At 44.0% G+C, this 72089-nt stretch overlaps 1 long non-coding RNA gene across 1 annotated transcript; it reads right to left on the bottom strand.

Annotated features, from left to right (window-relative positions):
• Positions 1-11821: 11821 nt before the first annotated feature.
• LOC119941753 lies at positions 11822-54685 on the bottom strand. The gene is made up of 3 exons (XR_005455320.1): positions 54588-54685; positions 44177-44271; positions 11822-11988 (listed from the first exon to the last, which is right to left on the bottom strand). It is a non-coding gene; the product is annotated as an uncharacterized LOC119941753 (long non-coding RNA).
• Between the last annotated feature and the right edge of the window lie 17404 nt (positions 54686-72089).

The raw sequence follows: 72089 nt of genomic DNA, 5'->3' as shown, positions 1-72089 counted from the left end.
TCATTCATTCAATCGTATTTATTGAGCACTTACTGTGTGCAGAGCACTGTACTAAGCGCTTGGGAAGTACAAGTTGGAAACATATAGAGACGGTCCCTACCCAACAGTGGGCTCACAGTCTAGAAGGGGGAGACCGAGACAAAACAAAACATATTAACAAAATAAAATAAGTAGAATAAATATGTACAAGTAAAATAAATAAATAAATAGTGTAATAAATACATACAAACATATATACATATATACACGTGCTGTGGGGAAGGGAAGGAGGTAAGGCAGGAGGAATGGAGAGGTGGAGGAGGGGGAGAGGAAGGAGGGGGCTCAGTCTGGGAAGGCCTCCTGGAGGAGGTGGGCTCTCAGTAGGGCCTTGAAGGGAGGAAGAGAACTAGCTTGGCAGATGTGGGGAGGGAGGGCATTCCAGGCCAGGGGGATGACGTGGGCCGGGGGTCGACGGCGGGACAGGCGAGAACGAGGCACAGTGAGGAGATTAGCGGCAGAGGAGCGGAGGGTGCTTCTTGTGGGTGGGGGGGGACACAGGCACAGTTACATGTGTGGACAAGAATGCAGCTATGTGGCTGTGGCCCACAACAGCCAGCCAGTCAGTCAGCCAGTCAATTGTATTTATTGAGCACTTACTGTGTGCAGAGCACTGAACTAAGCACTTGGGAGAGTGCAGTATAACAGACACATTCCCTGCCCACATCAAGCAGGTGCCCTGCTCGACTTGGTGAAAACTTAACTGAGCAGTACCCAGTGTTTGGGTTTTTTTTTTTTTTTTAATGGTATTTGTTAAGCACTTACTATGTGCCAGGCACTGTAGGCAAATTGGGTTGGACACAGTCCATGTCCCTTGTGCGAGTCACAGTCTTAATCCCCATTTTACAGATGAGGGAATTGAGGCCCAGGGAAGTTAAATGACTTGCCCAAGATCACACAGCAGACAAGTAGTGGAGCTGGGATTGGAACCCAGTCAGGTCACAGTAAACGGCCTGTTATTTCCTCTATTAGAATTGAGAGCCTGTGATCTTAAATCTTTTAAAAGCTGTTGTTTTTTTTTCCTGAGATGGCCAAATCTGCAGTTTCAAACAAAAGAGACTGCTTCCCTTTTCTTTTCAATCTAAGTGCTTCGGAGAGTACAATATAACAGAGTAGACACGTTCTTTGTCCTCATCGAGTTTAGAGTCTTTTCCCCTCCCCTTCTCCCCCAAGCCTTCAGCTCTGCTCCACTTTTCCTCCTGTTTCCATCGCAGGCTTGCCAATCCGGGCCTGCCCGACTCCTCTCCCTACACTGTAACTCCCGTAGTGCAGGGATCATAACAGCTGCTAGTAGTATGTGCTCACAAGCACCCAGCACAGTGCCGTGCCCCTGGAAGAGCCCAGGACAATGCTGTGCTGCAGCTGCTATCGCTGCTGCTTCTGGGGACAGGAGCAGTGGGGAGGCTGGTTGGACAGGGAAGGAGGGAATTCAGGGAGGCTCCCAGAGGCCCGTGAAGCCCTGGGCTTGTCCTGCAGGCTGCTGCCCACCAGCCCGCTGGGCACCGATCCGAACCAGCCCGCTTGCAGCCGTAGCTGGTCCAGAAATGTGGGGTGCTGTGCGGGCTCAGGTCTTCCCCGGGCCTTCCCTGGGGGCTCCCCCGCTCCCCCTGGTTGGAGTCCTTAGTCCAGGATCGGGGCATCTCACCAAAGGCTCCTCCTCAGACCCCAGTGGTTGGAACTCACTGGAGATGGGGGGCAGTGGAGCGTGAGGTCCGGAGGTAGCGACTCTGAGGGGCCACAGTGGGAACGGGCCAGGTCCAGGGTGCAAGGAGAGCGGGAATGGCCAGCGCCAGTGTGCCATGATGGCAGGAACAGTCGGGGGCCAATGCATTGTGTGATCAGTAATGGACAGCAGCCAGTGCCCAGAGAGAGTGGGAATAGGTGGGATCCAGTACTTAGTGAGGGTGGAAGTAGGGTGCCAGTGAACAGACAGAGAGGAACAGGTAGGGTCCAGGGCACAGTGAGGCAGAAGTGGTCAGCGGCTAGCTGATCGGGCTCTGCTAACACTGTGGTACTGGTTAAGGAATGTAGGAACCCACTCCATGAGGCAGGAAACTGAATCAGAAAATGCAAGCGGATGGGGCCGGTACACCCACAGTCAGTTGATTCATTCAACCCTGGTCCAGGGGCGGTTCTGAGAAGGGGCGTCTGGCCCTCCAAAGAGGCATCCTTGGAGAGGGGACACTCGAGCTGGGGGCCGGTGCCGGAAGGGGAGGGAGGTACCCAGGGAGGAAGGCCTTAACGTCACCTCGGTGTCACGCTGAGCATCTGTGCAAGCCAGACCCCAGAGCGGGTCAGGGTTCTGGGGAAGCTTCACAATGGTCTAAACCAGTTTTCTTATTTTCAAACATAGCTTCGTTTCTTAGGTTACTTTTTCTCTTTTTGTTGGTGTTTATGGCCCTCTTAGGTGCATATGTTATGTTGAAACATTACGGCGAAGCATCTGTTTTCTTTCTGGATATGTAAAGACTTGGTTAATTGTACAGTGAGCAAGTGGCACCCCCTGGTCCTGGCCTCATTTTTTGTACACACAAAGGCCGTCTCCTTGCTGTGATGTCATGTTTTAGGGTTTGCAGCATCTGGTGATGTTTTCTCTTTGGCTTCCTTGACTCTGGCTTCATCATTCCATCAATGGTAATTATTGAGCACTTACTATGTGCAGAACATTGTATTAAGCACGTGGAAGAGTACAGTTATAACAGAGTGCGTAGACACATTCCCTGCCCACAACCAGCTTCGGTCCCCACTTCAGTCTATACTTCACTCTGCTGCCCAGATTATCTTTGTATGGAAACGCCCTGGGCATGTCACTCCCCTCCTCAAAAATCTCCAGTGGCTGCCTGTCAACCTACGAATCAAGCAAAAACTCCTCACTCTTGGCTTCAAGGCTCTCCATCCCCCTCTCCCCCTCCTACCTCACCTCCATTCTCTCCTTCTCCAGCCCAGTCTGCACCCTCTGCTCTTCTGCCACCGCTAACCTCCTCAGTGGGCCTCATTCTCACCCATCCCGCCATTGACCCCCAGCCCATGTCCTTCCCCTGGCCCGGAATGTCCTCCGTCCACACATCCGCCAAGCTGGCTCTCTTCCTCCCTTCGAAGCCCTACTGGGAGCTCACCTCCTCCGGGAGGCCTTCCCAGACTGAGCCCCCTTTTTCCTCTCCTCCTCCCCATCCCCCTCCACCTACCTCCTTCCCCTCCCCACAGCGCTTGTGTGTATTTGTACAGATTTAATACTCTGTTTATTTTACTTGTACATCTATACTATTCTATTTATTTTGTTAATGATGTGCATATAGCTATAATTCTATTTGTTCTGACCATTTTGACACCTGTCTACATGTTTTGTTTTGTTGTCTGTCTCCCCATTCTAGACTGTTGAGTAGGGACTGTCTCTATATGTTGCTGACTTGTACTTCCTAAGTGCTTAGTACAGTGCTGTGCACACAGTAAGTGCCCAATAAATATGATTGAGTGAATGAATAAATAAATCACCGATATGTATGGTAAATCCTGTGGTTCTGAGGGTGGGGTGTATATCAAGTGCTCAAAAGGTACAGAGTAGAGATCCAAGTGCATATCGCGACTAACTTTCTCCAGAATGTGCCTTTGTAAGAGTCACCCAGAAGGTTCCTGTTCTCTTCCAAGACCCCCTCAAGAAAGAAGCATCACATCAGGTTTTTCTGTTTTTTTGAGGAAAAGTGGTGGAGTTCCAAATTATATGGACCTTTCCCTTCAAGACTTGAAGCTCCTTGTGGGCAGTGCCTACCACTTCTGTTATATTGTACTCTCCCAAGTAGCTTAGTGTTCTGCACATAGCACTCAAAAAATGTGATCTATTGATCAACTCAAGCCACTCAAAACAGGAAAGCACCATTTGGGATCTGTACATTTTTGTTCTGAAGAGAGTCTTGTTAAAAAGAATGGACTTAGATTTGTTAATCCCCTTGCTTTATTTGAAAGGGGCTCTCTGTAGGTGGAGTCTTCTGTTTTTAAGCACCAAGAGAAGTCATGCATGGAATCACAAGTACTACAAACCAGCAATAAAGCCAATGTATTACAATATTATCATACAACAATTAAAAAGATTGTTACAGAAGGACCAAACGTTCAGTAATTTAGAAGCGATTTCATTTATTCATACGGATGCTTCCAGAAAGCAACCTGATACCTTTGGAAATGAGGAGATGCATGTCTAGAAAGTCATTTTCTTGGGTGATAGGAGATGGAGGAGAGAGGGATGGTGGTGATGGACTGGTTGCCTTACCTGAGAGAGAACAGAGCTAGGACACAGTCTTACCAGGTCTTCCTGACATTCTGCCCAGTACCGGGTGACTCAATCAATCAGTCGGTGGTATCTATGAGCACTTACTAAGAACGGAGCACTGTACTAAGCATTCTGGAGAGAATACAATGGGGTAGACATCCCTGCCTTCAAGGATTTACACCCCAAGTGACCTTACTGAGATGGGCAGCATGGGCAGAAAGTTTTGGAGTATAGTTTTGCAAGACTTCCCTACCCCAGAAACCTCTGGAGGTGATTCGGTCTTTCCCACTTGGAGATGGAAGGTCTTAAACTTGATTATTTCAGTGTGAACCAGGTGGAGTTGAGCATCAACCAATTCATTTCACAGATGGAGAAACCAAGGCACAGAGAATTTAGGGGACCAGAATGAGGGGTAGAGCTTAAACTAAAACCCACAGGGTCCCGGCTTCCAAGAAAGTAGCCTCATCTGTTTTTTGGTCCTGTCATTGTCCTGTGGTACAAAGGACTACCAGATCCTGCTTGCAGCATCCTCTGGGGAAGATCAGTGACTGAGCAAGGGAGCATGCCTGTCCAGGAGGAAATATAGCTGGGCAAATTAGAGCAGGAGAGACCTTGTGGAATGAAGCAGGGCCGTGTCCTGTTTAATCTTGTCCAGCCCCATTTTAGGTCAGCACGCTCAAAGAAGCAACAAGGGAACTAAAAACTGGTATCAGAATGTGATTCCTCTGGAAAATTATTTTACCTCACCAGGCTGAGGACTTGAATTACTCATGGAGCAGCTCCTTTCTGCTGTGGACTGTGCTTTGGAAACATTATCCCAAAAAGTCAAGCAGGAGACTGAATTTCTTCTTTAAAAGGGAGGGAGCACAGGGTTGGGAGTGGGGAGACCCGGGTTCTAATCCCTGCTCTGCCACTTGCCTGCTGTGTGATCTTGGGCAGGGCAAATCTTGAAAAGCAGTGTGGCTTAGTGGAAAGAGCATGGGCCCAGGAATCAGAGGACCTGTGTTTTAATCCCAGCTCTATCACTGGTCTGCTCTGTGACATTGAGCAAGCAACTTAACTTCTCTGTGCCTTAGGTATCTCATCTGTAAAAAGGGGGCTAAGACTGGGAGCCTTATGTGGGGCATAGATGGCGTCCAACTTGATTAGCTTGTATGTACTCCAGTGCTGATTATAGTACCTGGCACATAGTAAGCACTTTAAAAAATGTAGTAACTATAATAATAATAATAGTGGTATGTGTTAAGCACTTACTATGTGCTAAGCTCTGTACCAAGCTCTGGGGTAGATAGAACATTATCAGGTCCTACAGAGGGCTTACAGCCTAAGTAGGAGGTAGGACAGGTCAATATCCATTCCTAATTTTGCAGATGAGAGAATTGAGGCACCAAGAAGTTAAGTAACTTGCCCAAGGTCACACAGCAGATATGTGGAGGAGCCTGGGTTAGAACCCAGAACCTCTCACTCCCAGGACTGTGCTTTTTCAACTAGGCCATGCTGCTTCTCTGCACCCCTGAAGTACTTCGATACTCCCTGCTCTCCCAGGCCCACAGCACTTTGGCACATATCCTTATAGATGGTAGACTTAAGCTCCTCCCTGTAGACTGCAAACTCGTTATGGACAGGGAATGTGTCTGCTAATTCTGTTGTATTGTATTCTCCCAAGAACTTAGTATATTGCTCTGCACATAGTAAAGACTCAATTCATTCATTCATTCATGCATTCAGTCGTATTTATTGAGCGCTTACTGTGTGTAGAGCACTGTACTAAGCGCTTGGGAAGTACAAATCGGCAACATATAGAGATGGTCCCTACCCAACAACGGGCTCACAGTCTAGAAGGGGGAGACATATGACAAAACAAGTAGACAAGTGAATAATAAATATTGATTGACTGATTAATTTCCCCAGCTTTTAGTTCAGTGTTCTATACATAGTAAGCACTCTGTACATTGATTGACTATTGGTTGACTAATTTATACTCTGCCATTTCTCCTTTCTGTAATTTATTTTAATGTCTGTGTCACCCACTAGACTTGTATGCTCTTTGAGGACAAAGATCAGGTCTAGCAACTCTATTGCATTGAACTCTCCCAGGGGCTTAGTACAGTGTTCTTCACACAGTTAGTATGCAATCAGTACCATTGGTTGTTTTAGAAAAGCCCAAAAGCAATTAGTTTGAAGAAGAGGGAATTGTGTATAATCAAACCATCAGCATCAAAGCAATACTCTTCCCCTTGGGTGGGCAGAACAATGGGATAATGAAGGTCAGCAGGAAATGTAAACAACGTCCCTAAGGTGAGTTGAAATGGTCTACTCATAGGCAAGTTAGACTGAAAAAAATGCCTCCGAGACACAATGAAGCAAAACCACAAACTATTTGGTGGAACAGTGGAGGGCTGGGAAGCAGTCCAGAATAGGTCATCTTGGTATATTGCAATCTGAAGGAGGAAATTATGTGCATCAGAAACTTCAGCAAGATTGGGACCCCAAGAGGGAAGGAAATACACTAGCACTGAGCACTGTGGGTAAAAAGGAAACAATGCCCCAAAGAATCTCAGTACAAGCAGAGGCAGTTAACATTCCGCCCTCTAGACTGTGAGTCCGTTGTAGGCAGGTATTGTCACTGTTTATTGTTGTATTGTACTTTCCCAAGCGCTTAGTACAGTGCTCTGTAGACAGTGAGCACTTAAATACGATTGAATGAATGCATGAATCAATCATCTTTGAACCCACAGATAGTTGCAGGTGTGTGTGTGTATGTGTGTTGATTATACAGTTCGTGTTCATTTAGTCCAGCACCTTCCCACTCCCCATCTCCCTTTTCAGCATTTCATTTCAACATGTAATGCCAATCATTCCCAATTTCACTCTGTTAATTACACTTCTCCCTCTGCTTCCCCAAATTGTAAACATTCATTTAAGTTTATAGGTCCATTCAATGCATCTTGAGTTGACTGTACACTCTTGAATCATCTACCAGCAATAGTACTGTAGGTTTTGAACTTCTAGAGGCCAGGAACCAGGACTAACTTGGGTTTTATGGTGCCCAGCATAGAACCATAGGTGGATGGGTGGAGGATGGGAAGAAATGGCTATTTGTCTACCCTATCATTTATCTGATACACCCAGACTAACTGATTACCTTGCTTTGCACTAGGTTCAAAATGTATTTTTTTTTTGTATTATTCAGGTGACTTCATTCCTGGGTAGTTTAAGTGAAGGGGGCAGATAGTGGTAGAACAAAAGGAATACTGTGGCCAAGCCAAACAAGCATGATTTAATCCATCTATCAGTTATCCTGAAACATAATCAGAGAGGTGAGACAGCCATTAACAGAGCCATTAACCAGGAGATAATGGAATTTCATTAAAAGATCAGACCATTCATTCTTGAAAACAAGGAAGAAGAAAATGGTCAGGTCATCCTTAATGGGGGCAGGGGAGGGCTGGTTTCTGGGAGACCTTTGAACCAGTCCCTTCCAAGGTTCTCCCTTCTCCATCCCTCCTCCACCAGAGGCAACCGATTTAATATGGAGAGCATTGGTAACATAGAGAAGCAGCATGACCTGGGGGACAAAGCTTGGGCCTGGAAGTAAGAAGGACCTGGGTTCTAATCCCATCTCTACCACTTGTCTGCTGTGTGACCTTGTGCAAGTCACTTCACTTCTCTGTGCCTGTTACATCATCTGTAAAATGGGGATTGAAACTGTGAGCCCCACTTGGGAAAGAGACTGGTGTCCCACCTGATTAACTCATATAATAATAATAATAATGATGATGGCATTTGTTAAGCGCTTACTATGTGCAAAGCACTGTTCTAAGCTCTGTGGAGGGGAAACAAGGTAATGAGGTTGTCCCATGTGGGGCTCACAGTCTTCATCCCCATTTTCCAGATGAGGTAACTGAGGCTCAGAGAAGTTAAGTGACTTGCCCAAGGTCACACAGCAGACTTGTGGTGGAGCCGGGATTCGAACCCACGACCTCTGACTCCAAAGCCCGGGCTCTTTCCACTGACTATCCCAGTGTTCAGTACAGGGTCTGGCATGTAGTAAGAGCTTAACAAATAACAATTAAAAAAAAATCCCGACAACCTAGGTGTGATATTTATGGTAATACAGTAGGGGGGTTGTGCCGCTTGGCATGGATTATAAAGACATTCGTATTTTTTCAGTTTATTGTGTTTTTAAAACATTACCCTGCATATTTTTGTGTGCATGTGTTTTAAAAATAGAGTACGTATGTGTGTGTGTGTGTGTGTTGTATGTATAGAAATACTAATAATGATGGTATTTGTTAAGCACTTACTATGGGCCAAGCACTGTTCTAAACGCAGGGGTAGATACAAGGTAATTAGGTGGTCCCATGTGGGGCTCACAGTCTTAATCCCCATTTTACAGATGAGGTAACTGAGGCACAGAGAAGTTAAGTAACTTGCCCAAAGTCATCAAGCTCTTAAGTGGCGGAACTGGGATTAGAACCCATGAGCTCTGACTTCCATGCTCTTTCCACTAAGCCACACTGCACCTGACAGAATGCACATCAGATTGTGTGTTATTTTAAAAAACAAAAGACATTTATCATTCTAAAATGTGTGTCAATCAGTCAACAGTATTGGGGCGTTCTTTGTGCACAGCACTGGACTAAGGGCTCAGGGAGAGGACATTGAGCTAGTAAACATGATCCCTGCTCTCAAGGTCCTCATAATCTAATTCCTGGTATGGACTGGGTTATATAAAGTGCACTAGTTAGGTTTAACATATTTTTCAATAATATTGATGACTGATTTTGATATAAAACAGTTTGGACTTTATCATCCAGTGCTGAAGATGGCATTTCACTCCATTTTCAGATGGGATAGTCTGAATTTCTTCCACCAGAAGAAAACATCCTGAAAATTTCTTCATGAGTACAAGGGGAAGGGGAAGTTGAGGCTGGACTTTAAAGATATTTTATTCATTCATTCAATCATATTTACTGAGCACTTACTGTGTGCAGAGCACTGTACTAAGCTCTTGGATAGTACAATTCAGCAACAGAGACAATCCCTGCCCACCAGGGGTTTACAGTTTAGAAGAGTGCAATGCTATTGTGCTACTAGGTCTTTCTTTTGTCACCCAGGGCTGGGTAGACACACAGTTTGCAGCCCCTTTGTGGTGTGTCCCCTCTCTGGTTGTGAGCAGGGAATGTGTCTGTTTATTGTTCTATTTATGTATAGTATTCTCTCAAGCACTTAGTACAGTGCTCTGCACACAGTGAGCTCTCAATAAATACTATTGAATGAATGAATGAAGAAGGAGGTCCTATGAATAAATACTCGGAGTTAAGAGACTGCCTTCCTGGACTGCATGGTTGATGAATAATTTGAGGTTGCTTGCATTCAAGCCATCAACCAATCTATCAATCAATTGTATTGATTAAGCGCTTACTGTGTGCAGAGCACTGTACTAAGTCCTCGGGAGAGTATGAGATGAGAGTTGGTAGAGACATTCTCTGCCCACAGTGAGCTCACAGTCTAGAGGAGGAGACAAACATTAATCTAAATAAATAAATTGAGGATATGTACATAAGTATCATGGGGCTGGGGAGTGGTAAACAAAGGAGAGCAAATCAGAGAGCTGCAGAGGGAGTGGAAAAAGAGGAAATAAAGGATTAGTTGGGGAAAACCTCTTGGAGGAGATGTGCATTCAGTAAGATTTTGCAGATGGAGAGAGTAATTATCTGTCAGATTTGAAGAAGTGAGAGGTTGGCAGTGAAATAAATGAGACTGAGGTACGGTGGCATTACAGGAACAAAATGTGTGGGCTCCATTTGGAAAGCAGCGAGGTAAAGCAGGAGGTGGCAAGGTGATTGAGTGTTTTAAAGCCATTGGTAAAGAGTTTCTGTTTGATGTGGAGGTGGAGGGGCAACCACTGGAGGGTCTTAAGGAGTAGGGAAACATGGACTGAGTATTTTTGTAGAAAAATGATCTGGGTAGCAGAGAGAAGTCTGGAATGGAGTGGGAAAAGATAGAAGCCCCCCTCCTTCCTCTCCCCCTCCCCCCTATCCCCCCTACCTTACCTCCTTCACCTTCCCACAGCACCTGTATAAACATGTACAAATATATGTATAAATAAATATGTACAAACATATATGTATATACATATTACTCTATTTTGCTTGTACATATTTATTGTATTTATTTTATTTTGTTAATATGTTTTGTTCTCTGTCTCCCCCTACTAGACTGTGAGCCCTCTGTTGGGTAGGGACCGTCTCTATATGTTGCCAACTTGTACTTCCCAAGCGCTTAGTACAGTGCTCTGCACACAGTAAGTGCTCAATAAATGCGATTGAATGAATGTATGAATGAGGCAGGGAGGTCAGCAAGGAGGCTTATACAATAATCTAGGTGGGATAGGATAATCATTCGATCAAGAGCCCAGGTTTGGGAGTCAAAGGTTGTGAGTTCTAATCCCAGCTCTGCCACATATCTGTGTGATCTTTGGCAAACCACTTAACTTCTCTGGGCCTCAGTTACCTCATCTGTAAAATGAGAATTAAGGCTGTGTGTCCCAAGTGGAACAATCTGATTACCTTGTATCATCCCCAGTGTTTAGAACAGTGCTTGGCACATAGTAAGTGCTTAACAAGTACCATCATTATTATTACTATCAATCATATTTGTTGAGAGCATACTATGTGCAGGACAGTATACTAAGCGTTTAGAAAAGTTCAACACAACAATACTACAGACATTCTCTGCCCACAATGGGCTTGATTTCATGGTTTAATGTGGTAACAGTTTGGATGGAGAGAAAATGGTGGACTTTCAATGTTGTGAAGGTTGAACCGATATGACTAAATGATAAATTGAATATGTGGGTTGAATGAGAAAAGAGAGTCAAGGATAATGCCAAGATTACAAGCTTGAGAGACAAGAAGATGTTGGTGCTGTCAGGAGTGATGAGAAAATCACAGGGAGGACAGGGTTTGGGTGGGAAGATAAGAAGTTCTGTTTTAGCCATGTTAAATTTGAGATGGTGTCAGGACATCTAACCAGAGATTTGTTGAAGACAGGAGGAAATGTGAGATTACAGAGAGGGAGAGAGGGAAGGACTGGAGATGTAGATTTGGGAATATAATTACATTAAATGCAATCTGTGTTTTCCTGGTTGGATTCAAAGCTACAGAGTGCACATCCTGGGGCCTTCAGTATTAGAGATGGCCTTTTTTTTTTCCTTCCATTTTTGCATTTATAGGAGACAAGAGTTTCCCCTCTCCTCCCCATCTCCCCCGCCACCTCTTTTCTCCCTATCTACCTAACCGGTGTGTAATAGGGTTGCCTACCTAGGATCTTTTTTGCTTTGGTGACATCAGAAGACCCTAAGAAATCAGGAGAAATGTGATATTTAAGAGAATAATAACATGTTGGGACTGTGTCCTTCGTAGTTTCACCTCTGAATAAGCCATTGCATCAGACTCTGGGTTTTCTACCTCCAGGAGGATGGAATCAGCCAAGTTAAGATTCAAGGTGTTTCTCTTTATTGTCTCCTTCAATCAAGTGTGAAGATCTTCACCTAATTGTCTGGAGATCCACAAGGGTGGAACCGTTCCAGGTCTCGGGCACTATCTTGTCTGGTGAGGGACGTCTTCACCAACCCAGGCCCCGATGACAGGTTTGCGCATGAGTGCCTGCCATGGAGATATCTGTGGTGTCAAAGGAGAACGTATTAATTTAATGAATGCTGTCATTGAACTCATTATCTTCATCAGATCAAATTAATTCTCCCTAGATGATCCTAAGGGATTAAATCAGAAATCTATTTGGTGAGCAGTGTTGTTTCCACTAGCTATCATTCCCCCCAAAACAATGCCTCATAAAAACACAACTAGTGGTTCTATGCCTTAATAGCCAAGGTAATAAAATGATAATACTGTCATTCACCTTGAGGATCTCTAGGTGACTTAGTCATCTTCAGTGATGTTCACCCCCAAAGTTCGTCTGCATTTTCTAATTGAATGTATCAATTCCAGGAGGCTGTGCTTACTTTTGAATGAAGTGCAGTGCACTTTTTGGTTCCTAAAACCCATATGCAAAGATAGGGTTCTGATCTGGGTCACTTGGGGGGGATTGTTGAGTATCTGTTATACTCTATGGGGCTTTGTTCCAACACGTTTTCATTAGAAACAGCATGGCCTAGTGGAAAGAAAAAGGGCCTGGAAGTCGGAGGACTTGGGTTCTAATCCCAACTCTGCCACTTCCTGATTGTGGCCTAGGGCAAGTGACTTCACTGCTCTGTGCCTCAGTTTCCTCATCTGTGAAATGGGGATTCAATCCCTATTCTCCCTCCTCTTTAGACTGTGAGTCTTTGGTAGGATAGGGACTGTGTCAGACTTGACTTTCCTGTATCTACCCTAGCTCTTAGAACTGTGCTTGGAACATAGTGAATGTTTAGTAAATATTATTGTTATTTGGGAGATGACACTGACTATGCCCTGGGCAAGATTGACACTATGTCCCAGGGCCCTGCTGCCGTGACTCGACTGTTGTTCTGGAGACAGCTTGAGTTTTTTTGCTCATAAGCATTTTAGGCAACGGTGGTAGTAGTAGTAGTAATAGAACTAGTAGAGATAATAGAACTAGTAGTAATAATGTTAATACTTGTAGTGGTAGTAGTAATACAACTAGTAGTATTAACAGTAGAAATAGTTGCAGTAGTAGTTAATACAACTAGTAGTAGTAATAATAGTATTAGTAGTGATGGTGGTAGTGGTAGTAATAGAACTAGTAGTAACGGTAATAGTAGTGGTAATGGTAATAGTAGTGGTAATAATTGCGGTATTTGTTAAGTGCTTCTTATGTGCCATGCACTGCACTAAGCACTGGGGTGGATACAAGAAAATCGGGTTGGACACAGACTGTGTCCCCGCATGGGGCTCATAGTCTTAATCCCCATTTGGCAGATGAGGTAACTGAGGCACAGAGAAGTGAAATGACTTGCTCAAGATCAACCAGAAGACAAGTGGTGGAGTCAATCAATCAATCGTATTTATTGAGTGCTTACTGTGTGCAAAGCACTGTACTAAGCGCTTGGGAAGTACAAGTTGGCAACATATAGAGACAGTTCCTACCCAACAGTGGGCTCGCAGTCTAGAAGGGGGAGACAGAGAACAAAACCAAACATATTAACAAAATAAAATAAATAGAATAGATATGTACAAGTAAAATAAATAAATAAATAAATAAATAGAGTAATAAATATGTACAAACATATCATCATCATCATCATCAATCGCATTTCTTGAGCACTTACTATGTGCAGAGCACTGTACTAAGCGCTTGAGAAGTACAAATTGGCAACATATAGAGACAGTCCCTACCCAACAGTGGGCTCACAGTCTAGAAGGGGGAGACAGAGAACAAAACCAAACATATTAACAAAATAAAATAAATAGAATAGATATGTACAAGTAAAATAAATAAATAAATAAATAAATAAATAAATACATAGAGTAATAAATATGTACAAACATATATACATGTATACAGGTGCTGTGGGGAAGGGAAGGAGGTAAGATGCGGGGATGGAGAGGGGGATGAGGGGGAGAGGAGGGAAGGGGCTCAGTCTGGGAAGGCCTCCTGGAGGAGGTGAGCTCTCAGTAGGGCCTTGAAGGGAGGAAGAGTTCTAGTTTGGCGGATGGGCAGAGGGAGGGCATTCCAGGCCAGGGGGATGACGTGGGCCGGGGGTCGACGGCGGGACAGGTGAGAATGAGGCACGGTGAGGAGATTAGCAGCAGAGGAGTGGAGGGTGCGGGGTGGGCTGTAGAAGGAGAGAAGGGAGGTGAGGTATGAGGGGTCAAGGTGATGGAGAGCCTTGAAGCCCAGGGTGAGGAGTTTCTGCCTGATGCACAGATTGGTAGCCACTGGAGATTTTTGAGGAGGGGAGTAACATGCCCAGAGCATTTCTGGACAAAGACAATCCAGGCAGCAGCATGTAGTATGGATTGAAGTGGGGAGAGACACGAGGATGGGAGATCAGAGAGAAGGCTGATGCAGTAGTCCAGACAGGATAGGATGAGAGCTTGAACGAGTCAGGATTAGAACCTGGGTCCTTCTGACTCCCAGGCCTGTGCTGTAGTAGTAGTAGTAGTAGTAGTAGTAGTAGTAGTAGTAGCAGCAGTAGTAGTAATAGTAAAAATAGCAGTAGCAATAGTAGTAGTTGTAGTAATAATAGTGGTAGTAATAGTAGTGTAAAATTAGCAGGATATATTAAGGGTCCATTTGGTGTGTTGTGCTCCATACTGTAAGTTCACTGTGGGCAGGGACTGTGTCTGTTCATTGTTATATTACACTCTCCCAAGGGTTTAATAAGTGTTTTGCAGACAGTAAGAGCTCAATAAATACGATTGATTGAATGAATGAATGAATGAATGAAGCAGCATGTCTCAGTGGAAAGAGCATGGGCTTGGGAGGCAGAGCTCATGGGTTCTAATCCCAGCTCCGCAGCTTGTCTGCTGTGTGACTTCGGGCAAGTCACTTAACTTCTCTTAACTCCTCAAAAATCTCCAGTGGCTACCAATCAATCTGCGCATCAGGCAGAAACTCCTCACCCTGGGCTTCAAGGCTCTCCATCACCTCGTCCCCTCCTACCTTACCTCCCTTCTCTCCTTCTACTGCCCAGCCCGCAACCTCTGCTCCTCCACCGCTAATCTCCCCACTGTACCTCGTTCTCGCCTGTCCCGCCGTCGACCCCCGGCCCACGTCATCCCCCGGGCCTGGAATGCCCTCCCTCTGCCCCTCCGCCAAGCTAGCTCTCTTCCTCCCTTCAAGGCCCTACTGAGAGCTCACCTCCTCCAGGAGGCCTTCCCAGACTGAGCCCCTTCCCTCCTCTCCCCCTCGTCCCCCTCTCCATCCCCCCATCTTACCTCCTTCCCTTCCCCGCAGCACCTGTATATATGTATATATGGTTGTACATATTTATTACTCTATTTATTTATTTATTTATTTATTTTACTTGTACATTTCTATCCTATTTATTTTATTTTGTTGGTATGTTTGGTTCTGTTCTCTGTCTCCCCCTTTTAGACTGTGAGCCCACTGTTGGGTAGGGACTGTCTCTATGTGTTGCCAATTTGTACTTCCCAAGCGCTTAGTACAGTGCTCTGCACATAGTAAGTGCTCAATAAATACAATTGATTGATTGATTGATTGATTCTCTGGGCCTCAGTTACCTCATCTGTAAAATGGGGATTAAGACTGTGAGCCCCATGTGGGACAACCTGATTACCTCGTATCCCCCCAGCACTTAGAACAGTGCTTGGCACATAGTAAGCGCTTAACAAAAGCCATCATTATTATTATTATTATGAATAAATGAATGAATGAATGAATACTAGGTGTTTAGGTAATACAGAAGAGTGACTGTTCCCTGCCCAGTAACCTCTACAGGGAGCCAGAAATCTGCACTTTCATTCAATCATATTTATTGAACACTTACTGTGTGCTGAGCACTGTACTAAGCACTTGGGAGAATACAATACAACAATAAACGGACACATTCCCTACATGCAAGGACTTACAGTCTGGGGATGGGGGGGGACACATTAAAATAAATACATAAATTACAAATATGTGGATAAGTGCTATGGGGCTGGGAGGAGCAAAGAACAAAAGGAGTAAATCAGAGTGATGCATTCAAGAGTGGGAAAAGAGGAAAGCCGGGAGCTGGGTCAGGGTAGTCCTTTGGGCTTTCTGTACTTGACCAGAAGGCCCAGGAAGAACCACAGGGAGGTGGCCCTAAATATAATAGTCTTGTTTTAAAGGGAACCAGTATCTTCTGATTTGATTTGAACCTTCAAGATGCATCTCCAGTGCTATTCAGGGCTTGAGTGGGAGTTGAGTGGGAAAGATAGCTTATATTACAGGTGTTATATTTCCCCTGGAGAAGCTATGCAACATACCCAGAAAAAAGAGCCAGGGACTGGAAAGACTGGGAGACCTGGGTTCTAATACTGGCTCTGCAATTTGCCTGTTGTGTGATATTAGGCAAATCACTTCACTTCTCTGTGCCTGTTCTCTCATCTGCACAATGGTGATTCAATACCTCTTCTCTCTCTTCCATAGACAGGGAGCCTCATATTGGGTAGGAACTGTACCCTATTTGATTGCATTCTGCACTTGGCATATATTAAGTAAGAGGTTAACAAATACTATTATCATTATTATTATTATCACTATTATTATTATTATTATTATTATTCCCAGCCCAGGGCAGATTTTGTGACATTCATGCCTCCTAACCTCACCCCTCCATCCCTCCATTCCTGATTCCCTCATATCTTCTACTCTTCTTCACCTCTGCAATGTATTTAGATTTTCTTTTTCCAGCTACAGTATTCAGGCCTCATTGTTGCATTAGCTTAAAAAAATCCTCCTGACTCTCTACTATTCCTGTCAGATCTGTGCAAAGCCTACACCATCATCTGTTGACAGGACTAAAAAGCACCTCAGATGGTTACAACAGTCTAACATCCATGGGGACAGCTCACTGAAGAAAAGTGGAAGTCATGACTTCTGGGAAGGAACATGACCTTTGACAAAAACCTGTCTTCCCTTCTCCACCTGCCTTAAAGAGATTCACCACCTGTCTCCCTGATTGGATTTAGGGCTAAAAAATTCCCCAGACAATTCCAGCTCCTCTGAGCCTCCATCTTTCCCTCCAACCCTCTCTAGACTGTAAGCTCATTTTGGGCAGAGAGCCTGTCTTTGTTATAGTTTACTCCCCCAGGTACTTAGTATGGTGTTTTGCACAAAGTTAATGCTCAATTAATACAGTTGATTGATTGATTGATCATTGGTCGATCCTTCCCTCTGGTTTCTGATGTAGCAGTATTTCAGTATACCAATCATGCTGTGGGAATATACCATATTTACCACTAAGACCCCACTCTACCATGTGCTTCCCACACGGACCCCTCCTCCCCACTTTCCCTTGCATCTGCTCCCCGCTTGCAGCAGGCTTAACTTCCTCCAGTTTTCTCTTGGTCTCCCTAGAGATATCCGTGGGCATCCAGTAATCAGGAATCCAGAATACATGGAAAACTACCAAGGTGACTGCCTGAGCTTGGGGTTTCGTAGCCAAAAAGGAGTCAAATCACTGAATGGGGCAAATCATCAGCATCAGCTGCATACGCAGACACACAGAGCTCCTTAATGATGACCTTTGACAAGGAAATGTCCTTTATAAACTGACCGATAGTAAGGCAGTCCCGACCACCACCCAACCAATGGAATGAGACTTTACGTGCCACGACGACATTGTACAATGACTGGTGAGGGCAGGGTAAGGCAAGCCTTGTATTGGCACAGCTGTGAGGCTATTGAAAGGCAGGATAGCATTCACCCATAATTAGCAGGCCATAAAGTCTCATTCAAAAATGCTGACATGGACTAAATTACTTCCTGCCAGGAGAAGAAGGTTCTGGATCGAATTGGCCCCTTCCTAGTGAGAGGAAAGGCATTCACCATTCATTCGGGAGGTGGAGGGTCAACAAACCAGCACAACCTCATCTGAGCAATTGTGTTAGGGTAGTGCTTGATACAAATGCTCAAGGCACTGCTGCATCTGTCTGAGTTATTATCCCACCACAGGTTGGGATACAGGGAAATTCACGGGGATTTATAAATCTTGTGGCAGAGTTTTGAGGGAGTGAGGGTCAAGAAAAAGTGAGGAAAAGGCGAGGGGAGGGGGAAGGGGAAGACCTGGAGGCAAAAAAAGAAGAGCAGAGTTGGAGTAAAGGGGGGGGGGGGCGCGATGAAAGAGGGAGAAGGAAAAGAGGAGGAGAAACAGGATAAGTGGAGGGAGAGGAAGTGAAGGATGTACTTCTCCTTCTTTACCAGACTGTCTCCTCTTCCTCTGCTACTGCCGCCCCCAGTCAAACCAGCAGCATTATGGCAGTAACCAAAGGGTCCAGATGGTGATGTGATATGTGGTGGCTCTGTAAACTGTCCCCACAGGATTCACACTGCCGCTCACTCACCTTTTTTTTTTTAATGGTATTTTTCCAACATTTACTCTGTGTCAAACCCTGTTCTCTGTAATGGGATAGATAGGAGATTATCAGGTTGAACACAGTCCCTGTCCCACATAGAGCCCCCATCTAAGGCAGAGAGAGGAGAATAAGCAGCATGGCTTAGTGGGTAGAGCAGGGGTTTGGGTGTCTGAAGGACCTGAGTTCTAATATTGACTCTGCCACATATTTTCTGTGTGACCTTGGACAAGTCACTTCTCTGGGCCTCAGTTACCTCATCTGTAGAATGGGGATTGAAACTGGGAGCCCCATATCAGGTAGGGACTGTGCCCAACGTGATTTGCTTGTATCCACCCCAGGGCTTAGAACAGTGCCCAACATGCACTAACCGCTAAAAAGTATCACAATTATTATTACTCTCCCTGCTCACCTGTGTTCTTACCCAGATTTTCTGTCTTGTAATATCTCTTAATTGCCTGTTTTGTGCCAAGCACTACACTGAATAGTGGGGTAGATACAAGATAATCAGGTTGGACAACGTCCTAATTGCACACAGGGCTGGCAATCTAAGTAGGAAGAAGAATAGGTATTGAATCCCCATTGGACAGGTGAGGAAACTGATGCACAGCAAAATTAAGTGGCATGTCCGAGGTTGCACAGCAGGCAAATGATGGGATTAGAAAGTGGGATTAGAATCCAGGTCCCCTGATTCCCAGGTCCACACTCTTTCCGCCAGGCTGTTCTGATCCAGTCCGAATCTGAGGAAGTCACTCAGGATGATGGTTTGAATTTTGTTTTTAGGAGATTATGAATGTGCTGTTACATTTTTTTGCAAGCATCCATGGTTGGAAGAGATAGGTGATTTACTTTGGAGGTTGCATTTAGACCATTGGATGTTCATCATATCTCAGGAACAGCTGGTAAAGGGTGCCTCAGGCCATTGTTATTCTGCAGAGATTTGGGCCAGAGCAATCACTTGCGTTCAAGCTGTTTTCAATATGGGTGGGGAAAGGGAGACAGAAAGGACTGGAATGACAGACAGCAGAGCAAGGGACAGTCAAGTGTTTCAAGTTATGGGCCAAGCACTTTGAACTGAAATCAAAGGAAATTTAATCTTGACTCCCATCAATCAGGCTTTATTAAAAAAGAAAACTCATTAAAGAGAAAGGCTTGTCACTCTGAGGTTGCTTGGCAGTTTTATTCTGTCCAATTCTAATTTCGTAACTGAAGCCCCAAAATAGCACCAACAGATAGAGAAATCAATTTCATTCGGTAAAATCATTTGATAGAGTTTAGGTGTATTTGTTTAACAGTTCTCTAAAGCTGTGCTTTATTGTAAATATAATTAGAGAGGTAACCAAACTGTTTGTTCTTCAGCATATGTTTTAAGAATGCAGTTACTGATGCAGTGTGGAAAATGGAATGATTTCTGTGTATTCCAGCAATTAATGAAAAAAATATTTTTGTAAGAGTAACACATGCATCTTTTCTTGTCAGAAAAGAGAATTCCTAATGTCATAGGACCTGAGAAGAAAGCTGCCTTTCCTGAGATCATCTGGAGAGGAATGTGGAAAAAACTCGACAGAACAAAAATAGTTGCTTTGGTAGCACTTATTTGCCCCAAACTCCAGGAATAGCAGTGCTCCAGTAACTGCAGAGAGCCTGTTTTCAGAGCAGTTTGGTACCGGCCGTATTCCTTGAGTTTTTCCAATTACTCTGTGAGTTGCCCATAAATGGCAGAAATGCATCCTCCTAACTGAGATTCCCTAATGTGCTTTCTGCTGAAGTGTAACCTCAACACATAAAGTCAAGACATTTTCACTCCAGAAAACGTTAAAGGGAGATAGAATGTTGAAAGTCCCCAGGCATGAAAGCAGGGAATGTAATTCTGTAGTCTTTCCCTCTGCCCCTTGGTGCTCTCTGTCCCTACAAACTTGACACTGCTCTCCCTGTATTCAAAGCTTTTCTAAAATGACATCTCCTCCAGGAAGCCTTCCCTGATAAATCTTTCATCTCCCTGCCATATTTTTACCCTTCCTTCCACACCACATAAGTGCTTTGGGTTTTTCACCACACCATCCTGCCCCACTGCAGCACTTAGTTACTTTAAACTTTGATGTTTCTCTCTTCCTGAAATCCCTTTTAGTGTCTGTCTTCCCTGCTAGATTGTAAACTCCTTGCGAACAGGGATTGTGGCTTCTAACTCTATTGTACTTTCCCAGGAGCTTGGTTCAGTGTAAGTGGTCAATAAATATTGTTGATGATTATGTTATAGGGGTCTCCTGAGGAAAGAATTCCTTAAATCCCACTCTCACTTCCAAATTGCTGGCAAATCATTAGATATCTGTCAGCCCCAATCAAACCAGACTACTATGGTAATTGGGAGAGGCAGTATTTCATCTGCTTCAGTGTGATATTTTCTTTTTAACAACTAAACCAGAGATAACCATTTATGCTCTTTTTCTTCAGTGAGGAAGTAAATCAGTTCTCTTTTCAGCAGCAAATATGAGCTGATCAGCTGAGGTGAAGCATATTATTTAGACTGAGTCCCATGTGAGTTGGGGACCGTTTCTAACCTGATTGAATTGCATCTGCCCCAACACTTAGTACAGTGCTTGGTACATTGTAAGGACCTTACATAATAATAATGATAATTATGGAATTTAAGTGCTTACTATGTACTGTACTAAGCACTGGGGTGGATATAAGCAAATTGGGTTGGACACAGTCCCTGTCTCATGTGGGGCTCACAGTCTTAATCCCCATTTTACAGATGAAGGAACTGAGGCACAGAGAAGTGAAATGACTTGCCCAAGATCACACAGCAGACAAGTGGCTGAGTCAGCATTAGAACTCATGACCTTCTGACTCCCAGGCCTGTGCTTTATCTATGATGATAAGTATTTACATATGGATTCTGCTGAGACATTGAAGGCTTCAATGATTGTCCCTAAAGAGAGAGTGTCAGTGATTGCACCTGCAGTTTTTCTCAAATACCAACATCAGAAATAGTGGAATAGAGAATCAGCATAGCCAAGGGAATAGAGCATGGTCCTGGGAGTCACAGTACCTGGTTTCTAATCCGGGCTCTGCCACTTGTCTGCTGTGTGACCTTGGCCAAGTCACTCCACTTCTCTGTGTCTCAGTTCCGTCATCTGTAAAATGAAAATTAAGAATATGAGCCCCAAGTGGGACAATGGACTGTGTCCAACCCGATTAGTTTGTATCTACCCCAGGATTTAGTACTGTGCCTGGTATATAGTAAGCACTTAACAAATTCAAAAAAAAAAAAAGCTGGGCACAGCTGGCTCAAGTTCTTCATGCTGATGGGCTCTCATCCAAATTATAGGTCAGCTTTGTCCACCAGAGTGACTGATGAGGGCTTGGATAGAGAGATCTTTCTGGAATGTCTAGCTGCTCTGAGGTCTCGGTATTCAGTTTTAATTTGGTGATGCAGGAATATAGGCAAACAGAGCACTAGGAACCCTGCCTAATTAATGTGTTTTCGGTGTCACTGGTAACTATTTACTCACTGTTATTTGAAGGGGCAGATGAGAGAAAGGAGGAGGAAAATTAGAAAGAAAAGCAAGAATAGGTGGAGGGAGATGAAGAGGAAGATGAGAGGTGGGAGAAAGTAGGGAGAAGAGGGAGTTTTAATCCCACTTCTGCACTTGCCTGCTGGTGACCTTGGGCAACTCACTTAACTTTTCTATGCCTCAGTTACCTCATCTGTAAAATGGGGATTAAAACTGTTAGCCCCATGTGGGATATGGACCGTACCCAATCCGATTGGCCTAATGCTTAATGTAGTGTCTGCCATATGATAAGGGATTAACAAATACCATAAAAAAGAGGAGGAGGGAACAGAGGAGGAAGAAGGAGAGGAGGAGAAGGGAAAAAAGAAGGAAGGAAAGGAAGAAGAAGAAAAACGTGGAAGTCCTGAAATGGAACTTGATAATAGCTTTCCCACTTCACACCCAGAGAGGAGGGAAAAGTTGATATTTGTATCATTTCCTCTTTCAGTGTTCATTAGTGCTTCCATTAGAGAACTCCATCAGGGCCTAGGCCATCAAAGAACTTAGGTATAAAAGTGGAATGGCTTCACGTGATACGCCACTTATGATCTGAGCTATCATGGAGAAAATCTCATGCTAATGAGATAATACTAATGTGTCTACCAATTCTGTTATATTGTACTCTCCCAAGTGCTTAGTACAGTGCTCTGCACACAGTAAGTGCAAAATAAAGAGTAAATTATTATTACTATTATTGTTATTAATGTGGAGAGGTCTGTGCTCTCAACTGAAATGAAGCCATGTACTATCAACCTGTACCAGGAACTCCTCTGAAATCAACAGAAAAATTCATGGTGGCCTAAAATAGTGCAAAGAAATGTTTTATTTTAAGAGTTCTCATCCTTTTCCTACATATTTTCCTCTACTCCCAAAATGTATTGCTGAACTAAATGATCGCACTCTGTTATTTAATTTGGAAGAATTGTTCAGGGTGAAAGAAAAGATGATGTCCAGTAAGCCCAACGCCAAAGCAGTCGGAAACAACTTGGCCTAGAGTAAAGAGCATGTGCCTGAGAGTCAGAGGACATTGGTTCTAATTCCAGCTCTGATACCTTTCTGCTGTATATGACTTTGGGCAAATCGTTTAACTTCTCCTACTTAGACTGCGAGCCCCATGCGGGACAGTGATGGTATCCAATCTGACCTGCATCTACTCAGCGTTTAAAAGAGTGTTTGACACATAGTAAGCATTTAACAAATGCCATTAAAAAAAAAAAAACACCTCCTCAGGGATCTGAGAAACTATCTGGGGAATGATTTGGTGGAACTGAGCTTGCATCATTAGGTGCCCATCAGTGTGGAAGATAAAATGGGAACATAAAGTGTTCTGATTTTTCCAAGTTAAAGTGCCAAACAGGCTTGGACTGATAGTCCTATATTAAATGTCTGCAGCTTTTAACACCTGACTTAACAAGTGCCTTTAATTTCACTGAACATAAGTTATTGATCACAGTCCTTGTTGCCTGGGAGCCCCGTTCCTGATTGTTAATTGCGCCATTGATTTTTTTTTTTTTACATTATCATTTACAAAGGGTAAACTCTCCAGTCTGAGGTGGTCAGCCTCAGAGAACAGAGGCAGCTCTGAAACATTCCATGGGGAACACAGTAGGCTTGGGCTAGATTTTAATTACTAATAATGGCTTCATACTTAGCCGGCTCTTGTACCACGCTGCATCTGTATATATCAGATAGACAAACCTGCTGTAGTCTGGCTATAGGAAAGTTAAATTGGGTCAATTATCTAACCACTGGGTGATTTGGGGTAGTGATTTAGCTCAAAATGAACCTATTACCTTGTGTATTTAATCTATGGTCAGGTCTCTAGGGCCTAACGGAGTTGTTAGGAAATACGGCCTCTCATTTCTTGCTTGCTTTTTAGAAAGATATTGTAATGATTTCAATTCAGATATTCTCGCCCCATCATCTCACATAATTTCATGCTAACTTTAATGCCAAAGAATCAAGACAAGAAACTCGGCCTAGTGGAAAAAGCCTGGGAGTCAGAGGACTTGGGTCCACAGCATGGCTCAGTGGAAAGAGCACAGGCTTTGGAGTCAGAGGTCATGGGTTCAAATCCCGGCTCCACCAATTGTCAGCTGTGTGACTTTGGGCAAGTCACTTAACTTCTCTGAGCCTTAGTTTCCTCATCTGTAAAATGGGGATTAAGACTGTGAGCCCCACGTGGGACCACCTGATCACCTTGTATCCCCCCCAGTGCTTAGAACAGTGCTTTGCACATGGTAAGCACTTAATAAATGCCATTATTATTACTATTATTATTATTATCTCTGTCACTTGTGTGACCATGGTCAAGTCCCTTATAACTCATCCAAGAAGCAGCATGGCTCAGTGGAAAGAGCCCGGGCTTGGGAGTCAGAGGTCATGGGTTCAAATCCAGGCTCCGCCGACTGTCAGCTGTGTGACTTTGGGCAAGCCACTTAACTTCTCTGGGCCTCAGTTACCTCATCTGTAAAATGGGGATTAAAACTGTAAGCCCCCCGTGGGACAACTTGATTGCCTTGTATCCCCCCAGCACTTAGAACAGTGCTTTGCACATAGTAAGCGCTTAACAAATACCATTATTATTATTATTATTATTATTATTATTATTATTATTATCCAAGCCTGTTTTCTCATCTGTAAAATGGAGAGTCAATTCCTGTTCTCCTTTCCACTTAGTCTGTGAGACCCTTGTGGTCCAGGGTCTGATCATCTTGAATCTACACTTATTACAGTACTTGGTACATAGTGTTAAACATCACTAGATTGTAAGCTCCTCTACTTGGCTGAGAGCTCCTTGTGGAGAGGGGTCATACCCATCAACATACTCTACTCTCCCAAGTGCCCAGTTGGGTGACATCTCCCAAATGTTTGGTCATGGCTGAAACCCTGGCTCCACCACTTTTCTGCTGTGTAGCCTAGGGCAGGTCACTTCACCTCTCTGTGCCTCAGTTGCCTCACCTGTAAAATGGGGATGGAGACTGTGAGCCCCACATGGGACAGGGACTGTGTCCAACCTGTTTTTCTTGTATCCACTCCAGCGCTTAGTACAGAGCGTGGCACATAATGCTTAACAGATGCCAGAATAATCATTATTATCATTATTATTAAAGTGCTCTGCACCCAGCAAACAATCTATAAACACCATTGATTACCACAATTATTGTTATTATTATTAGAAATGACCCCTTTGCCTATTGACATGATTCGTTGTTGCCATCCTTCCTCTGGTCATTCCACGGGAAGAAAAGTCCATCAGATTTTGCAGGTTCTTTTGCCGCCTGGTGCCCAGCAACTTTTTATCCTAGTTTCCGGCAGCTTCTTAGGGTCTGGGAGAAGTTTACAACAATTAACAAGTTGAAGTCCCACACAGGACTCCAACTGACTTCCAGAAAGCTGGATACCCCATCGGCTGGCTTCACAGGTTTCAAAATTTTTCAGCTGATGGAGGTTTCTTCTGAGACAGGGGAGTCCTGGGGAAAGTGCCAGCCACGGCATGGATGATTCCAGTCATAGAACTTCAGGATTCATGACCTTGTAGAGTTGATAATTTAGGGAGGATGGAAACGGTACTGATTTCTGAAAACTGTCAAGTGAGAGCTTTTTTCTGCTGAATTGTAGGAGACTAGAGATCTATAAACCTTTTTATGAGGAAGAGTCAGTATTGTTTTCATCTGGTTTTCTAGTCAGGAGGAGGCAGGCAACAACTGAGTGGCAGACTGCAAGAACAAGGGTTCTTTTATTTATCGGCTAATAAAATAACTTTAAAAAAATAAATTCAATCTAGAAAAATAGACTTGAGTTTACAGCCGGGGGAAGAAAAAAAGAAATCCTGGGAATGCTGAAACAACTGGAAACAGAGGATGGGTTTGCAGGGAAATTGGGCTAGGAAGTCATCCCAGATGAACTGCTTGCCCCCCTTCCAATCACCTTGTCTTCTCGTATCTTATCTCGTTGATTTCCTACTACAACCCAGTATGCTTATCAATCCTCTGATGCCAACCTACTCACTGTACCGCAATCTCATCTATCTTGCTGGCAACCTCTCACCCACAACGTGCCTCTGGCCTGGAATGGCCTCCCCTTTCCTATCCGATTGATCACTCTTCCCACATGCAAAGTCTTACTAACATCACAGCTCCTCCAACAGGCCTTCCCTGACTAAACCCTCCACCTTCTCCTCTTGGATTTGTGCACTTTATTCACCCTGCTCTAAGCCCAGAGTGTTTATTTGCATATCTGTAACTTACTGTAACACCTATCTTCCCCTCTAGTCTGTAAGCTCCTTGTGTGCAGGGAACATATCTACCAACTCTGTTGTATTGTACTTTCCCAGTGCAATACTTACCAGTACAGTACTCAACACCCATTAAGTGCTGAAAAAAATAAGAGCAATTGATTCACTGATTTATCTGCTCTGGTTTACTATTGGACCTGACTAGGACTCTCACAGACTCTTCCCCTTTGCTTCAGACCTAGTCCTGTCTCCCACCCTCATCACCACCTCTCTACAAGCCCCCTTCTCAACAGTCATCCTGACGTCCTTACTGGATTGCATTCCTCCTTTCCCATCTCCCAAATGAATGATTCTTCCCCCAGCTGCCTTTGGAAAGTTGGGGTGATGGTTAAAAGTGGTTGTCCCTTATGCTCAACCAGGGAAACTCAGCTGAGTTAATTATGCCATTGATTAAATTCTTACTGTGTGGAGTAGGTATAAGGTTATAAGATTGGTCACAATCCCTGTCCCATCTGGTGCTCTCCATCTATCTTATCCCCATTATACAGATGAGGAAATTGAAGCCCAGAGACGTTAAGTGACTTGCACAAGGTCACACAGTAGGCCAGCGGCAGACAGGGGACTTGAACCGGATCACCTGATTCCCAGGCTTATGTTTTTTCTGCTCGGTCAGCACATAGTTCCTTGAGGAGAGGCAGGTTGGAATTTGGCTTCTTGGTTTTCTCTGAGGAAATCCGGATAAGTAAGCCAGTGTTCAGAATAACTGCAGGCTAACATTGCAACCCAAGGGACTCTGCCATTTGCTACCAGAGATTATGGCTATGGCATGGAGATCAGAAGCAGCAGTTGTTAATTTCATGGATTTTTTTGTTCGAATGTCTGCTTCATGCACAACAGTGTAGTAAGTGCAGGGGAAAGACGCGGCCTCTGCCCTCATGTGTATCACAGCTGGAAATCAGGAGAGATCTAATGCAGACACAGGGAAAGAAAGTGACCCCAGAAGCAGCTGGAAAGTGTTTCCTTTACTAGAACTGATGCTCAAACCTCTAAACTGATTCAGGGGAAATTGTCAGGGGGATGCAGAATCAATCATTCATTTATTGAGCACTCACTGTGTGCAAAGCACTGTACCAAGCTCTTGGGAGAGTACAACATAACAATATAACAGGCACATTGCCTGCCCACAGCAATATAATGATAGAATTAGTAGACATATTCCCTGCCCACAACGAGCTTACAGTCTAGAGGGGGAGACATTCATTAATATAAATAAATGAATTACAGATGCGTCTGTAAGTGTTGTGGCACCGAGGGAGGGGGGGAATAGAGGGAGCAAAGCGGGATGAGGTGGAAGGGAGTGGGAGAAGAAGGAATGAGTGTTTAGTTGGAAAGGTCCCTTAGAGAAGATGGGTCTTTCATAAGGTTTCGAAGGTAGAGAGAGCATTGTCTGTCAAGTATGAAGGGAGAGTGCATTCCAGGATGTGGTCAAGAAGTCAGCAGTGAGGTAGAAAAGATCAAGGTACAGTGATTAGGTTGGCATTAGAGGATCGAAATATCCGGGCAGGATTGTAGTAGGTGAGGTTTTATTAGTGAGATCAGCACATAGTCCACCTGTTTTTTGTTTTGATTATTTTTATGGTATCTGTTAATCAATCAATTGTATTTATTGAGCATTTACTATGTTCAGGGCACACAAATACTGAGCCCTGAGGTAGAGACAAGCTAATCAGGTTGGATTGCGTCCATCTCCCACATGGACCTCATAGTCTTAATCCCCATTTTAAGGGTGAGGTAACCGAGGCCCAGAGAAGTTCAGTTACTTGCCCAAGGTCACATAGCATACAAGTGGCAGAACCAGGATTATAACCCAGGTCCCTGAATCCCAGGCCTGTGCATTAGGCCACACTGCTACTCTGGTTCAACCACCAAATTGGGGAGTTTAAACCTGAATACTAGAAAATGCAGAAATCAGAAATGCAAGGATCATTTAGACCATTATTCATTGCCAGGGCATAGGTCAAATGCTTGAGACATGGAGAATGCATTTGTTGGAGGGTACATACACAAACATGAACACAGTTACATTTCCCCACAACACACAATTATTCCTAAGCATTTTTCCCTTCCCTACCCTTCCCAGCTTAGGAAAATTTCTCCAGAATCAGTATTGAGGTTTGAACACCAACTGGTGTGCTGAGTTCTTCAAATCACTCCAGACTCATAAGGCAGACTCCTTATGTCTCCAGCCCCTATTGGCTCTTTGGGTGACATGCCTGACCCACACCTGGGTGATACCCACTTCCATTTTCAGGATGCATCTGGACCAGAACACTACATCTACCTGTTCCGTGTTGGAGGAAAGGAAAATATGATCCCCCTCTTATAAAGTACCCCAGAGAGGGAAGACCTTGTCATAATTTGCTTCTGTTGGTAAAGAAGAGGTAGAACTTGGCATTCATTCATTTTCATATTTATTGAGTATTTATTGTGTGCAGAGCACTGTACTAAGTACTTGGGAGAGTACAATGCAAAAATAAACAGGCATATTCCCGGAGGTGGGAGACAGACATTGATATAAAGTACAGATATGGGTGGGAGGATGAACAAATGAAGCAAGTAAGGGAGGGGCAGAGGGAATGGGAGACGAGGAAAGGGGGACTTAATCAAGAACTGTTGTAAGCACTGGGATAGTACAAGTTAATCAGGTCACACACAGACCTACATGGGGCTCACACTCTTAAATCCCCATTTTTTACAGATGAGGTATCTGAGACACAGAGAAGTTAAGTGACTTGTCCAAGGGCACATAGCAGGCATGTGGCAGAGCTGGGATTAGAACCCATGACCGTCTGACTCCCAGGCCTGTGTGCTATCCACTGTACCATGCTGCTTCCCATGTCTGCTGTGTGACTTTGGACAAGTCACTTAACTTCTCTGAGCCTCAGTTACCTCATCTGAAAATGGGGATTAAGAGTGTGAGCCCCAGGTAGGATGGGACTGTGTCTGATCTGGTTAACTGGCACCTACCCCAGCGCTTAGAATAGTACTTGGAACGTAGTAAGTGCTTAAGTAGCATAATTATTAACAAGTACCATAATTAATTATTTACATGAATGAGGAAATTAAAATTGCAAAATGGCTCAGAATCAAGAAAGGGAATAGGACCTGTAGGTAACTGAAAAATTAAAGGTGAAAATTACGTGGCAGGAGGGAAGGGAAGGGGCAGAGAGAGGAGACGTGAAAGACAGGAAGAAATTTCCTGATCTCCAAAATAACCACCTCCTTCATGTGCCTAAAATCAGTGAGTTCATTTTTTATGGTTTTCCTCATTTTGCAACCAGAAGTGAAATACCTGTATGGAGAGAATTTCTCCAAGGTTTCTGATTCCTTAATATGTGCAGTGAATGGTTTTACCAGCCTATTTATTGAGCTCTCCTCTTTTTATGATACCAATCCAAAGGCCATCTTTCCCAGGTACTTTTTCACTTGTCACCTCTTTTATGAGTTCCACTTCTTATTTTTTTAAATTTCCTTTTATTGGATTCTATGATATTAGCAGTATAAAAGCAGAGCCAACAGGCTGGGAATGGCAGAAGCGAATATCACCGTATATAACAACCGAACGATATCTTGTCCACATTCCTGCACACATGAGAGCAATAAAACTGAACAATACTACGGCAGGGATGGAGGAAAGTTTGAGAGCCGTGTTAAGTTCTGCCGTGTTAACACGTGAGGATACATCCTGCTTGTGAGCCTTGCCTTTTTTCTCTCCGAGAAACTGGTGCAAAAATACGAAAGGACAAATTACTAACAGTTTCAAAATTGTACCCTCATGATTAGTGTGGACCAGACATTGTCATTGCCAGTATATGTTGTCTGTATGATGCAGCTTTCTATCATCTTTCTCCTTATGGATCTGCTTATGAGAAGCAAAATGGCGTAGTGGCTAGAGCATGGGCCTGGGATGATGAAGGTCATGGGTTCTAATCCCAGCTCTTCCACAAGCCTGCTTTGTGACCTTGGGCAGGTGACTTCACTTCTCTGTACTTCAGTTACCTCATCTGTAAAATGGGGATTTAGACTGTGAGCCCCACATGGGACAGGGACTGTGTCCAGCTTGATTTGTTTGTATCAACACCAGTGCTTAGTACAGTGTCTGGCATATAGTAAGCCTTAACAAATGCCATCATTATTATTTTCTGCTACCTCTCCAGTTGTGCTCTCCAGGTCTCTGAAGTTAACTTTCCCACTGTCCCTCAGTCTTCATTCTCTCGCCTCAAACTCCTGGCCCATGTCCTTCCCAATGCCGACAACTCCATACTCTCGAAATCCTCCACATCGCAACCTTCCTTCTTCCCCATCTTCAAAACCTTCCTGAAATCCCACCTTCTACAGGAGCTCTTCCTCAATGTATTTCCCACGATATAGTCATATTTAGTGTATGTATATACAGTCCTCTTTAGCCGTTACATATATACCAATTTATGTACTTCGCTCATTAGTCTCATTTATTCTTGCCATTCCTAATACCAGATTCCTAATTCTAGAACTCTGTGCACAGTACGTGCTTTAAGAAAGTCATCATTTGCTCAATGGGTGTAAGGAAGGAAGAATGGATGAATGAATCTCCATCCAAATTGCTACCATGTTAATCCAAGCATTTATCTTAATCCCACTTTGATTTTATCAGCTTCCTTACTGACCTCCCTGCCTTGTCTCTCCCTGCTCCAGTCTATAACTTCACTCTACTGCCCAGATCTTTTTTTTTTTTTTAACAAAACCATTCAATTCATGTTTCTCCGCTCCTCAAGAACCTCCAGTGATTGGCCATCTATGTGATACCACCCTATCAAATAGAAACTCCTTACCATGGGTTTTAAAGCACTCAGTCACCTTGCCCCCTCCTACCTTACCTCCCTGGTTTCCTACTACAGCCCAGCCCGCACTCTTCACTCCTCTAATGCCAACCAACTCCATGTTTCTCAATCTCATTCATTTGACCGCTGAACTTGTACCCATGTCTCACCTCTGGCCTGAAATGCCCTCCCTCCTCATATCCGACAGACAATTACTCTCCCCACCTTCAAAGCCTTATTAAAAACACATCTCCTCCAAGAGACCTTCCTCCAGCTAATCCCTCATTTCCTCTTATCCCACTCCCTTCTGCATCTCCCTTGCACTTGGATTTGCACCTTTTATTCACTTCCCCTCAGGCCCACCACACTTCTGCATATATCTATAATTTATTTGCTTATATTAATGTCTGTATGCCCTTCTAGATTGTAAACTCATGGAGAGCAGGTAACATGCCTGCCAACTCTGTTGTATTCTCCCAAGCACTTAGTATGGTGCTCTGCACACAGTAAGTGTGCAATAAATATGATGGATGGATAGATGGGTGGATAGATAGATGGAGTTTACCCAGAAAAGCATATAATTCCTTTCACATACAAGGGAACATGTGGTGCACTTTTTCTCCTTTATTTATTTTGACTCCTACTAGTTTCCCAAGGATCCATACTTCTGCTTATTCATCGTTTCCTGAGCTGCCCCTGTGCTCTTCATCTTATGACAGAGCCCCCTCCCTGACCCCAAGACCGTCCTTGAGGTTCTAGAAGGAGTGGGGGAGTAGGAACACTCTATTAGCAATAAAGTCAGATCTATGGGAGTTATACCCGCTTAATACACTCGAGCAAGTTTCATTAGTGAAGATCTCCCTGCCATTCAGTCCTCTTAGGGTAAATCAGAAGAAAGCTTAGTGAGTATCCAGTGGCATTATTTTGTACGTGGCTTAGTGGAAAGAACATGGGCTTGAGAATCAGAGGATGTGGGTTCTAATCCTGGCTCTATGACTCCTCTGTGGTGTGACCTTTGGGCAAGCCACTTCACTTCTCTGTGCCTCAGTTACCTCATCTGTAAAATGGGGATTAAGACTGTGAGCCCCACGTGGGACAACCTGTTTACCTTGTATCTACCCCAGCAAATTCCATCATCATCATCATTCTTTTGTCCATCACCTGGACCTTCAGCTAGTTTTTTGTTGTTGTTTTTTCCTCAGTGCTCTCTCTTTGCATGCCCTCTTCTCCCCCTAATAGTTTTAAACATCCCAGTGCTGGTAACTGCTGCCCATTTAAGTTGTTAGCAGATGTTTTTGTAGCTTTACCACCGCTCAGTTGGGTCGCTTCTCAGTCCCTTCAGGAGAGTCCCTGAAACTTGCAATTCCTCCAGTCAATCTCTCTCTGAACTCTCCTTGAGTGTATCCAGGGTGCTGATTACCTTCGTTGAAACATTTTACACACTAGTTAGCTCTGGAAAAATAAGATAATAATAATGATGACGATGGTATTTAAGTGTTTACTGTGTCCTAAGCACTGTTCTAAGCTCTGGGGTAGATACAAGGCAATCAGGTTGTCCCACGTGGGGCTCACAGTCAGACTGGCATGACTCCTGTATCAGTTACCTCATCTGTAAAATGGGGATTAAAGACTGTGAGCCCTATGTGGGACAACCTGATTACCTTGACTCTACAACAGTGTTTAGCACATAATATACACTTAACAAATACCATTATTATTAGTGATATGCCTTCTTCTTTGAGACTGTACTTCAGTAGTCAGAAGGCCTAGTGGGAAGAGCACTGACCTGGGAGTCAGAGGGACCTGAGTTCTAACCTTGACTCTGTCACATGTCTGCTGTGTGACCTTGGGTAAGTCACTTCACTTCTCTGTGCCTCACTCATCTGTAAAAGGGGAATTTAGACTGTGAGCCCCAGGCAGGTCACAGACTCTGTCCAATCTGATTATCTTGTATCTATTCTAGGGTTTAGTTAGTGTCTTTCACAAAGTAAGCAGTTAACAAATACCATAAAAAAATAGGGGAGATAATCCTTTTCCACTCTTTCGTCCTTGGTTGGAAAAAATGTTTTTTCATCTCCTAGTGGCTGGGGAGGTCAGGATCCACTCTGCCAGAACAGGACTGAAGTGAGTCGTTGCTTTTTACTTCCCGGTGTTCACATAGAATTGAGCATGCCTTCCTTCTTCAGTTCAAAAGCATTCTCTCTCTGGTTCTATTGTTTTCCCTTATGTCCTTCAACACTTGTTCTGCTCCAACTCAATGATTTATTTGAGTTTTCTGAATCCCGCAGAGGAAGATGCAACTTCAGAACAAAGTTCACTGATGTTTTCATTTATCCTGAGCTTTAGATGGGTGGATGTTTTTTTCCCCTATTGCGTGGTTGATTTTCACATCAAAGAACTAGTTGAATACGTTTCATCCTACATACTGCGTAATTGCTAGTATAAGGGAATTCAACTCCTTCCTCTATCTTATCATGTGTAGTTTTCAAGATTCAGTGCCATTTTTATTCTTCCCCAAAAAGCTATTTATATTTCCTCCCAATACCATCAGACTTCATAATTCTTTCCCTATGGTTTAATGGAGGCTGAAGGTGTAAAGAGCTCACGCTAACTTGGCCGTGGGTATTAAGACTGGGCTTTTCCACTTCCCCCTCCGCCCCCAGCCTGTAACTCCCTCCCCTTCCATATTAAACAGATCACTACCCTCTCCACCTTCAGAGCATTATTAAGGTTACATCTTCTCCAAGAGGCCTTCCTTGATTTAAGCCCTCTTTCCTCCAGCTCACTCTCCCTTCTGCACTGTCCCTGACCTTTGGACATTAGATATTCTCCCCAACCCCAAAGCACTTAGGTATATGTCTTTGAATTATATATTAAAAATGACATTCATTCTTATTGATGGCAGTCTCCCCACCTAGACTTTAAGCTCTTTATGGACAGGGAACCTGTCTGCTAATTCTGTTCTACTGTACTCTCCCAAGCGCTTAGTAGTAGTAGTAGTAGTAATAATAATAATAATAATGGCATTTATTAAGCACTTACTATGTGCAAAGCACTGTTCTAAGTGCTGGGGAGTTTACAAGGTGATCAGGTTATCCCATGGGAAGCTCGCAGTCTTAATCCCCATTTTACAGATGAGGTAACTGAGGCACAGAGAAGTTAAGTGACTTGCTCAGTCACACAGCTGGCAATTGGCAGAGCTGGGATTTGAACCCATGACCTCTGACTCCAAAACCCATGCTCTTTCCACTGAGCCATGCTAGTAGAGTGCTCTGTACATAACGACTGCTCAATTAATACAATTGATTGATAGAAGGTTTAGTCTTTTCTTCATAACTCTGTTCCCTTTTAAAGGCAAAAAGTTCCCCTCTGAAGGCCCAAATAGCTCCAGTATAGGAAACATTCTATTTCAGAAATTTTTTGGAAGACTTGGTGACCAGTGCCTTCACTCCCTGGGTGGGCCTCCATGAGGTCTTGGGGTGAACACTGTTCTTTGAAGAGAATCTGCTAACATCACTTTTCGTATCCCAGAAACAGGTGTTGGAAAAAGCAACCCCTTCAGAAAATAGTGAGAGAAGAAAGGGACATAACTAAACTGACCTGAAAAGACACAAGGCGACCCAGCGTGGAGTCATGCTTAGAAGTAAATCTGATGATATCATTCTGGGCCCTATGACTGTTGGCCCTCTAGGATGAGAACAAAGCGTCTCCTGCTCCATCTTGCCCTTCTTCACAGGCAGTCCCAAATCTGATCATTGCATCTGTCCTCTTTGGTGGAATTCAGGTTGATGTTTCCATGAAAGGATTTTTCCAAAGGCTGAATTTTAACTTATGCAACACAGAGCAAAATTATGGTTCAAAGACTGACTCATTTTCCAAGAATGGAATTTTGGTAACTGGAGAAACAGTGAGGCCTGGGAGTCAGAGGACCTGGGTTCTATTCCCAGCTCTGCCAATTCCTTGCTGTGTGACTTTGGTCCTTTCACTTAACTTCTCTGTGCCTTAATTTCCTCAACTGTAAAATGGGGATTAAATATCTGTTCTCTCTCCTACTTAGACTGCAAGCCCCATGTGGGACAGAGACTGTATCCAATCTGATGAATTTGTATCTTATCCCAGAGCTTAGAATAGTGTTTGATACATAGTAAGCATTTAACAAGTAACATTAAAAAAAAATGTGAGCTAATTAGATCTGGAAAGCAGCATGGCATAATGGATAGAACATGGGCCTGTGAGTCAGATAGTCATGAGTTTTAATCCCAGGCCCGCCACTAGTCCTCTGTGTGACCTTGGGTAAGTCACTTAATTACTCTGTTCTCAGTTACCTCATCTGTAAAATGGGGATTAAGATTGTATGCTCCATGTGGAACAGGGACTGTATCCACCCTTATTTGCTTGTGTTCCCACCCAGTGTTTAGTACAGTGCCTGGCACATACTATGAGCTTTACAAATACCAAATATATATTTATATTTGAAAAATGGTCACATTACTCTTCCTCAGTGTCTCTAGACTGTAAGCTCAATGGGTGCAAGGAACACAGCTACCAACTCTGTTGTATTATATTCTCCCAATTGCTTAGTACAGTGTTCTGCATTCAGTAAATGCTAAAAAAATCATAGATTGTAGGATACTGGACCTATTATCAATTGATGCCATGGGGCCTAGTGGATAGAGCTAGTTCTTGACTCCTCACCCTCGGCTTCAAGGCTCTCCATCACCTCGCCCCCTCTTACCTCACCTCCCTTCTCTCCTTCTACAGCCCAGCCTGCACCCTCTGCTCCTCTGCCGCTAATCTCCTCACCGTGCCTCGTTCTCACCTGTCCCGCTGTCGACCCCCGGCCCACGTCATCCCCCTGGCCTGGAATGTCCTCCCTCCGCACAGCCACCAAGCTTGCTCTCTTCCTCCCTTCAAAGCCCTACTGAGAGCTCACCTCCTCCAGGAGGCCTTCCCAGACTGAGCCCCCTCATTCATTCATTCATTCATTCAATCATATTTATTGAGTGCTTACTGTGTGCAGAGCACTGTACTAAGCGCTTGGGAAGTACAAGTTGGCAACATATAGGGACAGTCCCTACCCAACAGTCTAGAAGGGGGAGACAGAGAACAAAACAAAACATATTAACAAAATAAAATAAATAGAATAAATATGTACAAATAAAATAAATAGAGTAATAAATACAAACATATATACATATATACAGGTGCTGTGGGGAGGGGAAGGAGGTAAGGCGGGGGGATGGAAGAGGGAGGAGGGGAGAGGAAGGAAGGGGCTCAGTCTGGGAAGGCCTCCTGGAGGAGGTGAGCTCTCAGTAGGGCCTTGAAGGGAGGAAGAGAGCTAGCTTGGCGGATGTGCAGAGGGAGGGCATTCCAGGCCCGGGGGATGATGTGGGCCGGGGTCGACTGCGGGACAGGCGAGAGCAAGGCATTTTGAGAAGGTTAGCACCAGAGGAGCGGAGTGTGAGGGCTGGGATGTAGAAGGAGAGAAGGGAGGTGTTGTAAGAAGGGGCAAGGTGATGGAGAGCCTTGAAACCAATAATGAGGAGTTTGTGCTCGATATGGAGGTTGATAGGCAACCACTGGAGATTTTCTAGGAAGGGGGTGATGTGTCCAGACGTTTCTATAAAGATAATCCAGGCAGCAGTGTGAAGTATAGACTGAAGTGGTGAGAGACAGGAGTTAGGGAGATCAGAAAAGAGGCTGATGCAGTAATCCAATCGGGATATGATGAGTGATTGTACTAATGTGGTAACGGTTTAGATGGAGAGGAAAGGGCGGACCTTGGTGATGTTGTGGAGGTGAGACCGGCAGGTTTTGGTGATGTATTGGATGTGAGGGGTGAACGAGAGTGGAGTTGAGGATGACACCAAGGTTGTGGGCTTGTGAGACAGGAAGGATGGCAGTGCCATCTACAGTGACGGGAAAGTCAAGGAGAGGGCAGGGTTTGGGAGGGAAGATAAGGACTTCAGTCTTGGACATACTGAGTTTTAGATGGCGGGCAGACATCCAGATGGAGATGTCCTGGAGGCAGGAGGAGACCCGAGCCTGAAGGGAGGGAGAGAGAGCAGGGGCAGAGATGTAGATTTGGGTGTCATCAGCGTAGAGACGATAGTTGAAGCCATGGGAGAGAATGAGTTCACCAAAGGAGTGAGTGCAGATAGAGAACAGAAGGGGACCAAGAACTGACCCTTGAGGACCCCCTACAGTAAGGGGATGGGAGGGGGAGGGGGAGCCCGCGAAAGAGACTGAGAATGAATGGCCAGAGATATAAGAGGAGAACCAGGAGAGGACAGAGTCTGTGAAGCCAAGGTTGGATAGCGTGTTGAGGAGAAGGGGGTTGTCCATAGTGTCGAAGGCAGCTGAGAGGTCGAGGAGGATTAAGATAGAGTAGAAGCCATTGGATTTGGCAAGCAGGAGGTCATTGGTGACCTTTGAGAGGGCAGTTTCTGGGGAATGTAGGGGATGGAAGCCAGATTGGAGGGGGTCGAGAGCATTGAGGAATTCGAGGCAGCACATTTAGATGACTCGTTCAAGGAGGGATAGGAGGGAGATAGGGCAATAACTAGAAGGTGAGGTGGGGTCAAGAGAGGGTTTTTTTAGGATGGGGGAGACGTGGGCATGTTTGAAGGCAGAGGGGAAGGAACCAGTGGAGAGTGAGTGGTTGAAGATGGAAGTTAAGGAGGGGAGGAGGGAAGGGGCGAGAGATTTCATAAGATGAGAGGAAATGAGGTCGGAAGCACCAGTGGCTGGAGTAGCACTTGAGAGGAGGTAGGAGATCTCATCTGAAGATACTGCTGGGAAGGATGGCAGAGTAGCGGAGAGGGTTGAGAGCCGGGGGGGTTGGAGAAGGGGGAGGAGTGACTTTGGGGAGCTCAGACCTGGATGGAGTTAATTTCACTAATGAAGTAGGAGGCCAGATCGTTGAGGGTGAGGGATAGAGGAGGGGGAGGAACAGGGGGCCTGAGAAATGTATTGAAGAGCTGACAGGGATAATGGGCATGGGTGTCAATAAGGGAGGAGAAATAGTTTTGCCTGGCCGAGGAGAGGGCAGAGTTAAGGCAAGAAAGGATAAACTTGAAGTGAGCAAGTTGGCTTGGTGTTTAGACTTTCGCCAGCAGCATTCAGCGGCTCGAGCATAAGAGCAAAGGAGCCGGACAGTGGCAGTGATCCAGTGCTGTGGGTTAGTGGTACGAGAGTGGCGAAGGGAAAGGGGAGTGAGCGAGTTGAGCTGAGTAGAGAGGGTAGAGTTGAGAGCAGTAATCTGAACATCAAGATTGGGTAGGTGAGGTGGGGTGTGAGGTGTGAGGTGCTCAGAAAGATGCATGGGGTCAAGAGAGTGGAGGTCTCTGTGAGGTAGTAATATAGATTTACAGGGGAGAGGAATCTGAGTGAGGAGGCAGGTGAGAAGGTTATGATCAGAGAGAGGGATTTCAGAGTTGGTGAGGGTCGAGATAGTGCAGCAGTAGCAAAATCTTTGAACCCTGAATGGGCAGTTAAGAATTCAGACCATCCAAAACAGGTGGGTAGAAGCTTTCTCCCATTTGTCTTGGACCGATGTCTTGAATCGAACTTGCACTTTTCTCCCTGGAAAACTTGGAAAGTAAGCATCTGTCGCATGAAATTAATGCTACAAGATTTTTATTGCTAACCATGAAGAATCCCTTCATTATATGTGTATCGAGTAGGAATCACCGCATGTGGAGATTTGAAAACTCAGCTAATGGTGAAGAACTGATGAAAGCTATCTGTTCAAAATTTCTTCACTGTTTTGTTCTTCCTGTGGGTAAATGAGAAAACCTCACAGTTCAAACTATGTTTTTCTCAACATCTCAAAATTCATTTGACCTCCCTTGTCACTAATTATTTCTCTACCTGCCTGTCAGCTATTTAATTTGAGGGCTATAGTGTGGAAGAAGGAACAAGGTGGCTTTATCATGGAGTACAACGAAGACAGCATTCTCACCCTTCATCAATAACTTGGACTTGTTCCTAAGTCAGAAGAGAAACTAGCAACTGTGATTTCAGGGGTGACCCCAGCTTTGTGGGAGCTGAGACAGGTGTGAAATGAAGAATGGTACCTCTGTCTTCTGTTGTCTGCCCACACAGTCTTGGCAAACATACTCACTTAAAATAAGAGGATTCTTCCATCTCAACCTTCCTAAATGAAGCTGTCTTCTAAGGAAATTAAGGGTTTTTAAATTTAGACTGTTAATGCGTAAACCCGAAGAAGAAAAAAAAAATCAGACACCATTCTCAGAAGGAATTCAGGCTTATAATAGCAAGTGAGCTTCAGTGGCTGAATGGACATGGGGAAGACATAGTTTCTGAAAGGAATTTTAAAGTTAATATATTTTTCATTCAAAACTGAACTATGTAAAATTAAAATCTATCCATCTATGAAATATGAGGACAGTTTAGAATGATTTAGTAATTTGAGTAATCCTCAGTTTATGACTACATTCCAGTGCCAACAGATGAAGCAAAATGGCAAGCATATCTTTGGAAATTTCCTTATTCAGTCAAGCTGAATGACTTAGCTAAAAAGAAAAAATCAAATCATCCTCCAGCTTGAGATTTCTTAGAATGGAATCATCCAGTTGATTGCAGAACTCTTGACGTCACTTTGCTCTGGAAATTTTGGCCTCCATAACTTAGCTCCAGAGAGGATTCACAGCTCTCTGTGGATAGTTTGGGGAATGGGAGGTCTGAAGGCCAACTAGTCGGTTCTCTCCAAAAGTAGATGCAGAAAGGGATGACTTGCTTCAGAAGCTTGTATGACTGGGGGTGAAGAACATCCGAATTAAAAGGAGCCACCTAATACTGGGATTCCCTCCGTGGACTCTTGGGTGAGACAGGTGATTCCAAAGCCAAGAATCCTGTTGGCACATAGTGATCTTCAGTTGATTGCCTATCAATATTTTTGACCTGGACGTATTCGTCCCTGAAATAGAATTTTCTACCAGAAAATTCTTTCCAAAAGATCCTCCTTCTGAGCAGTTCTCATGTCTACCAACTCTAATATATTCTCCCAAGTATTTAATACAGTGTTCTGTATACAGAAAGCGCTCAGAAAATACCATCGATCAATTGACCTGCCTATCCCAAGTAAATACCATCGATCAATTGACCTGCCTATCCCAAGTAAACAAGGCTATCTGCCATTCTGACATATATTTTTCTTTATTTTCCTTTCCTTCACTTCCCCGTCTCAAGGTACTACTAGATGCCATCTAATGGTTAAAAAATGAAAACAAAAAAAAATCTAGTCTTTTGGCATTCTGAGCTGGTACTGTATGCATTGAGCACAAGCGTATTGCATTTGAGAAGTGCAGAATGCCATTTCCATGTAAATTACCCAGAAGACTAAAGTGGTTTGTCTCCACTCAAGAAAGGACTTGTGGGTGAGGGAATGGAGGTTAGTATTTCTGAGAGGGAAATCAGGTTCCAGAACAGAGTACCTGAGTGATCAGAATGTGGCTACTGTGAGCAGTCTAGGCAGCATCAAGGCAGAAGTGAGTTCCACATACAGAATGTATTTAAGGATGACTGGGTTGATTAAACTAATTCATTCAGCATTCCCCAAACTAGACACATCTAGGAGTCAAGTCTTAAAATTGCCATGCAGATGTCAAGAACAATTATTTCATCTGATGGTGATGTTAGCTTGCATTGGATGAATCTAATTTGAATCATCTTAATCCTGTCATTTTTAATTGTGCTCTGTCGTTCTCATGGGCTAGTGAACAGCACTAGAGACGAGGGACAATTCTGCATTGAGGGCACCTTATCGGATCATTCTGGGCAGAAAAATCGTTAAGTGTGAAAGGTGAAATGCAGTTTGAGTTACGTATTTATTTTGATATTAAATACACGTTAATTCTGGCTGTAGGGAGAATCCTTAGCACTCTGAACAGTACATATGAGTAGTATAGTCTTTATCAGCATTTATAACAGTGCTTCGCAAATAGTAAATGCTAAACAAATACCATCATTATTATTGCAGGATCAACTGGAATGGGGAGATAAAGCTGCAGTCTACACTGTGGATCACTCTCTTCTTCTGCAACTACTATCTAACTTTGCTTTCACTGACACTGCCCTTTTCTGGTTGTCCTCCTATCTCTCTAGCCACTCCTCAGACTCTTTTGCGGGCTCAGTCAATCAGTTGTCTTCACTGAGCACTTACTGTGTGCAGAGCGCTATACTAAATGCTTGGGAGTACACTATGACTGAGTTGTTAGACATGTTTCCTGCCCACAAAGAGCTTACAGCATAGAGGGGGAGACCGGCATTATGATAAATAAATAAATTATGAGCTGTGGGGTGGAGGGCGAGGTGAATAAAGGGTGCAATTCCAAGTGCAAGGGTTACACAGAAGAGTGTGAGAGAAGAGGAAATAGACCTTAGTCAGGAAAGGCCTCTTGGAGGAGATGTGATTTTAATAAGGCTTTGAAGGTAAGGAGAGTAATCATCTGTCAGAAAGGAAGCAGGAGGGCGTTCCAGGCCAGAGGCAGGACGTGGGTGAAAGAGTTGGCGGTGAGATAGATGAAATTGAGGTTCAGTGTGTAGGTTGACATTAGAGGAGTGAAGTGTGTGTGGGCTGGGTTGACTCAGTTCTGGGTCCCCTTCTGTTCTCCATCTATACCCACTCCCTTGCAGAACTCATTCTCTCCCACACCTTCAGTTACCATCTCTGCACAGACGATTCCCAAGTCTACCTCTCCGGCTCAGACAGCCCTCCTTCTCAGCAGTCTCGCATTCCTCCCTGCCTTCGGGACATCTCTACTTGGATGTCCCGCTGACATCTCAAATTTAACGTGTCCAAAATTGAACACCCCATCTTCCCACCCAAACCCTCTCCTCCATCTGCCATCCCAAAATGATTTATTTCTGAGAGAGATGTGTATAATCAAACCCTTAAAAAAGCATTACTTGGCAGGCTTTGCACAGGGCAACCATGTTTCTTTTAACTCACCCCACTGACATTCAATTAGTAATGCAGCCTATGTGTTTGGACTCCAGTGCAACAGGGTCATTCCATTTAGGTGGAGTCAAGAAAGATTAGGACTTTGTCAGGAGATGACAATCAGAGAGCTTTCCGAGACAACCAGGTAGCTCTTCTCAAAGAAGCCATCTTATATAAATCCTCCTATCTTCCTGACATCCATTTAGAATCCGTCCTTGCTACCGTATTGACTTGCAACAAAGTACATCATATCAAATCTTCCTATCATTAACAGTGGAAGGAGTCTGGATACTGTAAAAGTATTTTTAGCATAACATTACTCTTGCCCCATTCAGAATTTTAACTATGAATTAGTCTTTTCGGCATCATTTTATCGTACCAATGACAATATTGTCTGTAATACAAGTCAACGCAGTCACATACATGCAATTGAGACTCATGCTGAGATGAATCTCAAAACATCTGGGTGTTTATCTGAATTCACCAATTGCTGCTCTGGACCACATTCTCAGTTCCAGCACAACTTCTCTGGTGTTTCATTTTTTTTCCTGGAATGACACACAAAAGATGTGTCACTTGTTCTTTTGTTCCACAGTTGGAGCAATTGAGCTTCACTGCACTGTAATTGAAGTGTTCTTAAACAAGATGTAATCTCCATGGTTTCTCAAAATGTCATACCAGACGCTTAGCCACTCACCTTTCGTCCAGACTTATTCTGGTCTCCAAAATGGAGGCCGGGGATGCTATTTTATGTCCCACTTGATCTGGATTATCCTCTTATCAGGGCCTTCATGCTCTTACCTCGGTCCTGATTCTTCTTACGGGAGTACGTGACCTCAAGTACGGTCAGTTGTCTTTCCACGTCTATCCAACTCTCCCCTATTAGAGTGCCTCAGCCTATCAGAACCCATGAACTGGTTGGACTCTAAAGAAATAATTCCATTACCTTGATCAACCCAAATCAAATACTTCTGAGAACTGTAATGTAAGCACATCCTACCAATTCTGTTTTATTGTACTCCCCCAAGAGCTTAGTAGAGTGCTCTGCACATAGTAAACACTCTTTTTAATGGTATTTAATTGTTTCCCACCCTTCAAAGCCTTACTTGAACTCACATCTCCTCCAAAAGGCCTTTTCTGACAAAACTCTCCATTCCTCTACTCCCACTCCCTTCTGCGTCACCCTGACTTGCTCCCTTTATTCATCCCCACTCCCAGCCACAACATTTATGTACATATCTGTAATTTTTACATCTGTATTAGTGTCTGTCTCCCCCTGTAGCCTGAAAGCTTATTGTGGGCAGGACATAAGTCTGTGTTATATGTTACTCTCCCAAGCACTTAGTACAGTGCTCGGCACACAGTAAGCACTCCAGAAATATGATTGCTTACTGTGTCAAACACTGTTCCAAGAGCTGGGGTAGATACAAGGTAATTAAGTTGGACACAATCCCTGCTCTGCATGGAGTTCACAGTCCAAATGGGAGGGAGACTAGGAACTAGGAGAATTGAAGCACAGAGAAGTTAAGTGACTTGCCAAGGTTACACAGCAAGGATTAGAACACAGGTCTTCTGACTCCCAAGCCCTTGTTCTTTCCACTATGCCTTGCTGCTTCTAATACACAATAGATACCAATTGATTGATACGGTGGTTCCCATTCTGTTTTTTTGTTTTTCATGGTAATTAAGTGCTTCCTATGTGCCAGGCACTGTACTATGCCCTGGAGTAGATACAGACTAATCAGGTTGGACACAGTCCCCATCCCACATAGGTTTACAGTCTTAATCCCCATTTTACAGATGAGGGAACTGAGGCCCAGAGAATTGAAGTCACTTGCCCAAAGTAGCAGAGCCGAGATTAGAATCTAGGTCCTTCTGATTTCCGGGCCCACGTTCCATCCACTAGGCCATGCTGCTTCTCAGGGTGCTTAGGTGTAGGCATTATTTCTTTCCTGGGTCACCTTGCCAAAGGGCCTGAGAGTTTATTCCAAACATTAATCCTTATTGAATCTCAGGAGAGTAGATAGCAGGACAATCTCCATTCTTTACACACTGTCTCTCTCACCAGGGCCAGTCAACTGAGCTAAGATTATGGGGAAACTTTAAAATCAAATCAAAATCCTTTTGGATTCTTAGTTTTGAGCTGAATCTGAAACCTTTGACATTTTCCGTTAGAACCAGTGGTGAATCTTGCCCCAAATATTTGCTCATGTGGGCACTTACTCACCTCCACTCTCTTCCAAGGTGCCCTGAGGATTACCCGCTAAGCCCTTTCCTCTAAGCCTCCTCCTGCGAGCTCCTCTGGCACCAAGATCCAGACCTCTGCAAGAGATCAGAAGAAATGAGACTGTTAGAAGGATCCCTGCTGTATCATGAACTTTGAGCTGGAATGTTTTAGTCACATCACACCTTGCTAAATTCAGCTGCAATCTCTACATATGGGCTCAGAACAGACTACACTACAGTACCTTTTACTGACAACTACATTTGTACCTGTGTATTCTTTCCCATTGTGTTATTCAGTACTCTGCACCCAGTAAGTGCTTACTAACTACTATTATTAGTAGTAATCATAGTAGTAATGGTAGTTAGGAGCAGTGTGGGCTTAAAAGAACACGGGCCTGGGAGTAGGGAAAACCTGGGTTCTAATCACAGCTCTGCCAGTTGTCGGCTACGTGACCTTGGGTGAGTCACTTAACTTCTCCGGGCCTTGGTAATGTCATCTGTAGAATGAGAATTTGAAGTCTGTTCTGCTTCTTAGACTGTGAACCCTATGTGGGGTAGGGTTTGTGTCCAACCTGAATAACTTGTATCTACCCCAGTGCTTAGTGCAGTGTTTGACACAGAGCAAATGCTTAACATATATAATATTAATCATTATAACAATAACAGTAGTCATGTCATTAGTTATTGATGTTATTAACTTCTACATGCAAAGCACTGTAGCAAGTGTAGGGAAAGAAGTTATTAGCCAAGATTTAGACAGTCTCTGGTCCTCAAGGTACTCCCAGTCGAAGAATAATGAGCTGGGACGGGGTTGGTTCGACAGCAGACATTTAAGGAAAGATGAAACAAAAATATAAAAGGACCAGTGATGAATAGGACAAGAATGCTGTGATTTCAGGATACTGGTGACTTTGTGTGTGTGTGTGTGTGTGTGTGTGTGTGTGTGCGTGTGTGTGGGTGTGGTAGTAGTAATGGCTTTGGAAGTAGCAGTAGTTGCATTTGATGAGCACCCATTGAGTGCCCTGCACTGTACTAAGTGCTTAGGAAGTAGCAAGCAATGAAGTTACACAGTCCCTGCCCATAAGGAACCTGGACTAATGGGAGAAACAGAATAATCAAAGTAATTGCATTTATAATTGAATTGCAAATATGCTCAGGATGGATCCTGATAAATGCACTTACAACTCAATAAATATGATTGATGAGGTTTTTGCTTATCTTTATTTTAAGGTATTCGTTAAGCGCTTACTGCATGTTAGGCACTGTACTAAGCCCTGGATGTGGATACAAGAGTCCCTGTCCCACATGGGGCTCACAGTCTCAATCCCCATTTTACGGATGAGGGAACTGAGACCCAGAGAAATGAAGTGACTCATCCTAGGTCACACAGCAGTTAACTGGTGGAGATGGGATTAGAACTGGTGACCTTCTGACTCCCAGGCCCATGCTGCCACTACACCCATACGCCATTCTCTTTGGAAGCTGTAGATACAGACAGTGAGGATATTAATATTAATAATGGCATTTGTTAAGCACTTACTATGTGCAAAGCACTGTTCTAAGCGCTGGGGAGGTTGCAAATGATCAGGTTGTCCCACAGGGGGCTCACAGTTTTCATCCCCATTTTACAGATGAGGTGACTGAGCCACAGAGAAGTTAAGTGACTCGCCCAAAGTCACACAGCTCACAATTGGCAGAGCTGGGATTCGAACCCATGACCTCTGACTCCAAAGCCTGGGCTTTTTCCACTGAGCCACGATCTAGCCACATGTGTGGGTACGGCTGAACAGACCACACGCCTTCCCTCAGGAACCACCCTTTTCCTCTTGGATCTTCTGGGACCCTTTTTGGTTCACTCAGAAGCCTGTCTACCTACTCTGTTATATTGTGCTCTGTACACAATAAGCGCTCAATAAATTATGTTGATTAATGGATTGCACAGCAGTTGTTTGGGGTACATGAAGGATTACTGCTGGCTAATCCTCAAATCCTTCTATCCCCTTCCACTTTAACCCAGCCGACGCACTTGCCTCCTGTACACCAACCTTCTCCCTGTGCCTCGGTCTTCCTCTCATGTCTCTCACCGTCGACCCCTTTCCTCCTTCTTGCCTGGAACTCCCTCCCCCTGGAACAGACCACCACTCTCCTTCAAAACCCTACTAAAATCTCATGTCCTCCAAAAGCCTTCCCTGACTGATATCTCATCTCTCTAACTTATTCTCCCTCCCTCCCTTCTGCGTCTCTTTTTATGCATCGTACCTGATTCATTTTTCTACAAAACCATTCAATATGTTTTCCCACTCCTCAAGAACCTCCAGTGGTTGCCCATCCACCCCTGCATCAAAAAGAAACTCCTTACCATCTTACCCCCTCCCACCTTACCTTCTGATCTCTTACTGCAATCTAGCCCACACACTCTGCTCCTCTAGCATCAGCTTGCTCACTGTGCCCTGATTTCATCTACTTTGCTGCCAAATCCCTTCCCACATCCTCCCTCTGGCCTGAAGCTCCCTCCCCTCCTAATATACCAGACCATCACCCTCCCTACCTCCAAAGCGTTATTAAGATCATATCTCCTCCAAGAGGTCTTTCTGGATTAAGCCCTCTTTTCCCTGATTCCCTCTCCCTTCTGAGTCATCTAAACACTTGGATCAGAACACTTTAAACCCTTGATATTCACTGCAACCTCAGTCCCACAGAGCACTTACACACACACACACACACACACACACACACACACACACACATATGTATATGTATGCCTGCAATTTATTTATATTGAAGTCTGCCTCTAGACTGTAAGCTCATTGTAGGCAGAAAATGTGTCTTGCAACTCTGATGTATAGTAATAATAATAATAATGGTATTTGCTAAACACTTATGTGCCAAGCACTCTTCTAAGCTCTGGAGTAGATGCAAGGTAATCAGGTTGTCCCACGTGGGGCTCACAGTTTTAATCCCCATTTTACAGATGAGGTAACTGAGGCATAGAGAAGTTAAGTAGCTTGCCCAAGGTTACACAGGAGATAAGTGGCAGAGCTGGTATTAGAATCCACGTCCTCTGATTCCCAAGCCCGTGAATTTTCCAGTAAGCCACGCTGCTTCCCAAGTACTATCCCAAGCACTCCCAGGTACTCTCCCAAGCATTTAGTACAGTATTCAGCACACACTAACCACTCAAAAATATCATTGATTGATCAACAGTGCATGTGGGTCCATAACCCCTAAGCACTTCAATATTTACCCCACTGTCATCACTGGTAAGCACCCTTATACTTGTCTGCTTCCCTTATTTGTTAGTCATTTTAATGTGTGTCTGCCACACTAGACTGTAAACTCCTGGAAGCAAGAGATCATGTCCACCAACTCTACAGTATTGTACTCTCCCAAGTGCTCAGTATGGTGTGCTGCAAACAGTAATAATAGCATTTTATTAAGCACTTACTATGTGCAAAGCACCGTTCTAAGTGCTGGGGAGGTTACAAGGTGATCAGATTGTCCCACGGTGGGCTCACAGTTTTAATCCCCCTTTGACAGATGAGGTCACTGAGGCAGAGAGAAGTGAAGTGACTTTCCCAAAGTCACACAACTGACAATTGGCAGAGCCAGAATTTGAACCCATGACCTCTGACTCCAAAGCCCAGGCAAACAGTAAGCACTCAGTCAGTAGGATTGATTGATTGAAAAGCTTCCCAGAAAACTTTATTATATGGATTCTTCCAGTTTAAAAATTGCTTTACAGAGTGTCTCTCCCTCTCTGTCCGTGAAGTCAGATGAACTTCAAGCTGTCATCTATTTTTCTGTGAACCTTGTGAACCTTGCCTCCATGTTGGCAATCTGACTACATTCAAGAACCTCATTGTTGGCCACTTTGTCAATCAATCATTCAATGGTATTGATTGACTGCTTAGTGTGTCAGAATAGTGGGATATAACATTGCTTTTAAAAATCCAGTCCGAAGGCGCAAAGAACTTGTTGAAAGGAAACCACTGGCCAAATTCTGCCAGGTGTAAGTGACTTTTTCAGGAGGAACTTTGAAGGCAGAGCAAATGTTGGACAGAGTATTCCCTGTACTAGATCAAGGAGAAGTTTTCTCAGCAAAAGCTTTTGGAATTTTTTCACATTTCATTGAAATCCAAACCAGGGAATGAAAACTGGGTCGCGAGTTTTGCTGAGATGAACTCTCCAGGCCTGGCGGTGGCCCAGAATTTTGCTCAGATGGTGTCCTTGTTCTGGCACCATCCTTATTTTTTTTTTTGTCCTGAGCTTCTTCAGAAGGATTAAATCTTTCAGACAACTCGTCAGCTGACCGTGGGACCTCTTACCTACTCCCCCATGAACACTTGCTGTTCTGATGCTTAGAATATCAGGAGTGGGACTCAACATTGCAATTTACCATGGGGCTTTAGAGAGTTTAAAATTGCCATTTCCCATTTGGATGGTAGGCTACATGTTTAATATATCTCCTACTTCCCTGTGTCTCTTCCTGCCAATTATCAATCGGGGTTAATGGAGAGTAGTTAACATGAAGTGTCAGATAATTTTTTTATAAAATTATCATGTCAACACTTTCTGTCAGCAGTGCTAAGGGAAGAAGACAAGAAAATGATATTGCCACTTAATGCAATGTTTTAGATCTTAATCTTTTATCAGTCATCATTATTCCCCATATTAATTACTTTGTACTGGCAATTGAAAACTGTCAGTTATTGCAGAATCTGGCTTTGCAGCTGGGCAGGTTTTGTGTTTGTTTGGGGTTTTTTTTAGCAATCTTCCAGTAGCATTTATGGTACTACTTAATTGATTGGGAGAGTGTGATGGAATTGGTAGACAAGATATCTGCCCTCAAGCTGCTTACAATCTAGTGCAAAGGCAGAGTTGTCTTTTCTTGGAAATTGACTTTAAGCAATTTTAATCTAACCGCCCTTGGGATTGAATTGAAAGGATCACCTTCAGAAAATATTTTGTGACACTTGTGTCCCTCCATCAGTTAAGACTTCATGGAACCTACCCACTGAACCACATTTATTTTCCCAGGAAACTTTGAGCAAAGTGCTGTCACTCAATTCTGCTACCTAGGCAGCACCCTGCATGGTGACACATTGAAAGATAGAGAAGTGGAAAAACAAATCAAGGACCACAGGAATCCCTTTGGATACTGTCAAAACAGTGTGTGGCTATAGTGGGGAATCAAGCTCCAGAGCAAATTAAAGGTCTATGGAACTGTATTGTTACTGCCCAACCTCCTATATAGCAGAGGAGTCTGGACACCACACAAATGCCACTTGTTTGCAGTGTGACTTTGGGAAAGTCACTTTACTTCTCTGTGCAGTCTCAATTGTAAAATGGGGATTCAATACCTCTTCTCCCTCCTATTTGGAATGTGAGTCCCATGTGGGACAGGGAATGTCTGCCCTGATTGACTTGTACCTTCCCCAGCACTTAGAACATAGTAAGCACTTAACAAATAGCATCTGCTTAACAAATAATGTAACAAAATGCTGCATGATTCCTTGAGCTGTTTTATAAGTATTGCTTAGTGTTCTTAATCTCACCTTCAAAAGAGGCCAACATATAACAAATGGCAAGTCCAGGATCACAAACAATGAAATTCTAGAAGAGAGTAGGTTTCCTAGCATTGAAGACATGCTTGCCTTTTCACTGCTGTGCTGGGCAGGATATGTGAGGGAAATGGATGATGGCAGAAAGTCTAAACAGCTGCTGAACATTGAGCTGAAAATCGGAACCCCAAAGCAAGGAGAATGGAGGAAATGTTTTAAGGATACAGTAAAATTTGACCTCAAACAATGCTATATTCCTGCTGAAAACCATCATGCAGTGGCCATGGGTAAGGCCAGCAAGTCCAAAAATAAAAAGGAAGCCATCTTGGAACAAAAGGTTTGAAAGATCATGCGACAAGAGGCAAAAGCAGATCTTGTTGCCTCAAGTATTCATTGTCATATTTATTGAGTGCTTACTGTGTGCAGAGCACTGTACTAAGTGCTTGTATCACACACGACTAGCAGATAGAGCACAGACCTGGGAGTCAGAAGGATGTGGGTTCTAATCCTGACTCCACCACTTGTCTTCTGTATGGCCTTGGGCAAGTTGCTTAACTTTTTTATGACATTTGTTAAGTGCTTACTGTGTTTTAAGCACTGTTCTAAGCACTAGGGTAGATACAAGTTAATTAGGTCAGACGCAATCCCTCTTCCACATGGTGCTCACAAGTCTAAGTAGGAAGAATGGATATTTAATCCCCATTTTACAATTGAAGAAACTGATGCACTGAGAGAAGTGATTTGTCCAAGGTCACACAGCAAGCATAGTCATGATTAGAACCCAAGTCCTCTGACTCCCAAGCCCATGCTGCTTTTCCATGCACTTCTCTGTGCCTCAGTTAGCTCATCTATAAAATGGGGACTATTAATAATAATAATGATGGAATTGTTGAGCATTTACTATGTGCCAAGCGCTGTTCTAAGCTCTGGGGTAGATATGAGGTAATCAAGTAGTCCCATGACAGGCTCACACACAATCTCCATTTTACAGATGAGGTAACTGAGGCACAGAGAAGTTAAGTGTATTGCCTAAGGTCATACAGCTGACAAATGGAGGAGCCAGGATTAGAACCCATGACCTCTGACTCCCAAGCCTATGCTCTTTCCACTAAGCCATGCTGCTTGAGCCCCATATGGGACAGAGACTGCATCCAACTTGATTATTTTGGATCTACCCCAGGGCTTAATACAGTGCCTGGCACATTGTAACAGTGTAATGAATACTTTTAAACCCCTCCCCCGCAAAAAAAATGAGGGGACAGCCTCTGTTCATGTACAGTGTGACCAGGGCTGTAGTCCCGCCCTGAGCTAAATATAACCCTGGTTGGGAGGAAACTCAGCCTTCCTAAAATAAAAAGCCCTGAAAAGAGCAACTCAGTTTGAAAACCATTTTTCAATCAATCAATCAATCAATCAATCAATCGTATTTATTGAGCGCTTACTGTGTGCTGTACTAAGCGCTTGGGAAGTACAAGTTGGCAACATATAGAGACAGTCCCTACCCAACAGTGGGCTCACAGTCTAAAAGGGGGAGACAGAGAACAAAACCAAACATACTAACAAAATAAAATAAATAGAATAGATATGCACAGGTAAAATAAATAAATAAGTAGAGTAATAAATATGTACAAACATATATACATATATACAGGTGCCGTGGGGAAGGGAAGGAGGTAAGATGGGGGGATAGGGGGACGAGGGGGGGAGGAAGGAGAAGGGGCTCAGTCTGGGATGGCCTCCTGGAGGAGGTGAGCTCTCAGTAGGGCCTTGAAGGGAGGAAGAGAGCTAGCTTGGCGGATGGGCAGAGGTAGGGCATTCCAGGCCCGGGGGATGACGTGGGCCGGGGGTCGATGGCGGGACGGGCGAGAATGAGGTACGGTGAGGAGATTAGCGGCAGAGGAGTGGAGGGTGCGGGGTGGGCTGTAGAAGGAGAGAAGGGAGGTGAGGTAGGAGGGCACGAGGTGATGGACAGCCTTGAAGCCCAGGGTGAGGAGTTTCTGCCTGTTGCGCAGATTGATTGGTAGCCACTGGAGATTTTTAAGGAGGGGAGTAACATGCCCAGAGTGTTTCTGGACAAAGACAATCCGGGCAGCAGCATGAAGTATGGATTGAAGTGGGGAGAGACACGAGGATGGGAGATCAGAGAGAAGGCTGATGCAGTAGTCCAGACGGGATAGGATGAGAGCTTGAACGAGTAGGGTAGCGGTTTGGATGGAGAGGAAAGGGCGGATCTTGGCAATGTTGTGGAGCTGAGACCGGCAGGTTTTGGTGATGGCTCGGATGTGAGGGGTGAATGAGAGAGCAGAGTCGAGGATGATACCAAGGTTGCGGGCTTGTGAGACGGGAAGGATGGTAGTGCCGTCAACAGAGATGGGAAAGTCAGGGAGAGGGCAGAGTTTGGGAGGGAAGACAAGGAGTTCAGTCTTGGACATGTTGAGCTTTAGGTGGCGGGCAGACATCCAGATGGAGATGTCCTGAAGACAGGAGGAGATGCGAGCCTGGAGGGTGGGGGAGAGAGCAGGGGCAGAGATGTAGATCTGGGTGTCATCAGCGTAGAGGTGATAGTTGAAGCCACCCTTTTCCACCCTTTTGGGCCAGTGGTGGTGCTAAAAGGCTTGCCTGGGCCCAGGAGGGGCCTTTAACTACAGGAAAGGAATTCATCTTTTCAACCGGGTTATATTCAGTCCTGCTGTAGGCAGTGGGACAGATTGTAGGACCTATATAGAGCCCATCCATTCCAGGGGTTCCACAGTGAACTGATTAACTTAGCCCAACTGAACAGTGTTGCCTAGTGGAAAGAACACAGGCTTGAAAATCAGCAGACCTGGCTTCCAATCCTGGCTCTGCCCTTTGTCTGCTGTGGGACCTTGGGCAAGTCACTTCACTTCCCTGTACCCGTTACCTCATCTGTAAAATCAGGATGAAGACTGTGAGCCCTCTGTGGGACAGAGACTGTGTCCTACTCGATTTCCTTGTATCCACCCTAGCACTTAGTACAGAGCCTGGCACATAGTAAGTGCTTAGCAAATACCATAATTATTTTTAGTAGTAGTAGTAATAGGATAGTGCCTGATACATAGTATTTAACAAGTATCATTTGGAAAAAAAAACCCCTACTACATGAAAATCAATCAATCAATGGTATTTATTGAATATTATATGCAGAGAACTGTATTAAGGACTTGGGATAGTATAATGTTTCTCATTGTTGCACTGTAATAATAATAATGTTGGTATTTGTTAAGTGCTTACTATGTGCAAAGCACTGTTCTAAGCGCTGGGGGGAATACAAGGAGGTGAGGTTGTCCCATGTGGGGCTCACAGTCTTAATCCCCATTTTCCAGATGAGGGAACTGAGGCCCAGAGAAGTGAAGTGACTTGCCCAAGGTCACACAGCAGACATGAGGGGAAGGCGGGATTCAGACCCGTGACCTCTGACTTCCAAGCCCGTGCTCTTTCCACTGAGCCACGCAGCTTCTCTACTCTCCAAAGTGCTTGATGTGGTGCTCTGCACACACTAAGTGCTCAATAAATACAGTTGACTGACTGGCTAGAATATAGCAGAATTAGCAGACAGCCTCCCTGCCTATAACAAGCTTACAGTTTAGAGGGGGAGACAGACATTAATATGCAAAATAAGTGATTTATAGTACAGGATTTAAAGATATGTATGTATGGGCTGTGGAGTTGGGGGTGGGGTGAATCTGTAATTCATTCTTGGTTGCTGTTAGTATTTGGAAGATCGTTGATTCATCAGGCTAGAGAAGCAGGTCAAAATGGAGGACCAGTGAATCCAAGCTATTGAGAAGACTATCTTTCCTTACATCCTCAACCTTCCTTCCCTCCTATGTTGCAGACTCTGTATTCTCTTGACAGACCCCTTGAGCAGCCCACCAACCCCTCAGAACCAGATTTTGGCCAGAAAGATGTCCAGAAGCCCTTGTATCTGATCTGCAGGTAAAGTTGGGGTGCCCCATCCCCCACCGGCACCCCCATTCCCACCAACACCTACCTGCAGCTTAATTTTCAGCTGTTGGAGGCCTCAGCTAGCTGGCTGAAGAGAGAGATCATCTTTCTCTGAAGCAATTGAACTCCAGCTGGTCACGTGGCGCTAAAGTGCTGAGTGGGCAACCAGACTGCCTTCACTCCATGAAAACCACCACCCCACTGCCTGGGAATTTTTGAGGAAAACATATGGTAAGAGGGATGACTGAACTCCACAGACAGCTTTTCCTAAATTACAGCACACCCACTGAAACCGGGACACATGCTAAGTCGCTGAAAGCAAGGAGACATCATTAAAAAATGATTCATATACCTTGGCCTTAATGAGTGCTTTCCCTTGGCAGTTTCCAATTATATGATCAATATCTTAACTATGATTCCACCCTTATTCCAGTAGTTGTACACAATAATGCAGGAGTTTTTTTCTCTCCCTCTTTTTCTTTCTCTCTCTCTCTCCCCCTCTCTGTCTCTCTCTCTCTGAGTCCGTCTCTAGACCGCAAGCTCATGTGGGCAGGGAACATATCTACTAACTCTGCTGTATTGTACTTTTCCAAGCATTTTGTACAATGCTCTGTACCCAGTAAGCACTCAATAAATACCATTGATTGAATGATTGACTTCGTTTCAGCCTCTCGCTCCATTCCTCTCTTTCATTTCACCGTGTGCACAATTACCTTAAAGAAACTGGAAATCATGCTGACTTTCTGTTTTTGTTTTTTTTTTTGTTTTGTTTTGTTTTTGTTTTTTCTTTAGACCTGTCTTCCCAAATGCGGTGACTAAACAATCCTGCATGGACATATGGAACAATCTCATAACCGCACTCAGGGATTGCCTAATGAGTCTTACCGTACTGTGCCTGACAGATGAAGCTGCAGCTCTGATCACAGGAGCCTGAGAATTATTCCTCCAGCGCTTAAAAGCATGATTCACAATTGAGCTGCAGTAGTCCTGCAAAATAAAAAGCATGGGAAGAAGTGACTGGCAGCATTAGCGGAAGTGATTGCAATGCCCTATTTCCACCCCTTCCTGATTTGCCAAACACCAAGAAGCAACAATGGGTATTTATTGAGCTATTCAGTGCCTGGTTTGCTCTTTATTATGAGGACTTAATAAATGATTTAGATGTTCACCGTTGGCTCCAGCATTGAATGGGCAATGGGTCATGCTCTGACTGGGTTTCCAAAGCAATGACAGATGAACTCACAAAAAAACCCCAAAAAACTCTTGACTATTAACTGTGTATCTGCTCATCTTAGGTCTCTCGGTAGATGGACGTCTTTCCTTGGCAGCCTCAAAATGAATCCAGACCTTTCTGCATTGTAGCCAACGGAGACTTTCATCTCTTCTTTGCCTCCTGAAAATGCTGTGAGTTGCTCTAATCTGAGCCCCACCTCTTCTGCTCTGCTGAATCTCCTCAGCCTCAGACCTTGCTGGGTGGGGGATTTTCCACATTAACCAAAAGGTGGCCACAGGTTTCACAGCTTCAACAACCATTTGTATACGGATGATTCCTAACTCTACATCTCCAGCCCTGATCTCTCTCCCTCTCTGCAGTCTCGCACTTCCTCCTGCCTGCAAGAGATCTCCACTTGGATATCCCACCAACACTTCAGACGTAACATACCCAAAACAGAACTCCTTATCTTCCTACCCAAACCCTGGTCCACCCCAATTTTTCCATCTCTTCAGACAACACTACCATCTCACAAGTCCATAAACTTGGTGCTATCCTAAAATCAGCTCCCTGATTCATCCCACACTGGTTCAACCCTGACAACCTTGCTAAAATCCACCCTGTCTTCTCTAACCAAATTGCTGCCACGTTAATCCAAGCATTTATCCTATTTCCCCTTGGTTACTGTATCAGCCTCCTTGCTAACCTCCCTGCCTCCTGTCTCTCCACAATCCAGTCCATACTTCACACTGCTGCCTAGTTCATTTTTCTACAAAAACATTCAGACCATGTTTCCCCACTCCTCAAGAACCTCCAGTATTTGACCATCCATATTCACATCAAACAGACATTCTTCTTGACCCCTTCTACCTCACCTGGCTGTTCTCCTATTACAACCCACCCGACACACTTTGCTCCTCTGGTGCCCACCTAATCTCTGTACCTCTATCTCATCTATCTCCCTGCTAACCTCTCACCAACGTGCTGCCTCTGGTCTGGAATGCCATCCCTCTTCATACACAACAGACAATTACTCTCCCCTCATTCAAAGCCCTATTGAAGGCCTCTTCCAACAGGCCTTCCCTGATTAAGCTCTCATTTCCTCTTCTCTGACTCCCTTTCTGAATCTTCCTGATTTGCTCCTTTTAGTCACAACTCCCTCATTCCCAGAGCACTTATGTACACATCCATGATTTGTTTATATAAACGTCTGTCTTCCCTTCTAGACTGCAAGTTCATTGTGAACAAGTAATGTGTCTACCAACTCTGTTATTTTGTACTCTCCCAAGTGCTTAGTACAGTGGTCTGCGCACAGAAAGCGCTCAATAAATATGATTGACTGATTGACTGTAAAGTGGCAACTTGCCAGGGTCTGGCATATCAAGGGTCCAGACACCCTCTTGGAAATCAATCATTTATTGAGTATGTACTGTATGCAGAGCACCATACTAAGCGCTTAGCTGAGTACAATATAATAGAGTTGAGACATATGTTCCATGTACTGAAGAGTCTTCTGAGCTCAAGATGTGGGGTTTGATATGGGAGGATGGAGTGTATAAGTTAGTCATTCATATTAATGTTCTAAATTATTTATTCATATTAAAGTCTGTTTAGACTCTAAACTGTAAGCTTGTTGTGTGCCTGGAATGTGTCTGGCAACCCTTTTGTATTGTATCCTCCCAAGCTCTTAGAACACTGCCCTGCACACAGTAAGCACTCAGTAAATTGATTGATTGATCGGAGTGTTTGTTGTTGGAAGGATCTGAACACCTAGGTTCATGGTTACACGAATCCAAGCTCTGAAAAATTCAATCTGTTCTGTCTCACAAATCCCTATGATGTATCTAAGGATAGAGAGAGCAAGAGGACAAAAGTTTTGTCTTCCTTTTAATAGGGCCTACAGGGAAAGATGCAGGTTGAAAGAAAAATGATTTTAAAGGAAAATAAGGATTTTAGATGCATGTTTATGGAGAGCATGTTTATGTGTTGCCAACTTGTACTTCCCAAGCACTTAGTACAGTGCTCTGCACACAGTAAGCGCTCAATAAATACGATTGAATGAATAAATGAATAAGCACCCTGTAATAAATATATGTGAAAAGTTAAAAGGAGATTTGAAGTCAGAGATCATTAATATTTTAATAAAAATGGCATTTATCTCAAGACCAATATAGCTGGACTTCCAGCAGATAATTTTTCTTAGTTACAGAGACAATTTTGAGCCAAAATGAAAAACAGAAACCATTCAAATTAAGGCATCAATTCATTCATTCATTCAGTTGTATTGATTGAGCGCTTACTGTGTGCAGAGCACCATACTAAGCGCTTGGGAAGCACAGGTTAACAACATATAGAGACGGTCCCTAACTAACAACGGGCTCACAGTCTAGAAGGGGAGTCAGACATCAAAACAAAACATGTAGACAGGTGTCAAAGCCATCAGAATAAATAGAATTATAGCTATATGCACATCATTAATAAAATAGAGTAGTAAATATGTACAAATAAAATAGAGTAATATGTACAAATATATTCAAGTGCTGTGGAGAGGGGAAGGAGGTAGGGCGGGAGGGTTGATGGGGAGGAGAAGAGGAAAAAGGGGGCTCAGTCTGGGAAGACCTCCTGGAGGAGGTGAGCTCTCAGTAGGGCTTCGAAGGGAGGAAGGGAGCTAGCTTGGCGGATGTGTGGAGGGAGGGCATGCCAGGCCAGGGGAAGGACGTGGGCCAGGGGTCATGTTCAGGTCATCCACACCAAACCTGATTTTTGACCTCTTGGATCAATCAGTAGACTGAGAGCCCGCTGTGGCAGGAATTTGTCTCTAGAGAAGCAGCATGGCTCAGTGGAGTCAGAGGAAGTAGGTTCTAATCCCAGCTCTACCACTTGTCTGCTGTGTGACCTTGGGCAAGCCACTTAACTTCTCTGTGCCTGTTACCTCATCTGCAAAATGGGGATTAAGACTGTGAGCCCCATGTGGAACAACCTGATTACCTCATATCTACCCCAGCACTTAGAACAGTGCTCAGCATATAGTAAGCGCTTAAAAAGTACAATAATAATTATGGTAATAATTATTATTATTTGTTGCTGAATTGTATTTCCCAAGCACTTAGTACAGTGCTCTACACACAGTAAGCTCTCAATAAGTACTACTGAATGAATGAATGAATCAATCAATCTTATTCTGTGAGAGCTTACTGATAGCAGAACATTGTACTGCTTGGTAGAATAAAACAAATAATAGAACAGATATATTCCCTGCCCACAATGAGTTTACAGTCTAGAGGGGGGACAGACATTAATAGAAATTAATTATGGATATGTACATCAGTGCTGAGAGGCTGGGTACAGGGTGGTGAATGAAGGGAGCAAGTCAGGGTGATGGAGAAGGAAGTGGGAAAAGAGGAATTGAGTATTTCAACCAAATCTGCTGTAGTGTACTCTCTCAAGTACTTAGTACAGTGCTTTGCACACAGTAAGCGCTCAAGAAATGCAGTTGATTGATGGACTGATTACAGTGACTTGTATATTTGGAAATTCCCTGGGACATGGAGAGACTTGGGAACATTGTCAGTACTTTATCACGATTGTTACTCATTTCCTTTTCTCATCAAGAAGAAACTCCTGACCATTGACTTTAAGGCGCTTCACTAGCCATCTCCTTCTTACTGACCTACTGTCTTTTCCCACTACACTCCAGCTCATGCTCTTAATTCCTCCTAGGCTAACCCCACTGTTCCTTGTTCTCAACTCTCCTGTCTCTGGCTTTTTTCTCCTCCATGACCCTACAAATCCAATGCCCCTCACCTTTCCCATTTTCAAAGCCCCTCTGAAATCCCACCTCCTCCAGGAGGCATTCCCTGATTCATTTCCTTCTCCCCAGGTTATATCCTCCCAATGCCACTTCAACACTTATGCACTACTCACAACCCCTTGTGAAACGTCTGTACTTATCAATTTAAATTCCCTACCATTTAAGCATTATCCACATATCCATCTTCATATTCTCCTCTTCCTCTTATCTCTATCATTATGCAGAACCCTCAATTTAGATTAGTTTATTCAATTCATTTTTCCATTTACCCTCCATATTTTGACTATCAAAAATGGTGGTGTGTGTCAACGGTGGGGTCTGCTTGCCTCTTCCATTAGATTGCAAGCCCTTTGAGAGCAGGAATTTTGTCTTCTACCTCACCAGTTACTTGTACTTCTAGATCCTGCCTTTATATCTCACTGTACACCCTGCTGAAAGTTTAGTTCAGTGCTCTGCAAACCATAGGCATTCAAGAAATGCTTGTTGGATGAGTGATTTGATTTTATGGTATTTTGTAAGCACTTACTATGTGTCAGGCACTGTACTAAGTGCCAGGGTAGATATAAGCTAATAAGGTTGGACACAATCCATGTCCCACATGGGGCTTACAGTATACTCCCCATTTTACAGATGAGGTAACTGAGACACAGAGAAGTGAAATGACTTAGCCAAGGTCACCTGGCAGACATTCAGTAGAACTGGGATTAGAACCCAGATCCTCTGACTCCTGGGCCCATGCTCTTCCTGATGGGCCACACTGCTTCTGCTGATTGATTGAAGAAAGGAAGGTCTCATCGGATGGCTGTCTGGAATAATCTGCGTTATGGATGACAGAAGAGTCCCTGGTCAGTGGAAAGAGGAAAATCTGCAAGAGTACAGGAGGTAAGGACTTTGATGCTGAGTATAGAATAATCCCAAGCTATAGAACCTTCCCCATGCAGGATGCTGAGAGTTGGGTTTGTCTTTCCTGGGGCAAAGCTGAAGCATTTGGTAAAGTGCAGTTTGCAGCTCACCCAATCTCAAAATTGCTAAATGACTTACTGAAAACTTTTTAAAGAATTCATCGCCACTGAACTGCCCCTCCCCCTCCTGCCCTCCAGTGATTCTGGATGTCTAAAGCTCTGGGAGAATGATGCTGGTATTTGTTTAGTGCTTACTATGTATCAGGCACAAAACTAAGAGCTGGCGTGGATACAAGCAAATTGAGTTGGACGTAGTCCCTGTCCCATGTGGGGCTCACAGTCTCAATCCCCATTTTACAGATGAGGTACCTGAGGTACAGAGAAGTGCAATGCCTTGCCCAAGGCCATATATTAGACCTAAGTGGTGGAGCTGGAATTAGAACCCATGACCTTCTGATTTCCAGGCCAAATGCTTAGATTCCCCCTGAGCCGGAACTCCCTCCCTCTCCACATATGCCAGACCACCACTCTCCTCACCTTCAAACACTACTAAAGTCACATCTCCTCCAAGAAGCCTTAAAGCCATCCCTGATTAAGCCCTTTTTTCCCTGACTCCGTCTCCCTTCTGTGTCATTTAAGCGCTTGGATCCATGACCTTGGTACATTTGATATTCACCCCACCCTCAACCCCACAGCACTTTTGTACATATCCTTAAATTGTATATTATGAATTATTTATATTATTATAAGCACGCTATAGGCAGGGAATATACCTGTTTATTGTTATATTATACTCTCCCAAGGGCTTAGTACAGTACTTTGCTCACAGTAAGCGCTCAGTCAATGCAATTGGATGAATGTCTGTCTCCCCCTCTAAATTGTATGCTTATTGTGGGCAGGGAATGTGTCTGCTAACTCTGTGTATTGTACTCTCTCAAAAGCTTAGTATAGTGTTCTGCATATAGTAAGCACTCAATAAATATCATTGATTGATATATCTGTTTAAAGATTCACGGAGCGACTCTCAGGTCTAATTTGTCTCCTCCAAGATGCACTCCCCAGTTAAGTTCCACCTCCCCAGGTCATGTCCATCCAATCAGTCAATCAATCACATGTATTTCTTGAGCACTTAGTGGGTGCAGAGCACTGCACTAAGCACTTGGGAGAGTAAAATAAAACAGAGTTGGTGGGAAACCACCAAAAGCACTTACATTTCTGTAAGTTTCTATAAGTTTATATGTTTCTATACCTTAACACTAATACATATTCTCAGTCTCAATCCCCATTTTACAAGTGAGGTAACTGAGCCACAGAGAAGTGAACTAGCTTTCCCGGAGTCACACAGCAGGCAAGTGGCAGAGCTGGGATTAGAATCTAGGTTCTCTGATTCCCCTACCCATACTCTTTCTATTAGGCATAAAGCCAGGTGCTTAGCCACCGGCTTGGTAAAGTGCTTGTGTGTTGAGCAATTCAATACAAGCCCTAGAATGCATTGTTCTAACTAAGAATAATGGCCACCCCAGGATATTGACTGGTACCACCACAGGAGGCCCTGTCGGGTGCCATTTTGAAGGCCTGCTAATTGGACCAGAATAAAATTGAACAATTCATCTGAGGAGTTTGGAAGCTCCCAGAAAACTGCTTGACCCACCCTAAATCTAATGGGCTTTGGATTGGTTCTAGCTCAGCCAGAGTCTCTAAACAAGGCAGTGATATTCTCACAAATGTGGATGAGGAACTATGGCCTGAGGTCCCTTGGTGGTTTCAAGCAATGAATGATTTTCATGGAGAACATTTGTGACTGTTTGTGTCCCTCCATGTGGGGATGGACATTTGTGTCCTCTGCATGCCATTCCTGCCCAGAGGAGAAGGCTGTGATAAACCGTCTAAAAGAGAATAAAATTTAGTTTCCCAGGGCCCCTAACACACTGCAGGTATCCCAGAACACGTTACTAAGGAAAATTTGAAAGCAATTGAGTGCCAAATAGAGCATAAAAGGTTTGCATCGGAAGCACATATTAGTAGCAATGATCAAACCACTGGAACTGTGGTAACTGGGAGAGAAGCTGGCCTCCAGCTGACTCAATGCCCAAATAGCAGTTTAGCAATTGTCTGTGAAGGATACTTTGCTTTGTCCAGTGAATAATCCCCAACAATCAGGTTTGTGTGGCATAATACTAAGGGTTGCAACCTTTGCTTTTTCTTTTTTGGTATTTGTTAAGGCGCTTATTATGTGCCAGGGGTTATACTAAGTGTAGGAGTAGGTAGAAGTTAGGTTGGACACAGTTCCTGCCCCACATAGAACTCATAGTGTTGATCCCCATTTACAGATGAGGTAAGTGAGGCACAGAAGTGAAGTAACTTGCCCATAGTCACACAGCAAACAAACGGTGGAGCCGGGATTAGAACCTAAGTACCCTCTATTCCCAGACCAGTGCTCTATCCACTAGGCCACACTGCTTCTCGTTGTGGACAGGGAATGTGTCTACCAACTCTGTCATGTTGTACCCTCCCAAGAGCTTAGTATAGTGCTCTGCCCACAGTAAGTGCTCAATGAATATGACCGATGGATGTCCTCTGCTCTCTGTGGGAAGTTTCTCTGAAGACAGTGGAGTTTCCTTAGGACCCCTAGAGGGTGTTCTGTCCAGGAGCAGAATATGGGATGACTGTAACTCATCTATTCTGCCTTGTCCTCTCACTGGTCTCCACCATGCTGAGGTAACTTTCCTGTTCAGGAGAGGTGAATTGTGGGAGCTTCTAGAGTGATTTCCTTTATGGTCTTTGTGAAGTGTTCTCTGGTCTGGAACTTTTCCACAAGGAAAGACGAGGGAGCCTCTAATCCAAATATGATCTTCTCTGGAAACTAGGATATCCCAGTTTCAGTTCATTGGCCAGCTTGTGGGGGTTCTCCTGGGTTTAAAAATTATGGTGTTTGTTAAGCTCTTATTATGTGACAAGCACTGTTCTAAGCACTGGAGTAGATACAAGGTCATCAGATTGGACACTGTCCACATGAGAAGCACACTCATAATTCCCATTTTACAGATCAGTTAATTGAGGCATAGAGAAGTTAAGTGACTTGCCCAAGGTCACAGAGCCAACAAGTGGCAGAGCCAAGATTAGAATCCATGGCCTCTGACTCTCAGGCCCATGCTCTTGCCATTCACTGGTGCTTTATTTTTAAACAGGAATTAAAACTGGGCCCAGAAATTCATGGGCGGAAAAGAGAAAGCAGTGTGGCCTAATGGAAAAAGCATGAATCTTGTAGTCAGTCGATCTGGGTTCTAATCCAATGCCAAATAATCACTCCTGGGCTCACAACTGTCTGTAGGAGTTAAGAAATCATGTCCTTCTCTAATCTGTTTTCCTCATTCTACCTGGGAAGCATCTCTGAGTCAGTCACACCTACTCCTTCTGGGCAGAGAGTGTGACTCCTAATTCTATTGGACTCTCCCAAGCTCTTAGTCCCGTGCTCTGCATTCAGTAGGAATTTAATACAATCAATTGATCAATTGATCAATTTGATTGATGGAAAGGCTAAGCAGGAACTCTAAAGCTAACTGCTCCGTGTGGCCTCAGAAATATGGCAGCAGCTTCTGAGGCAGCTTGCCGGCTGGACTCTGGCCTGGCCTTGACGGGTGGCCGTAGACATTTGGGACCTAGCTTGACAGGCCACTTAGAAAGAAGCCCCCAGAAATAGAGTGGCTCTTTTTGAACACAGGATTCTACTCTAGGGGAACTCAAGGAGGCAGTAACAAAGTTAATCCCTGAAGAGGGAAAGGGAGAATATTTATCACTTAATTGTGTGGGGTGTGGTCTCTGACCACATATTGGACAGAACAACTATTAGGGTATTTGTTAAGCGCTTACTATGTGCCAAGCATTGAACTCAGTGGTGGAGTAGATAGAAGATATTGTTGGGTAGGGATTGTCTCTGTTACCGAATTGTACTTTCCAAGTGCTTAGTACAGTGCTCTGCACACAGTAAGCGCTCGATAAATATGATTGAATGAATGAATGATCAGATATAGGCCCTGTCCCCCAAGGGGCTCGCAGTGAAGTAGGTGGAAAAAGCAATCAATCAATTAGTCAATCAGTTAAATGCACTGAATTAAGTGCTTGGTGGAGTATGACGTAACAGAGTTGGTAGACACATTCCCTGCCCATGATGACCTTACAGTCTAGAGACAACAGAAGTGCTTTGCACAACTGAGGAAACTAAGGCACAGTGAAATTCAGTGGCATTCCCCAGGTCATACAAAAGGCAAGCATTGTGGTCTAGGGGAAAGAGTGTGGGCCTAGGAGCCAGAGGTCCTGGGTTCTAATTCTGGCCCTGACACTTGTCTGCTATGTGACTTCGGGCAAGTTACTTCACCTCTCTGCCCCTCAGTTACCTCATCTGAAAAATGGGGATTAAAGTTGTGAGCCTCATGTGGGACAGGAAATGTGTCCAACCTGATTATCTTGTATGTAGCACAGCACTTAGTACAGTGCTGGAGACAAAGTAAGCATTTAACAAATACCTTTAAAAAAACAGGCAAATGGAAGAGGCAGGATTAGAACTCAGGTCCTCTGATTCTCTGGCCCATGCTTTTTCCACTAGGCCTCACACCTTTCTGTCACCCTCAGCCACTTCCAGGGCTTGGGGCAAACCAGTTCAAACGGTAACACAAATCATTCTGTAAGGGAAATGGAAAGAAAGGGCCAAGGAAGTAGAATGTAGAAGGGCACCCAAGATACCGCTTAAGTCAGCCTAATGTTCTTAATGTCAGAGGACCCTCGTCACTCAACCTCTGGCAGGGCTTGAAGATGAGGTGCACAATTTTCACTTGGAACTCAAGTACTGCCTCAGTTCTGAATGGATGTCTGATTTATTGTAGGCTGCAGTGAGCTTAGACTGGCACCATCTGCAGTTTAGCATTGATTTTACCTAGAAATTAGTTATTTTACTGAATGGAATATGGTCTGGGAATCAGTTGACAACTCTTTTCAAAGATACAGAGAGCCTCTAGAAGCTCAAGGAGCCCTTTCTCTCTGGAATGAATTATTTTTTTTTTACCCCCCAAATGATGAAGATACAATTGTCCTACAGGTGAGAAGCGAACATTTGTACTGGTTAACGAAACTGGCAAATCACTACTCTGGGTGCTTTTTATTCTGTGTGTGTGACATTTTATGCAAAACTTCATCTATGACCTTTCTTTCCTTCCCTGTACTTTCATTTCTTTCTACCCTGCAGTTTGGCAATATGCAATGAAAGGGTGATTATGACTTTTGCTAGATCCCGGGGGTGGTGGGGGGACAGGGTTGCGGCAGAGAGAAGAGTGTTTTAGTTCCTCACAGACAGCTTCGGTACGAGGGCCGTGATGATTCTTCTTTCCGAGAAGAGAAGCAGATCTTGATGATAGAATATGCCCTCCTTGTCCTTTCCTAGCACAGCTCAGGATTGTTTCCCTCTCTTATAGTGGAACATAATTGGCTGCCACAATAGTCTCATCTCCTTTCTCTGTAGGTTTTTGCCTACTTTTACTGCTTGCACAGGAGAAGATCATTGAGTGAATTCAGCAAATTGAAGAACTTTCTTTAGTTTTGTTGGATTTTTTAATAGTATTTATTAAGCTCTTACTATGTGCCAGGCACCATACTAAGAGCTGGAGTAGATATAAGATAATCAGGTTGAACACAGTCCATGTCCTAAATTGGGCTCACAGTCTTAATCCCCATTTTACAGATGGGGTAACTGAGGCGCCGAGAATTTAAGGTCCAAGGTCACACAACAGGCAAATAATAATGATGGCATTTATTAAGCGCTTACTATCTGCCAAGCACTGTTCTAAGCACTGGGGAGGTTACAAGGTGATCAGGTTGTCCCACGGCGGGCTCACTATCTTTTGTGCAATTGTGGGTTTGTGCAATCTCAGATTGAATTCCAAACTCTCCAAAGGTTAAGTCTTGTGATGATGTATGTTAGCAGGTAAACTAAGTCTCCCATGTTGCATGTTTTAGAATTGTCATTAGCATTTGCCCAAAATATTATGTTTCTAATCCATCCTACAAACTCTCTTTACTCTCTCAAACATTTGGCACAATGCTCTGCACAGAGATAGCATCCAATAAATACTGTTCCCCTCCTCAATAATCTCCAGTGGCTACCAATCAATCTGAGCATCAGGCAGAAACTCCTCACCCTGGGCTTCAAGGCTCTCCATCACCTCGACCCCTCCTACCTCACCTCCCTTCTCTCCTTCTACAGCCCAGACCGCACCCTCCGCTCCTCCGCCACTAATCTCCTCACCGCACCTCGTTCTCGCCTGTCCCACCATCAACCCCTGGCCCACGTCATCCCCCGGTCCTGGAATGCCCTCCCTCTGCCCATCCGCCAAGCTAGCTCTCTTCCTCCCTTCAAGGCCCTACTGAGAGCTCACCTCCTCCAGGAGCCTTCCCAGACTGAGCCCCTTCCTTCCTCTCCCCCTCGTCCCCCTCTCCATCCCCCCATCTTTCCTCCTTCCCTTCCCCACAGCACCTCTATATATGTACATATGTTTGTACATATTTATTATTCTATTTATTTATTTATTTATTTTACTTGTACATATCTATTCTATTTATTTTATTTTGTTAGTATGTTTGGTTTTGTTCTCTGTCTTCCCCTATTAGACTGTGAGCCCACTGTTGGGTAGGGACTGTCTCTATATGTTGCCAATTTGTACTTCCCAAGCGCTTAGTACAGTGCTCTGCACACAGTAAGCGCTCAATAAATACGATTGATGATGATGATGATAATAATTATGGTATTTGTTAAGCAATTATTGTATGCCAGGCACTGTGCTAAGCACTGGGGTGGATACAAGTAAATCAGGTTGGACACAGTCCCTGTCCCACTTGGGGCTCACAGTCTCAATCACCATTTTACAGATGAAGTAACCGAGGCCCAGAGAAGTGAAGTGACTTGTCCAAGGTCACACAGAAGCCAAGTGGTGGAGTCAGTATTAGAACCCAGGTCCTTCTGTCTTCCAGACCCGTGCTGTATTTACTAGGCCACGTTGATTCTCATAGGTCACGCAGCTTTTCACTGAATTGTAGATCTGCAGGTTGTTTCCACATTGGTAAAATGAATGATTTTCTTTACATAAGCCAAGGAAAATGTAAAATGCCTTCTATACTGCTCCAGTAGGCTATTGAAAAAGACAACAGGGAGTAAGCTGCGCCATCCAGGGGACCATTTGTACCCATTCTCTCTACCAACCATCTCATCGTGGATGCTGTTGGGCCTAGTGGGGCTGGAGGAGAGAGTGTGGATGGTTTAGAGTGAACCATCACCTCTGCTGCACAACAACTCAAGTATACTTGTCCTGCTGGCAGTGGGCCTCTTGACCATTGGAGTCTGGACAATACTGATCCTGAATGGGAAGGAGTCTAGAAAGGGGCAAACAAGTGGTGGAGTGGGATTAGAACCCAATTCCCTGCTGACTCCCAAACCTGTGCTCTACCTACTAGGCCACGCTGCTTTCTGTTGTGGGCAGGGACAGTGTCTAACTCATTATATTGTACTCTCACAAACATTTAGTACAGTTCTGTGCACGCAGTAAATGCTCCATTAATAGGACTGGTTGACTGCTATATTTTTGCGGATGTAGTGAGCAAGCTGGCGAGGCATTCTCTCTCAGCGATACTGAAATGTATGACTATCATCTCACCATCAGCAGCACTACTTTCAATTTGATAATATCACCGATTTCTAGATGAAATGGATGCTAAGCTGTAGAGGGTACCAGTCTGAGCTCGCCACAGACAGCCATTTAGCACTGAGGCAGTGCCCGAGTTCCACATGAAAACCATGAACCCCATCTTCAATCCCCATCAGAGGCTGAGAGACCAGGGCCCCCTGACACCAAGAATATTAGGCTGACTTAAGCGGTGTCATGGGAGCTGTCCTATGGTCTACTTCCTTTGAGCACAGTCTCCCATCATCTTTGGCAAATAGGCAGTAAGGCCAAGTGGAAAGAACCTGGGAATCAGAAGACCTGGGTTCCAATGCCAGCTCAGCCAATGGCTTCATGTGTGACCTTGAGCAAAACCCTTGACTTCTCTGTGCCTTACTTCCCTCAACTTTAGAATGGGGCTTAAAATACCTATTCTCCCTCCTACTTAGACTGTGAGCTCCATGCAGGGTGGACTTTGTCCGACCTAATTATTTTGTACCTACCCCGGTGCTTAGAACAGTGTTGGACACATAGTAAGTGCTCAACAAATACCATAAAAAAATGGGACTTTTCTTTGTTAGTGTAAAAGCTGGATCGTCTGTCTAACGTCAGTCCAGTCAGAACAGAGCTGATATCATGTTCATTTGGTTCATAATAATGGCAGTGCTTATGACAAGCTATCCCCATTCTCAGATATGCGAGGCTGGCAGGGCTACCCAGTGTGACATTTCTCAGAGACAATATTTACACTCTTGTTGAGTGACAACAAGATGATCGGAAAAGCCACAAGTGAATAGGAACAAAGTCCAATGTGAAACAGCATTGATGACAAGAAATGAACTTCTTCATATTAACTCCTGGACCAAAGAGCAGTTCCCTCTGCCATTGCTTTCCAAACATGCTGTTGAGAAGGACAAACAAAGATGAGGTTCACAGTTTTCAAATGGAACTTGAGCACTGCCTCAGCGCTGAATGACTGTCTGATTTATTGAAGGCTGCGGGAGGCTTGGATGGGTACCATCTACAAACAAGAAAGTAGCTTCATAACAACTTGGTGAAAATTACCTGAACAGTAAAATCTGAGAGGGCATATCTGTGGGAGCTTTTCTCCTCTGAAAGTGCATATTTGTTTTTATGGTAACTGCTTAGTAAGCTCAAGTTAACAAATGCAACTACAGCTCTGGCTCATGTATGCAGCCTAATTTTCCAGCGGACATAAATACTAAGGAGCAACTTGTCACTTTAAAAGGGTAAACAGAAAAATCATATAAATTAAATGGCATTTAAGAAGTTCATGGTTTATATCACTGCCACCAGGGAAATCAGAGACAAAAAAAAAATCCTTCTTTAAAGCATCGATGTAATCAGGTTCAGTGGGAAAGATGCTTTTGAATAGTTGTCCATGTAATTTACAAGGATAATTTTGGAAATAGAATGCCACATGGGATTAATGCTGTCTCTTCCTGTGGGCTCCAGGTTGTGAATTGTCTTTGAGCCAGGTGCCTGACAACAGCTGCATTGATAAATTCCTTAATAACTACAGTCCAGTGCCTAGGGAAAAGGCCCTACCTTCTTGTAAGATAGAGAGGTAGAAGGGATACAGGATCAGGAAAGGGAAGATTTCCCTTTGTGCCATTCTCATTAAAGGAGGAGACAGACATTAACATGAAGAAAATAAATTACAGATATGTACGTACATGCTGTAGGGCTGGGAGGGGATCAGCGTGGCTCAGTGGAAAAAGCACGGGTTTGGGAGTCAGAGGTCATGGGTTCTAATCCCAGCTTCACCACGTGTCTGCTGGGTGACCTTGGGCAAGTCACTTAACTTCTCTGAGCCTCATTTACCTCATCTGTCAAATGGGGATTGACTGTAATCTTAAACCTGATCACCTTGTGTTCCCCCCAGCGCTTAGAACAGTGCTTTGTACATAGTAAACACTTAACAAATGTCATCATTATTATATGACTAAAGAGCAAGTCAGGCAACAGAATGGAGTTGAAGAAAGGGAAAAGAAGGCTTAGTCAGGGAAGACCTCACTCACAGTCACCTGTGGTACCATTGTTCATATCTCTTTTATGTGCTAATATTTAAATACTTATTTCCTCACTACCCAACTTTCCAGTCTCTTGCTCCTACTATTTTTAAAGTATTTATTTATCTCTTTATTTAAAATGGAATTTGTTATGCATTTACTATGGGCCAAGCACTATGTTAAGCACTGGAGTGGATACAAGGTTGGACACTGTTAACATCCCCCATGTGGATCTCAGTCTTAATCTTTATTTGGCAGATGAGGTAATTGAGGCACAGAAAACTTAAGTGAAGTGCCTAAGGTCACACAGCAGAAAAGTGGCAAAGTCAAGATTAGAACCCAGGTCCTCTGACTCTCAGGCCCATACTCTTTCCACTAGGCTGAGTTGCATCCCCCATTAGAATGTAAGTTTCCTGATGGCAGGGACTGTGTCTTTGACTTCTATTCTACTCTCCCAAACATTTAGTACAATGCTTTGCACACAGTTGGCACTCAATTGCTTGATATTTACCCCACCCTCAGCCCCACAGCACTCATGCACATTTATTTCAATGTCTGTCTCCCCTTCCAGACTGTAAGCTCCTTGTGGGAGGGGAACATGCCTACCAACTCTGTTGCATCATACTCTTCCGAGCACTTAGTCGAGTGCTCTACACACAGTAAATGCTCAATAAATATCACTGACCGATTGATTAGGAAGGAGAGAGAACAGAATTCTGGCTACATTTTGGAAAAATACTACAGCTTTTTTCCCCTCCTTTATACTGCATTGAAGAACATTACTTGGGAAACAAACCAACTCAGTCTAAAGTTGAAGTGCATGAAGAAATTGAAAAAAGAGACAAAAAATGAGATTATTCAAGAGGCAGCTACACTGCAAACTTGCATATCTCCTTTTTATGTGTGAAATTCAGCCCCTAAGGGAACTTCCCAAAATGGATTTGTTTTAATATCCTCACTTTCCCTTTTGCGTTAGTGGTACATGTGGTTGGTAAAACCAAGTAACCCAGTAGAATCAGCTGACTCTCAGAATGGCATACGGATCGCAAATCGAGGTACGATATTTCAATTTAATTTTCGAGGTACGATATTTCAATTTAATTGTCTGCTAGACTGTCAAGTCCCCTATGAGACTGTAAGCTCCTTCAGGGGAGAGGTTGTGTACATTTGCTAGAGTACTCTCCTAAGTGCTTAGCACAGTGAGCGAAACAGAGTAACAGCTGAATAAGTACTACAGATTGGCTACTGTATGTGTCTAAGGATCTGGATGCCAGAAAGTGCTTTAGAAAATGTTTCTCTCTTCTCCAATTTCTTGGATGGGGTTAGATGCAGACAGGTCATCATAGGTGCAGCACTAAGCATCACCAGGACACCGACTGACACCCTCTGGGTAAAAGGATATTGCTGAGTTTATCCAAGGAGAAAAGTCAGGCAAGAGTTCCTTCGTTAGGGTAGTCACTGTCTCTCCATCCTGGAGTCCCCAGTGCTGAAGCCCTCTGCCTTAGATCTAAGGTAATCAATGAATCGATCAATCAGTCCTAATTATTGAGTGCTTACTGTGTGCAGGACACTCTACTAAGCACTTGTCACAGCTGAAAGGGCCAACTCCAGTTAGTGAGAAGGGACTGCGGAGGTGAGTTTTACTTAAGTTTTGACCTGGGACTTTGCCTGGAATAACAGGGTGCAGTTCTTAAGGTGGACTTAATGGAGTCATTCATTCAACTGTATTTATTAAGCACTTACTGTGTGCACAGCACTGTACTAAGCACTTGGAAAGTACAATTCGGCAACAGAGACAATACCTACCCTACCCAACAATGGGCTCACAGTCTAGAAGGGGGAGACAGACAACAAAACAAGTAGAGAGACAACAACAGCCCCAAAATAGATAAATAGAATTATAGATATATACACAATTCTGCAACTACTAGCATTTGGGAAAGGTGAAGCTGATCTCCCAAGGCCTTCAGACTGGACATCTGAAAGAGCAGACTGAAAGAGGAGAGAAACCATTATTCATCCAAGAGGATTCAGACGTCCCTGCAGTCAGGGACAAAATCTAAGCCAAACCACAGGTTGGTAGGGGCTGCAGAGGTGAGGAGATGCAGAGGAATTACATTGGGAAATGGAATGCATTTAGTAATTGCACTAATCCTTAGTGCATTTAATATGGTCTAAAATGGTCTTGATAGCATGTAAGCTCATCCTACAGACTGTAAGCTCCTTCTGGGCATGGAATGTGTCTACCAACTTGGTTATATTGTTATACCCTCCCAAGTGTCTTGGACAGTGCTCTGCATGTAGTAAGCACTCAATAAATACAGTTGATTGATTCAGAGTTCCCTTCCTCTGCTGACCGGAAAAACCAAACAAAAAGTCAGTCTCCAAGTACCTGTGGTTTGTCACTGCCACTGAACTGTCCTTGAAGACAGCTCCGTTTTGACCGAAATCCGGTAGAGAAGATGAGGAAGTGACTTCATTCCAAAGCTGAGAGAAACCAAAGCAGCTCTCACTTCTAACAGTGACAGGGTGTGGCTGAAGGGACACGACCCTGTCCAAGGAGCAGTGGTCCCAGCAAGCCATGAATGCACAGGGGCGGCATGAGTCAGGGAGAGACACATTAGCAGGGGGAATTAAAAAAAAAAACCACCATTCCAGGACGAGAACATAACACTGCCTAATGAAGATGCGGTGTTTTTGGTTAAATCGTTTCCCTTTAATGGTT

The sequence above is a fragment of the Tachyglossus aculeatus genome, chromosome 21 (assembly GCF_015852505.1).
Source record: "Tachyglossus aculeatus isolate mTacAcu1 chromosome 21, mTacAcu1.pri, whole genome shotgun sequence".
Classification (NCBI taxonomy): domain Eukaryota; kingdom Metazoa; phylum Chordata; class Mammalia; order Monotremata; family Tachyglossidae; genus Tachyglossus; species Tachyglossus aculeatus.
The sequence above is the reverse complement of the archived record's forward strand: the minus strand, read 5'-3'. Positions and strand labels throughout refer to the sequence as shown.